The sequence below is a fragment of the Lytechinus pictus genome, chromosome 15, assembly GCF_037042905.1.
Source record: "Lytechinus pictus isolate F3 Inbred chromosome 15, Lp3.0, whole genome shotgun sequence".
NCBI lineage: Eukaryota > Metazoa > Echinodermata > Echinoidea > Temnopleuroida > Toxopneustidae > Lytechinus > Lytechinus pictus.
Genome location: NC_087259.1, coordinates 17,498,944 through 17,571,032, shown reverse-complemented (window position 1 = coordinate 17,571,032; position 72,089 = coordinate 17,498,944). Strand labels below are relative to the sequence as shown.

The following is a 72,089-nucleotide window of genomic DNA, read 5'->3' as shown; positions in this document are numbered from 1 at the left end:
AAACATCATAATTAGGTGAACAAAACACTATTGTGGCTTGCAAGGCTGAAATAATAAATATGGACAAATAACAAGGATGGTCAGTTGTCCTTTTCGTCGTAAAATGTCCAAAACGACTTGACAAAATGGACAACAACGTATCCCTGTAATGTTCTTCACCTATATTATTTGACCCTTGAATTCATGAGAAAGACACAAAAATGTCTCTAGGTAGATATAGTATATGCACTTTGCAGCAATTTTTAAAGAAATAGCAACAATTTGTAAGCCATCATGATTTTTTCTTTTTTTTGTGCAAAACAGCACCACTGATAAACCTTGAAAATTTTCAATGTAAATTTTCCCCTTGGAACCATGATTTTTGTATATGTTTTTTTTCTCGTTAGACCCAAAAGAAAACAATCGATAAATCAGCAACACAAAATGCATAAAGCACTTTTTCTGAGCACATTTTTTTTTAATCTGGACCTGACTATATAAATATGTTGCAGTTGTGAAAACTCTCTTATATATCAATCATTTGGCAAAAAGGGGTTCATTGAATGTGCGCAGCTATTCGGAGCTTACGAACAGCTTTATGAATTATCCTTGGAATGATTCATGAAAACCGGTCATATTATGTGGCAGAAATTGTTTATTTCTAAATGGTCTATTGCCCATTCGTCCAATTACCAACTCGTCTACTATCATTTGGTCTACCATCAGTTCGTCCACTATCCACATGGTCTAACTGCCATTTCTTCAACTCACCATTTCGTCTAATAACCAGTTGGTCCAATAGCCATTTAGTCCATATACCATTTGGTCTAATTGTACTAATGTTAATCGGGCGAAAATAATTAAAAGAAAATGGGTTTTAGACCAACTGATTACGAGACGAAATGGTCGAAGACGAGCTGGTGATTAGACGAAGTGGTTATTGGATCAAATGGTTACTGGACCAAATGCCTCTTAAACGAAATGTTGATGGACGGGATGCATAAGACGAAATGAAGGTAGACCATGTGATGATTGGCCGAGTTGGCAATAGACCAATCGGCAGTTTACCGGCAGAAATTACCTTTAAAACGCTTCCCTTGTTTCTCAAGTTCGACCATTCTACGATGGCATAACGAAGCAGCTGTCATCGTCTTGCCAGATCCTGTGGGAGCACAGATGATGTAGTTGTAACCTCGAATCCCTGGACGAGCGAGTTCTTCTTGGTAGTTCCGGAGCTTCTTGCCCTTACTCATGGCCATGATGCTGTAAGATGTGCTATTTAGATGTAGTCCTGATCTTGTCTTTAGATACATTTGTTAGTAAATATTTGAAATAATTTTGACGAATTTGATATAAATTAAGTTTAATTTTAGATTCAATGTAAAGTTTCGTTGGACATCATGGCCTGTAGGTGTCATGTTAGGTATAGAATGAATATTATAATGTTTTCCAAAAGGAGCATGCTTGTTGGACATGACCAAAAAAAATCAATTTGTATTTCGAATATGATATTTTATATTTTCACTATGTGTTAAGATCAAATCGCTTAAGCTGTACAGACAATTATACTTGTTTACATTATTTACTAGATATGTACATGCATTATAACACCATGGACCTATTAGTATAGGCCCGGAGTAAAGGTCCATGATTAGACAAAGAAATTATGTTTATATGCTACTGTTTAGATTTAGGAAGCACATTATCCCGGCATATTATCACCGTAATATAGTACAAAGTAGACAAGTGGAGCGTTGAAAGAAACTTACATTCAATTCCAAATAAAGTGCAAGTCTCAAAATGAAGCGTCCTTTGATAAAAAAACGCAAATTCGTAGTTGATTTGCTTTCAACTGTATTTTAACTTTATTGCAACGCCCCAAGCTACGCTTGGTTTTGAGACTCGTAACGCTTGGTTTGAAATAAATTGAACGTAATGTCTCATGCAACGCCTCAGATTTGGTCACATTCTTTGACGTATGTGAAATCAAATACTTGAACTCTATCAAAAATAATCAGCGCATCTTTCATATAATAAACAAACTATTTTTCCAGGGACATGAATATTTTTTAAGAGTAAAGTTTATTTCTATCTCAAAAATAGATGTGTCTTGTTACGAGAATATATCCTTGTAAATGCAGCATTTTCTTCGGTGAAAGATGATGTAGATAAAATGTAATAAAATCGGGTAATCAGAACATTTGTAGCACCCCATAACTTCAGTTGCTTGTTTACCAGGGTGCGAAGCTCTCGAGCAAGAAAATTTGTTATTTTTAATGGTAAGACTTAACACTGTAAAGCAGTTCTAATCCTATAACATACTACACAGATAAGTCACTTTACAGCTAGAGTATAGGATGTTTATGACAGGAATTACTACATTTTTTTTTAGTTTTCAACTAAGGCTGGCAACGCTGCTTACTACCGTGATCAAATTCCCCCATGCGCCCCCACACCCCCTTGGTGCCGCCATTGTTAACGGGATTCACTATAGTGAGCTACACTAATATACAGAACTTTAATGAAATACAAAGATTTTGCAAAATTTATGTAAATTGAATCTCACATCAACAACAAGTAAATATAACAAAAACAAAAGAAATCCAGCATGCATGGTGATATATTAAGCCGGATTGTTTATAAAAAAAATAAGTATATTGACTTTTTACTCTCAAACAATATACAAATAATTATAAAGGTCAGAGTCTGATCATGAAAGGGAAATGTCACATTCCAAAGCAATATACGCCTACAATTTTAGTCTTAACCCAAGACTTGATTATTATTCATATTTGGATCGATCACGGTAGCAAAAGTGGAGGTAGTGGAGGTGCCGTGGCGGAGTGGTCTAAGGCGCCTGGCTATACATGAAAAAGTCCGGGTTCGATCCGCGGCAGCTATGCCCGTGAGCAAGGCATTTAATCTAAAATGCTCTTTTATCATGCTTTTAAAAAAAATGGAAATGCTTTATGCATTATTGGTAACTAGGTGTGAACTTGTTTAAAAAAAAAAAAAAAAAAAAAAAACTACTCATTGTAGTATTTGGGAATAAGGCCCTAATTACTATAGAAAAACAATGAGAATGAATTCTTGGTATTCAATCCGTAAAAATATATCTTGATTTGTTGAATTTGAAGGAAGATAAATTCTTACCTGGCAAAACAGTAACGTCAAGAGCTGATTTGTTGAGCAGTAATAAGTCATTCAGTTCGTGAACGCAAGTTCGGTTGAATCTCTGAAAGTGAAGGCACTCCCCTCTATATTTCCCCCAAAACGGTGCTCTCGATTAGACAACAACGAATTGCATGACAAGTGATATCAAACAAAAACAGTTCAGTACAATACATGTATTGATTTCGCAATTGGATCGAGTCTTTCACCCTATACTGAACACAGATTGCGTATGCTGTCTACAGTCGAGATGTGTCATGAATGCAATTTGAAAACTGGGGAATCCCCAATGCTTGTCTTAAAAATCAGACACCTTTAAGTACTTTAGTTACAAAAATATAACCAAACTTCCTTATCCATGCAATTGTAAGTTCATGAATATCCAAAGCATATAAGCACAAGGCAGTAGAATAACAATATACTCATTGGTTTTAATAAATCGTAATTGCATGCGAGTCGGTATCAATCTTCAAATTTTAGTATATACATACAAAGGTCTGATTTGGGCAGGCTCTTGAAAATGTGCTCGAGACACTCACAGACGGGGATTCCCCGTACCTTGACCCGAATGACGACCTTTTGGCTTCAACGCGTCTTGTTTACTTCCTGGTTACCTGTCTCCCCTTACATCTCCCCGCAACTACACCCCTCCGGTCTTCTTTCATCCGTCCCCATCTACTTTCATGTCTTCCTCCCCCCCCCCCCCACACTCTCTCTCTCTCTCTTGTCGTGATCCTCCGATTTAGATGAGTGTTGAACGAACACACTAATGCTAAAGTATTTTCACAGAAGAGCCGGGGGTGGTAGGGTGGGGGCAGGCAATGGTGGCACCAGGAAGGGTATGCGGGCACCCCCCCCCCCTCCCGAAAATAAGCCTGTTCACGGTTGTAAACTGCGCACGAGCAGGAAAAGATCATTGGAGACAACCATGAAGGTGGCTTTCAAATAAGCCTGTTCACGGTTGTAAACTGCGCACGAGCAGAAAAAGGTCATTGGAGACAACCATGAAGGTGGCTTTCAAATTCACTGACATAGGCATTTGTGATTTGATGATTATTCATGTATTCCTTTCAAAATATTTATCACATCCAAGCTGAAGAGTAATTAATAGAGCCTTCATAATCACTGGTATTTGACAGTAGCCTAAACAATAGTCAAATGTGCCAAAGGCAGACAATAAAACAGATTTCCAAACTTTATCCCTGATGTACTATTCTAGTCACCTGGTCTATACAATGCCTTTTGTTCTTAGAATTTGAATACTCTACCGGTAAAGCTTACGCAACATCTACATTTGAAAATGATAGTGCCTATCCTAATGAAAAATCACAAAGGACATTGGAGAAAAGTTGATCATGAGCTAACCGTGAACTGGCTTATTCACTGACATAGGCATTTGTGATTTGATGGTTATTCATGTATTCCTTTAAAATATTTATCACATCCAAGCTGAAGAGTAATAAATAGAGCCTTCATAATTACTGGTATTTGACAGTAGCCTAAACAATAGTCAAATGTGCCAAAGGCAGACAATAAAACAGATTTCCAAACTTTATCCCTGATGTACTATTCTAGTCACCTGGTCCATACAATGCCTTTTGTTCTTAGAATTTGAATACTCTACCGGTAAAGCTTACGCAACATCTACATTTGAAAATGATAGTGCTTATCCTAATGAAAAATCACAAAGGTCATTTGAGAAAAGTTGATCATGAGCTAACCGTGAACTGGCTTATTATGAAGTGTAAAAAAGGTGAATAATAATCAGAAAACACTAAGGGCCGTATTCTGAAGTCAGGTTTAACTTAGACCATGCATGGTCTAACTCTGTGCTAAAATTATGGGAAGCCAAGTGTCAAAATTTTTATTAAGTTGTATGTTTCTTATGTTTACTGTGCTCTCTCCTGATTCATCGATGGTGAAGACAATTATCTATTTATACTTTCTAAAACAATTATGAATGATTTGAGAGCCAAATGAGCTGAATTATGATATCTCTACTGTTAGTGATTTATGTAACAATTGGATATCCATACTTAAACCACAACTTTAAACCCGGGTTTAAGTTAAAACCGACTTCATAATACAGGCCTAAGTAAATACTCTCATAAAAACCCTATTCAAGCTGTAAGTGCTCCAACTAATCAAAACTGGACAATTTCTGACTCCGTCACTGTCGGCTCCTTTGCATACTACTAGCTGCAATAAATATTGCGCTTCGTGCTTAAATTTGAGGTCTTGTCGGCCCCTGCACCTCTCCCCTAATTTCTAGTACAGCAATTGATGGTGGGGGCTTGCAAACTAGACCACAGTGTATGGTTTCTTGCAAATTCCCCCCCCCCCCCAAAAAAAAAAAAAAAAAAAAAAAAAAATGAATAAAATAAAATGAAAATAATAAGTAAATACATAAAACTTATTACTTTGTAATAATAAGTACAGACCCAAACTACTCTTAAAAACTTACAGAACACTCCTACACAAAGAACGACAATATGCATTAGTATTGATAAGATACAATATATTTCTCAAACACAATCATTACACATTATCAATGATTATTTCAATAAATTGCAGCACATAAAATATAGAATATGAATCTCAAAATAATAATTTATATTACCCTTTATTATCAAACAGCATAAAAAATTCATTCAACAATAAAATGTTTTTCCCATATAAACTGGAAATATTACAATTTACTGTTAAACACAAACCACTAGCACATGACATAAATAGAGTACCAAAGTGATGACGTCACAATTTTTTTTTACCATTTTGATACCATATTGTGGTAGAGCATGATGAAAAACCCCCATTACCAAAATTTGGTGGGAATCGGTCCATGGGGGCCTGAGATATGAACTCATGGTTACATAATTACCCTCACTGAATCACTGTATTATTGGCCTGGTTCTAAATGTTAGGAACCCGGCAAATAATACATTGTCTTCAGTGGGACTAATTATGTATTCATGAGGTCATATATTGGGGCCCCCATGGACCAATGTTCACCAAATTTGAGTTGTGGGGGTATTTCACCATGCTCTACCACAATATGGTATCAAAAGCAATATGTAAAAAGTGAAAATTAATGACGTCACACTTCGGTACTCTATAAATTGCAAATAAAAAGAGAAATAAAATAAATCTTGTTTACGTTTAAGATACCACCTTTTTAGATAATGAACAGAAGTCCTTATTGATTTCAGAAGTTATGGTTGTATGACAAATTAAAAGATAGGTAATGCCAAATCTGTGATGCATCTTAAAATTTCAAAAAATATTCATATGTTCCCTTTGCATGGGCCATGGAATTAATTTGAAAGGGGGCATGAAATTACACTTTCCTGGTCATTTTCATGTTTTTATACAAGATTATTGAAACAAAGTGGAGCTGGGGCTGAAGCAATCTACCACCCCCCCCCCCCCCAGTATGTGGTCCTTGCTTAAAATATTCAAATCTTATGCATGCAAACTATTACTCATTATTCAGAAGTGTTAACAGATTTGAAAATTCGCCAGAAGCTTTCACACCCAATAGTCGGTCAGAAGTCCAAAGTTTAAAGTTTACATCCAGTTTTGTCCCCGTTAAACATACGGTATGCGGCCAGATTCAATTCACACTTGAAGTAACTCCCCCATGAACCATTCAGTACGTGCTTCATGCCCCACTCAAACCTATATAATTGACCCGTTTTCCAAGTACTGTAATTGATTCAATACTAACAGGTTTAAAAAAGAGAGTTCTATAATAGGACCCAATGTAAGACATCAATAAATGTGATTAATTTCGCCTACTTATTTTCAGTTTTTACCAAAACCAACTTTTACTTTTCATTTCCTGCCTTTACTATTACAAACCAACATAATTAATTGAAGTGTGGAATTTGCTTTGAGTAAAGTCATACTTGCAACAGTGCATAATGACATAAAACAGAATATCATTCTGATTTAGCATCATTATATCCCAATAACATAGCAGAATAATATTTAAGTTTGGCTAACTTTCTGGAAAAAAATATCTTATTTAGTTTTCCTCAAGTTAAACTGAAATTTGAAGATACCATTTATTTTTAGCAACAGATAATTTTTTAGCCCTCTGGGACAACTGCAGGGATGTCACTTACATTTGATAAAAAAGTCTGAAAATCATATAGAACTGTCCCTTTCCTACAAGAAAAGGGTGTCCCCTATGTCTGAAAATATGTTGAAAATGTCTTAATTCAGACTGAAGTCTGAAAATTGACCTCTTGGTAATGTAATTGAGCATTTCTCAGGTTGGACAAAGAATCTAAACTACAGTACAGGGTGTCCCACAAAAAAATGTTAATAGCACTCTAGATGGGTATTATATGAAAATTACAACATTATATTGCTTATATTCTTTACATTCTTTAAAGGGGAATCCAACCCAAATAAAAACCTGTTTTTATAAGGAAAAGAAAAATCAGACAAGTTGATAGGTGAAAGTTTGAGCAATATTAAACAAACAACAAGAAAGTTATGAATTTTTAAAAGTTGTAAATATTGGTAATCACTATACCCATGGAGACTTCAAATTGGCCGCATATGGGATGTCATAGTGATGTAAGGCAAGGACTACTATTCCATGTACTCCAATACGTATTATGGCTAAAATGTCATTTTTCCCAAAAGTTTTATTTCAAATTATATATTTCTTTCATGAGGACATAAAACAATATACTACCAGGGTTATATTTAGATTACTGCCCCAGGGGAATGGATACTTAGGAGAAAACCACAAATCCCTGATAATAAAGTACATGGCCTATGAGAAAGTTGTCCTTGCCCCTTGTCATAATTTACTTACCCAGTTGCCAATTTGAAATCTACATAGTATTAGTGATCTCAATTTTAAAGCAGCTATAACTTTCTTATTGCTTGTCCGATTTCTTTCAAACTTTCACCATTCCGTTTAATTTATTTTTCTCCTTTCCAACACAACATTTAATGGCCAAGGCTGTATCACCTTTAACTATAATTCATGTTCTACAACTGGATGAAATTTTGTGTGATATGATCCAATAATCACAAAGATATGAGCATTTTTTCATTATGCATCAGGAAACCTCTCTATCCAAGTTAGGACAAGAATTGTAGTCCGTCAAACTGTCCCCCACAAGGCTGAACAAGCACACAGACATGGCTGTACCTTGAGTTGATAAAAATCAAGTTGAAGGCCGATCAGCTAAGCCATAATTTAGTACAGAAAACAATTCTTTCAACATGTTAATTTCCCCAGTAATGGGAAAAATCGCCAATAATTATGATAATAAACAAAAAGTGCACGGATGAAGCAGTTCGAGATTTTCTTTTAAACATCTCTTCTTTTTATACTTATTTTATTTTTGCTTATGAAAAGAATAAAGATATCATGCCAAATTTCTGAAACCTTCATTTTTAAAATCTTGTAAGGGCCCACAAGATTTGGGCAGAGAATCTAAAAAGGAAATAAAACAAGAGTTAATGAAGATGTAATTATATACGTACTTTATTCATCGTATGAACAAAACTTGGATTGAAAGATTTTCTGATGATTGCTGAAAGAATGCTCATATCTCTGTGTTCAATGGACCATATTGCATAGAATTTAAGCCAAAAGTATAAAATAAATGCTTGTTTACAATTCTAAAATTATATACAACATGATTTAGTAACTTTTACATTATACTCATTAAGAGTACCATTAACATTTTTTTTGGAACATGCTGTAGAAATCAAGTTCAACAATTTCAATACATGTGCATGTGAATGTCATTCTACTTTATAGTAAGAAAGTCACAATAATAGAAAATTTTATATCAATTTTTAAAGCAAATAGTACTTGTTACTCAACAATTTTCTGCAAGGAATGATGTATAAATCACAGCCGTGAAGCATCTACTGATACTCTACTAGTACGCAAACACATGATGATACTTAATGATGTCATTAAAGCATTTGCAGCAAAGATGAATACGAAAACCGTATTATTTGGGTTTTAAAAAATGTAAAGAATATAAAATGCAAATTTCAGGTTGAATTGAATGCAGCAAATACCCTTATTCATCATCATTGTGGGCACATCGTGACCTAGTGGTTCTGACTCTCGCCTTTCAGAGGGTCGTGGGTTCCAATCCTAGCCATGGCTTGCTTTCCTTCAGCAAGAAATTTATCCACACTGTGCTGCACTCAACCCAGGCAAGGTGAATACCCAGCAGGCACAGACATGGCTACGCCTTGAGTTGATAAAAATCAAGTTGAAGGCCGATCAGCTAAGCCGTAATTTTGAACAGAAAACAATTTTTTCAACGTGTAAATTTCCCCAGTAATGGGAAAAATTGCCAATAATTATGATAAACAAAAAGTGCATGAATGAAGCAGTTTGAGATTTTCTTTTAAACATCTCTTCTTTTTATACTTATTTTATTTTTGCTTATGAAAAGAATAAAGACATCATGCCAAATTTCTGAAACCTTCTTTTTTTTTAAATTCTTGTAAGGGCCCACAAGATTTGGGCAGAGAATCTAAAAAGGAAATAAAATAAGAGTTAATGAAGATGTAATTATATACGTACTTTATTCAACGTATGAACAAAACTTGGATTGAAATGTTTTCTGATGATTGATGAAAGAATGCTCATATCTCTGTGTTCAATGGACCATATTGCATAGAATTTAAGCCAAAAGTATAAAATAAATGCTTGTTTACAATTCTAAAATTATATACAACATGATTTAGTAACTTTTACATTATACTCATTAAGAGTACCATTAACATTTTTTTTGGAACATGCTGTAGAAATCAAGTTCAACAATTTCAATACATGTGCATGTGAATGTCATTCTACTTTATAGTAAGAATAGTCACAATAATAGAAAATTTCATATTAATTTTTAAAGCAAATAGTACTTGTTACTCAACAATTTTCTGCAAGGAATGATGTATAAATCACAGCCGTGAAGCATCTACTGATACTCTACTAGTACGCAAACACATAATGATACTTAATGATGTCATTAAAGCATTTGCAGCAAAGATGAATAGGAAAACCATATTATTTGGGTTTCAAAAAATGTAATAAAAATTAAATGCAAATTTCAGGTTGAATTGAATGCAGCATATACACTTATTCATCATCATTGTGACCTAATGGTTCTGACTCTCGCCTTTCAAACAGAGGGTCGTGGGTTTGAATACTAGCCATGGCTTGTTTTCCTTCAGCAAGAACTTATTTATCCACACTGTGCTGCACTCGACCCAGGTGAGGTGAATGGGTACCCGGCAGGATTAATTCCTTTAATGTGCTGAGCGCCGGTGATGGTAGCTCGAGCTAAAGCCGGGGTAATAATAGCAGTGCTTTGTATCCTCAGGCAAAAAGTGCTTTATGAATCCAGCTATTATTATTATTATTATTATCATTTACAGTACACTTGTAACACTTGACTTCTGTTGGGTTTTTAATTTCCCTTCACAATGGCAGCTTTCAATACTTTTTTGTCAGTGTTATAAAAAAAAAATGATTAAAGAATATTTTGACATCTTCCTCTTGTATTGTCTATTCTAGATTTTGTGATGGGAGGGGCACAAGACAAAAATAGAGTTTAATCCACATGGGTACATCTCTACCACGGTGTGTACGAGGATAAAATAGTTTAACCCTATATAACATTTAACATTGTGTTTGAGATGTATTTGGGGAAAAATATGAACATTGTTAAAACTATCTAAGAAAGTGTGAAAAAGATGATTTCACAAAAGTCTGTGTATGGCAGTTAGCAAGAAGAGAATATGCACATCACACTATGCCTATTTAAGATTTTGAGAATTATACCTAGAATTTTACCTAGCAATCCGTGTATTCTAAATATTCACTACATTATATTATATGATGCTGAAAGTTTTCACTCAATCTTTCAAATCATCTTCAGTACATTTTTCCCCAAGCCTGTTTAAAGCATTTCAATAACATGCAAGTGCACCTAATACACATGCATGACTAAGACATTCAATACAATCTTACACTACACTAGGGTTGTCACAAATAGGGACAAGACAAATATTAGAGCCCCTCGGCCCCCTGATATATCTTATACCAAAGGTAAGCACTAAAATATTTCAACCCTTCCAACTTTTGGTCTTTGTGACTCTTCTATCATTGTTCATGAGTTTTAAAGATTTTTGTTCCTCACTGCTTTTTTTATTTCATTTTAGGACCCACATGAAAGCAGTGCCAAAACACCTGTCCCCTTTTGCCCCAATACCCAATGTACTCCCATATTCAATAGTCCATATACATACCAAAAAGGGGAGGGGTCATCTCAAAAGACCAATTAGGAAATGGTTTATGTACATGTTCCTTACGTACATGTATAGCAATTGATGTTCAGTGCTGTCTTTAAGTAGAATCTCAAATTCCAGCAATGGAATAATAACTTGATTAGCTGAAGGGGGGGGGGGGGGGGCGGGGGTGTAGAAAACAAGTATACTGGGTCAATAAAATTACCCAAAGTCCTATTCTTGAATAAAAAAACATATTTTAGTTATACCTATTCAGCACTGACCTGGGCACCAGAAGGGAAAAGGAAAAGGGGCAGGCCAAAAACATCTTGACGGTGAACAGTAGAAAAAGAAAGGACCCTGGCTGGATGGAGGATTTGGACAGAAGCCAGAGCTGTGGCCTCTGATAGGCAAAGGTGGGGCAAGGGTGGAGACGTTTGGTGGAGGCCCTATGTGCCACTAGGCATCTGGAGGATAGGTAACAGGTAACTTAATCATAAAAGAGAAAGTTCACCCTGATAAGCACATAGACGAGAAAAATACATGTTATAAATTTCGTCAAATAAATTAAAAATAATAACACTGGTGTTTCAAAAACTGTCAAGTTACGCAAGATTTCACACAACAGGAACATGTTCTTACATGAAGATGCTATTCAGCTGTATATGGACAAGTTAATTAGCACAAGATATTACCACCAGTCATGCATAAAGTCACACATAACTTACTAACAGTTCTATGAAACAATGCTTCATGATGATTTAAGTATTTCTTGCATATTAGCTTACGGATGAATATTCCAACCAATAAAATCTTAGCAATCAGAATTCAAAATTGTGATAGGACAAATGAAATCAAAAGTTAGTCAAGTTCAAGCCTCCCTGTAGGAATAAAAGAAAAATCATTTCCAAATCGTAATGATGTCATCATCGCCTGCGACTTGAAGCCAATTTGGACTTTACTCTGAACGCAGGGCTTGCCACAAAGCAAAAAAATGATTTCATTATTCCTAACATTATGCCAAATTTTAAATTAAATAATTTGGCTTCTTGGAAATGTCACATTTAATGCAAAATGCGATTTATTTAAAAATTGCCTCGCATCGGATTGCACAGGTGAAATTTGACTTTATTTGACGTTAATATTGTTTTTCGTATTCTGGTCTATCACAATGCTTCAACATACAAGTAAATGGTGTGACATAATGCGATTATTCAAGTAACTTTTTTTTAACACAAACAGCTTCTCCTCTCTTGCTAGACTCTATGGCTTGAATTCACAAAGGTGGTTTTGTAAACCCACGGTTGAGTCCATGGCTTCTCCTCTCTTATTAGACTCTATGGCTCGAATTCACAAAGGTGGTTTTGTAAACCCATGTTTGAGTCCATGGTTTATGCAGATTTCCTGTATAAATGACGCTTATTTTACCGCGTATATTAAAAAATGTCCAATGCTGATGCATGCTTTTGTCACAGTGTGCCAAATTGACACCTGTTGCCGTGGTTATCCATGCTATTTTATTAATGAGCCCACTGTTTTGAATTAACGATTCCATTCTTCAAACAGTGGACTCATGAATAAAATAGCGTATCTAACCATGGTAACAGGCGTCAATTTGACATACTGTGACAAAAGCGCGCATCAGCATTGGACATTTTTTATACACACGCCCAATACACGCTAAATTAAGCGTAATTTATACAGGAAATCTGCATAAACCATGGATTGAACCGTGGGTTTTCAAAACCACCTTTGTGAATTCGGGCCTATGAGTTGTATATCTTTTTGGGCCTATGAGTTGTATATCTTATTTTACACAATGCTTATTTCAACGTAATTAGCCTTTATATTCCACATACTTATACACGTGTATATATCATATATTTAGAGTTTTGTCGTATACAATAAAAATGTGCTTGGAGCTAGAAATAGAAATATGTGTATATTAATTACATATAAACAAACAAATTGGAAATTCTTTTAGAAGCTACTATAAGCAATTCACAATTGGCAAGTATGCAACTCAAAATAATACCAAGAAGTTTGATAAGATACATGTATGTTATTGCATTTTAATTTTTTTGTGTATATGAGAGTAATATGACTTGAAGAAACTCTCTGAGAGACGTTAATCAATATTATTAACCGTATCAGACATGTGAGCAGTGCAACTTTGAAACATTGTTGCCTGCTTAAGACTGGGATCAAATGAGCGGTCAATAAATTTCCAATTGTTTATCCACGGGCCCAATTTATTGCCCGCTAAGGAAAGTCAATGAGAAAATGCGTAGAAATGTAGCGGGCAATAAAGCAGAGCTAACATCCGGGAATTCTACGCGTTTTTGTACGCGTCCTTGAACCGCGCAGTGCTATACGTCATAATGGTAATCAAGTTGACGCGTCATTTCAATTACGCCACAATGGTAAAGTTCAGAGGCCCAGTCTGCTCAACATGACAAACTAGATTCTCATTCTTAAACTTTAAAATATCTAAATTTTAACGATTTTTGCTCTAGATGTCTGATTTGGTTAATAATGGCAATATTGACTGGCCTGGGGGCGAAATGACATATATCGCCCTCACTAAATTGATATCACCCTCGTCTACGACTCGGGCGATATAAATCTAGTTTGGGCGATATATGTCGTATCGCCCCGAGGCCAGTCAATATTGCTTTAATATGCAATAAGCGATGGGGAATGTTAATTTGGGGATGGAAGAGAGTACACTGCCCTCTTCTTCTCCCTGCCCCCCCAGGGGGGGGGGGGCAGTCAAATATATTGCTGTACACATGCGTGACCAAAAAACGCGTTTAAAGGGGTGCTTTTTTCAGTTTTGGACACAGGCCGCGCGTGCACTCGTTAAGGGTATCAAAAACACTGATTTTTTTTTTAAAAGGGTGATTTTGAAAGACTGGTCAATGGTCAATCGCGGGTCAAACATACTAGGATTTAGGGGTTTTTTTTTTCCTAAAGCTTTTTCCTCGGGGTTCTTCCCGATTGTAAGCTACGACCCTGGGAAACGGGTAAACGTGTATAGGAGTCATATTCTGTCGACAACTTGCTTAGAGGCCAAAATGTGTAAATGAAGCCCGCGAAAAACTTGTATAGGGGGTTATTTTGCACACAGAGAAAAACTTGTTTAGGGGGTGTTTGGAAGTAATTTGGTCACGCTTGTGTACAGCAATATATGTGACCACCCCCCCCCCCCCCCCAGCCAATGGAAAAAATCACATCTTATTCTGCCTACATACTGATGTACACTGTAGGATTGATTTCTCGAATGAACTGGGTGCTACTGGTAAGTTGCCACTCGACCAGGGTAAAAATGTCAGCACCTTGTATCCTCTGGAAAAAGCGCAATATAAATCCAGCTTTCTAATCATTATTAACTTAGAAAGTCAAAAGGGGCCTAAGCTTTCAATCCTAGCAGAATCTCCGACGAAGATTCTGCTAGGATCGAAAGCTTAGGCCCCTTTTGACTTTCTGATTTACTCCATTGGCTCTCTTTTATTAGATAAGCAGTTTTCAGCAGCTTCTTTTTGCCATTATTAACTTAACAAATTTAGCTTTGATTGTATTCAGAGTTCAAAAATTAAAACAGCAAAACCCTCTTTAAATCTCAACTGGGATATAATATAGATATCAGCTTATATCTTGCAAGGCATAAGTTACAATGTAGCTAATTTTCTTATCAATAGTATATATCACCTTTACATCCCAGCTGCCAAAAATGACAATTATAATTATCAATAATTCTCCTAGAAGATGAAATAAACTTATTATTTTGTCATTAATAAAACCACTCACAACAATTTTCCTTGCCTACAAAAGAAAAACCATATACACCTGCTAAATGCCAAATTTTTGTTAAATTAGCTTTTCCATCATCAAGAATTAACCCATTTAATTCTGGAACTGGTTGATCCCTGTACAATGTCTACTGGAACGGCAGAATTACAGTAGTTAACTGTTTAATATGAATGAATTACAGAATTTTCTGGGGCTGTGTTGCCCAGGTGTTGTGTTTAAACGCATCTCAGAAAAATCAAACACAATTCCTAAATGAGCGCTTCTGATTGGTTGAAAAACAAGTTTGATTTTTGGAGTTGAGTTTGAATGGAACACTTTCAGCACCATGACTCTGATCTCTGTGTATGGCAATTACCCCTGGGACCCGCATTACAAAGACCTGCGATTGATCTCATCAACCAAAACTATGGAAAGCCAGCAAGGTCAACATCTAAAATGCATGTTTGTTCAAAATATTTTCTGGATATGCTGTTTATTCATACATTCATTCATTGCTTTCTTGAAAAGTGAGGGTGTTTCTCTTTGTTAACAAAGGACATTGCGCAAATTTCCTAAAGAAAAAAAATATGACATTGATGGATTTCCATACATTTGAGGTTTATCAGATCAACTGTGACTCTCTGTAAGATGGGGCCCTGGGTTTTCATAGCGAGAGTGGCCAATTTGTGGATCATCCTCTTGCTTACTGCTCCTCGGAAGCGATGGGAAAATCAACCTTCTTCCATTTAGAGAAGACCTTCTTGCTGTCTGGGTCATCATCGTAAACGAAGAAGAAGCTCTTGGGACTAAAGTTGTATCCACGTTTCCATACGTGCAGACGTTTGAACTCTAAGGCTTGTCCCAGTAGGTTTCCGCATTTACACTTTACAAGGCCTGGTAGGTAGGAAAAAATGTATCGTAGGAAGAAAATGGTTCAAATAAAAAGTGGTAGAAAATGCTTGTATTCAGAATGCTTATATTTTTTTTAAATACCTGCCCCAAATCTTATTATAAAAGTTAACCCTATTTGTGAATTACCACCCCAAAACCACCAATAAGTCGCCAGGTAAGGTTCTCTGTAAATAGCCAAAATAGTAATTTAGTTTCCATAAACCAAAAAATTTAAAAAATAGCTTATCTGAAAGAGCAATTCTTCTCCGTCATGCTGTGAAAATTTGAAGTCATGAAGTTGAATAAAAGAAAAGATACAAGAGTTTCTTGGACATTACTTTTTCGGACTGCTTGGAAGTTTCACTGAGATTACACAGTGTGCACATCTCATGTTTGAGTGAACACCAAATTTCAAACCTTGTTTTCTCATTATTTTTTAAGCTCTGGCTGAATTTCCTCTGCATTCAATCAAGTACTTGTAATGGTTATTGTTGGTCAATTTTAACATATTATATATCATTTTAAAGCTTAGGAAATGAATTTTCAAGCTTAATTAAAATCTCAATATTCATTTTGGTCGACTTAAACCTTGGTCACATTTGCTCTACGGCGGCCATACGGCGAGTCGAAAACAGCTGTTTTATTAATTTTAATTCAAACCACTTATATGTAGTTGGACAAAAAATGTTAAAACGGCTGTTTTCGACTCGCCGTATGGCCGCCGTAGAGCAAATGTGACTAAGGTTTAAGTCGACCAAAATGAATATTGAGATTTTAATTGAGCTTGAAAATTCATTTCCTAAGCTTTAAAATGATATATAATATGTTACAATTGACAAACAATAACCATTACAAGTACTTGATTGAATGCAGAGGAAATACGGCCGCCGTAGAGCAAATGTGACCAAGGTATTATTGTTGGTTTTGGGGTGGCAGGTCACATTAATAGTCCTTGGCTATTTTTTGTCAACTTTAAAAACTGTATGCCCCTAAAGGGTAATGTTTACTATGTTCATGAGTGTGCAATCACAAACATTGAACTTGAAAACACAATTTTCCCAATCCCTAGAGGCTGGTGGTGAATAATGATAACAATAAAGGATACTTATATAACACACAGGATCACATTTTGGTGTTCATGGCACTTCAAGAAAGTAAATGTATACATGAAAAATAATCGAAAAAGAAATTGAATTCTCCTGATTACATGTTTTCAATTGGACTTGAATGTTTTGTTGATGAAAGATTGTGTTATTTGATGGGTAGTTGATTCCATAGCTTCAGTTTGGTCATATAACAAATCCACGCTACCCCCCATTCACGGTAAATGGTGGTGACTTTTTTACCTCATTGCTAAGAAAGCATGTCATGCTTGTAAGCAAGCAATCAGGGGTGGTATTCTGATATCCATTTTATCTCAGATAAAATAGAATATTTTATCTCCGTTAAAATCAGTGAGATAACATACCCTCAAAATCTCTCCGAATTGGTATTCTGAGAACAATTTTATCTTCATTTTATCTCTATAAGACACACCTATTTTTTAATCAATATCCAATAAGAAACACGTTTTTATAGCTCTCTCATGCCACTCAACCAATGGAAATCAATTCCGCCAGGAGGTGAGATTGCGTCAATTTATTGACTTCAAATACGCTTGCATATACTCTTGCGCGTCTTTACAGAGATTTGTTTTGAACAGAAATGACAATAATCTCATCTTTTTTTCGAAGTCTATATGCATCTTTTCAAGCATCATTTCAAAGAGAGTGATGTAATGTATTATTAACAGAATCCCAAGGATGATTTCCTTTTTCAACTAGCAGGCAACGGCAGGAACTGATAATTGGTGAGGAGTCATAATTTGGAATGGGGAAAATACACATAGGTCTCCAACGTTAGCTGTAATGATCGATCCAGCAGATGGCATTGAGCACTAATGATCCACACCAACTGCAAGAAATACATAATATTATCTAAGGTCAAATATCAATGCCAGATTTCAACACCATACTTGAAATCACCAACTGACTTACCGATTGTCCTGGACTCTCTGAATTCCATCAGGCCTTGTCGAACAATCTGTGTCCTGTCACTGATAGAGCTATCGAGACAAGTGTAGTTGGATAGCCTTCTTTCCAGATCTGATGATTTACAGATGAACTTCTCACATTTATTGCACAGGAGCTTGACATTGACTTGTTTGCTCCTTTCTTGTTGTTCTTTTTTCATCATATCTTTCATTTCGATGTTTTCAATGATGGAGAGCTACAATGGTAGATTAAGAGGATTGTTTAGTTCATGTTTTTAAATAAAATATTTTCCCAGAGTCCTCTCAATTGTTTTTTTTTCAATTATGGATATTCCTTGAAATGTTTAATATCTATTTTAGTCTGAGGATTCATCAGGAATACTACAAGTACATTGATTGATTAATTGATTGACTAGCTGATTAACAGACATATAGATTGCTTGCTTGCTTGATTGATTTTTAGACTAATTACATGATTGAAAGACAGATCAATCAACTGATTGATTTGATTGATTGATTGATTGATTGATCAACTGATTGATTGTTGAATTGATTACTTGATTGAATGACTGATTGTTTGATTGATTGACTAACTGATTAAGAGATAGACATATTGATTGATTGATTGCTTGCTTGATTTTTAGACTGATTATATGATTGAATGACTGATCATCTGAATGAATGATTGATTGATTAATTGATTAACTGATTAAGAGACAGACATATTGATTGATTGATTTTTAGACTGATTACATGATCGAATGACTGATCATCTGAATGATTGATTCATTGATTAACTGATTAAGAGACAGACATATTGATTGATTGATTTTTAGACTGATTATATGATTGAATGACTGATCATCTGAATGATTGATTAATTGATTAACTGATTAAGAGACAGACATATTGATTGATTGATTTTTAGACTGATTATATGATTGAATGACTGATCATCTGAATGATTGATTAATTGATTAACTGATTAAGAGACAGACATATTGATTGATTGATTTTTAGACTGATTACATGATCGAATGACTGATCAACTGATTGATTGGTTGAATGATTGACCAGTTGACTGATTGCTTGATTGATTGATTGATTTACTGATTGATTGAGCAATTGATTAATAGATCTAATGTTTAACAGATTATTTCTAGATAGATGACGCTGTATAAATGCCTATTATTATTCACATACCTGTCTCTGACGTATCTGATGGTGCCAGTCACGTGGTGGTAACTCATTTGCTCTCTTGATTGCTTCATCCATCTCCAATACACTCTCTCGGTTCTTGCGTTCTCTTCCTTCGTTAACCGATCTACTGTAAAAATCAAAGCAAAAACATTGAGAGCAATTGTTATCACAATGTGTGTGTGTATGTGTGAGGGTGTGTGTGGTGTGTAATTGAGTTTTTTCAGACGCATACCAATCGGATATGATTACTTACGTCTGGGAGTGACCTTTAGCACCTGCATCACAGAATGAAAGACGTGACCAAGTAGGGCTTGAGCCTCATACCTATGCATTAATTAGTAACTTCCCAATCTAGTCTGGATTACAGGCTCTTATAATGATGGCCATCACCACAAATAACTGTCCCTCTCCTTCTTCATCATCATCATGATAATATAATAATTTTAATTACTTTACATCAAACATTAGAGTTTCTTTGTTCTCTTCCATTGTTGATAATCCCCCAAACGTAAATTTGGTTTCTAAACTCGATGTGGCCTGTCCCATATTGTATATGGAATAAGACCATTATTCTCCTGGGAATCTCCCAAACACTGATGACTCCCTCTGTAGTAGCTAGACAGATAATGATGAAAATAATATTAGCAGTAGCAGTAATAATAATAATAGTAACAATAATAATAATGATAATAATAATAAAAATGAATGAATACATGCATACATACATACATACATACATAAATCAATAAATGAAATAAATAAATATAATAAAAATAGTAACAGTCGTAAATGTAATAACAACATTAATGCAACTTTGTAAAAAAACACTCGTTAACCACTCTGGCATGTGTTTAAGGTGATAACTTTCATTATTACCCTGGTATCAGCCTGTTGCTTTCCCTACTGCAACCATGCCTTCAAAATGTGATCTTTACCTTTCAACTATGAGGAAGCATTTGGAGCCTTCTTTTCTTGCTCGTCCCTTCGCTTGCACTGTCCCGATCTCATTGCTGACGAAGTTGTACCTAATGATTAAATTGCAAGCAGGAATATCCAGACCTTCTTGAACGATATCAGTGGCAACAAGAAGATTTTTGCGACCTTTGGATGAAAAAAGGAATAAAAACATCAGCACTGTATTAATTATTACAATTTAAGTAGGGGGTGGGCTAGCACTGTTACAGTTCTTGTTTGTTAATAGGCTTAACAGTGCAACACTGTTTGTTGTGATGGCCCACTTCCAAAATTTACACCAGAAACATTCCATACATGCAATACAAGGAATGTCTAGTTCTAATGTTGCAATCATGCTAGTCCATAACATCAAATCACAAACCCACGGTGGAAAAGACCAAGTTATGCACTCTAAATGTGGTATACTGTACTCGCATTGCGAGAGATGCCATGATGGTAAGGGGGCGCTATTCAAAGATGTAGTTTGTTAAGCATGAGCTTGTCATCTTTCACATAAATTCTATCCATTTTTAGATGAATCTCTTGAGGTTCTTACTAAGTTCCCTCTGCCAGGGATCTCTGAGGTTTGGGTGGATTATATTTGAAGTGTGGGATTTAACTGCTTGATATTAATTGTATAATCACTAAACGCACAGTAAAGGAGAATGGATGATAGATGGGTTACTGGAGACAATTATTTCAACTGTAATTGTGTTTGATCATATTGTATTAATTACTTCACTTTATTACTGATTGCCTAATCAAAATCTTATCCTTGGAAACAGATTATCCTTCCATGAACGTAAACGTTACCACTTTTGAATTCTTTCAAAGCAGCATCTTGTCGTGCTAGTGTAAGCCCTTGATCGACTTCTCTGCTCTGTCCAACTATTCGTACTGGCAGAATTGGAGGGTCCAGTTCTGCTAATTCACCACACTCTTCGATGAAATTCAACAAAGCATGTGTTGCAAATCGAGTCCTTGCCAGAACAATTCCTACAAAAAATAGTGAGACAAATTAAACAGTTCATCAAAAGGCAATTTAATAATTGGAACTGCATTCAATACAAAGTTTTGTATTATCACCCAGCTTCCATTAAAAAGGACATTTGTGATCATACCTTAACATTCTATCTTAAATAATACCATGACTGAAGTATTTGTATCCCTACTTTTTATACAGAGAAAATCATAGCAACTCAAACCAACACAAGTAAAGTTAGGAACAGCTTTATGAAATACCCACAAAGAATTGTAGCCAATGTTTGGCCTATGAATTGCTGAGGATGCATGATCCTATCCATTTGAATGTCGCATGTTGGAGAGTTCGAGAGTAGCCAGAGAGGGTCTAGATTTGCACCTAGTATTTTTGCGGGTAATGTGGGACTTTTGGCCCAGTACATTCATTTCCAGACTTTGACACAGAGGCCCAGTACATTATGTTTCCAGACTTTGAAACAGAGAGGTAGAATTGAATTCCTGATTTTATTAGCTTTGATGAATATCCTTTCTGAATCATGGTAAAAATCAGACTACTTACCTTTTGATTCGGGTTCCTTGCTGTAAACCTTCTTTATCATCTCATGAAGGCACAGTAATTTAGGATTGGACAACGGATTCTCTTTACTCGCCAGTTCCTTCAGCTCTTGTAGGTATTTCTCATAGATCAGCCTACAGTGTCTCCCATCAGGCAAGTCATCTTGTATTCCCTTTGTCTTCAGCTTGAAGACCTCGATGGACTCCAGAGCGTCCGTAGCCCGCAAATCATCATACAGCATGAGGGCAAGGTTGAGATGAAAGAGGTAATTGGCACAGATTTCAAGGTTGGGAAAGCGAAGCTCTGCATGCACACGAATCTTCGCGATCCAATTCTCGTACTCCTGTGTCCCAAACGTTGGGGAGGAGGCAGCGACATCTTTATTGGTGTAGTCTCTCTGGTGCTTGGCCAGGACCTCGGTCTCAATCTCCTCCATGGTGGTTTGTAAAATTGATATAAACCTGGAGATTTCGGGTGTTGGCGTTCTCTTTGGGGTAGCGAGTATCTGATCCCTCTCTGGCGGCTTGTTATGTTGTTTCATTTCATCAATATTTTCTTCTCGAGTCACGGTCTTGACGCCGAAGCTATCCAAGTTGGCGCATAGTGTAACTATGTGACCATGGGCATCATTAGATATGCCCGTACCAACCGATGCAGTTAAACCTAGTAAACAATTGAACAAAAATTTTCAAAACGATTAACCTCTTTGCTTTTTCTTTGAAAAAATTATGATGGCATTACCGGCCTATCATTATGAGATATTGTTATTGCTATGGTATTTGTTTTAAATAGCATTGGGGGGGGGGCATTACAGAACAAAATGGAAAGATGATAAAGGGTACAAAAATTTCTCAAGCCAATGAGAGAAGCACTGAGGCACTTAAAAAAAGGGGGAGTCCAACTTGTTCCTTTGAATAAGAGCAGAAATATCAGAGAAAATGTAAATAGTCAGGCAGCATATGTCATGATTTACCGGCTACTTCAACAAATCGGCTAAATCTGATTTTTCACTTTTATGTGATTGGTGACATCACAAGGAACAACTTTCAACTTGGTGACAAATTTCTAATGGTCATCTTGGCCATGTTAGGGGTCAAAATAAGGTCAATGGGGGTCAATTTTTTAAATTGCCCCAATTCTGTTGAGTGACACATCAAATTGTTTGTCTTGTTATAATGAACAAAAACATGTACAAAATCATATACTCTTGACCTCCCGTTAAAAAGTTATGATCGGAAATTTCAAAGGTCAACAAACTTTCATTAAATGGCAAATTACACTGAAGGTGTTAAGAAAGCTCATTTTGTCCGTGTTTTTATGCATGTGTACTTTTTTATTTTCGATTTTGATAAGTCCATTGTCAGAAGTCCTTATCCAGAAGATATAAAGGGGCAAGACAAGGTCAGGGAAAGGTCAACAAACTTTCATTGGAAGCCAAAATACACGTCTTAAAGCGGTTAGAAGTTTAGAAGTCTTATTTTTCGTGGGTTCTTTATTTTGAAAAGTCTCTATCTAAGAAGACATTATATATAAAGCGGTCAAATGTGCTTATTTAGGAACAAAATAGATAAACAGAGATACATGTAGACATCGAATAAATTCAGTGTGGTATTATGGTATTGCAGGAATACCTTGAAACGACATGACAAACCCTAATGCCCTTCAAATCTTATCATCTTCATGATGTGATAATGCAAAAGGGCCCCAATGATAAGCTCAGAACAGCACATGCACCAGAAATGTGTAGTCCTTCTTGGCTCCAGAGATCAAGTAATGGTCAGAATATATGTGGGCCATCCTGGGAAAATGGGTATTATAGGTGAAATTTTTGATTTTTGTTTTTTTATGTTTTCTGGTACCTGGACACATGTACAATGTGTATACAAAATATTAGAGTCTAATTCATATTTAAATTAGAGATTTAATTCAGGGGTAACCCCTCCCCCGCCTGGCTGTATGGGTAGTCATGGTAGTCGTGCTTATTATTCATCTTTTCATGATAGGGAAATGTTGGTTCTTTTGTAACGCCCAACATACCTGGCATAGGCGAGGTGATCTTTTGTAGTGCAGACATAATTTCATACATACACAACTAGGCGAATACAATAAAACAAAGTATTCTACATAATCAACCACACCTACACTAGAACTCACACCCACACACTCACATTACATGCCAAAAACCGTTATGGAAACTATTTGTCATACTATATATAGTTCGTCATAGCGCATAGTTTTAACATGGGAGGAGGTCACCAGATCCAATGACCAGGGGCAGATGGGGTTGGATTATTTATCTGATTTTTTTTTTTGGGGGGGCAGCTTATCAATTCTTTTTTTTTGGGGGGGGTGCCCACCCCCACAGGCGCCGCAGAACATTTTTCGAAAACGGGAGGGGGCTGGCCATGCCAGAAAAAAATCACAATCAAATGGTAATTTTTACATGTTTATACATGCGTTCTGGGGAAAAAAAGTGGGGCCAAAGCCCCTGCCCACCTCCATCCTAGATTAGTCCCTACCCATAACCCCCCCCCCCCAAAAAAAAAGACACCACCTCGCTGTTTGTCCATACTTCACTTCTCGCAAAGTAAAATTTAAATAAAAATCATGCTTAAGCTTTGGAAAATAAACACAAACAAAATTCAATTTTGCAAAACCAAGTTTTTTTTCTGTGGCAATAAACAATAGTGAAAAGCTGATGCGAGCTACATTTCATAAAGATTTAATATGACACTACAGCAACTCTTGATGAAATATCAACTTTCATTGAACAAGCGAATCAGGAAGCAGAAGTTCACTGTTTTCATTCGAGCAAGGGATCATATCAACATTTCATGAAATGGGCCACAGACCACAGTTGGTTTCTTTTTAGGGATGGGGTAGTCATGGAAATATATTTCACAAATTGCTGCCAAATTATCTGGATCACTGAAGGATTAATTTTTTTTTGTCACTTCGTTAAAAAAGAAGAAAAAAACTGTGCATAAAAACTTGGCTCCACAAATTAAAACGACAGGTATTATAACTAACAAATAATCACAAATACATGATTTTCTTTTCTCTGTTACACTCTGTACACGTGTGTAATGAAATGCATTGTATACATCTTATGCTTAGATAAAAAAAATAATATCAGAGTTAAATTCTTGATATGGAAGAGACTACATACATTTACTCTCTTCTATGCAGCAGTATTATCAAAACTCAGGGATGCTTGTGCATCGCTCTCCACTGTCCAAATTTGCACTAAAGAGGATATAAAACACAATAATCTCTCCTTAGTGTGTGCCTTTAACATTATCACACACTTCTTAATACAGCAGCAAACTTACCACATTTCAATTTTCTACAATGACATCCTTCTAATGGGTCAGCAAACGTTACAAATTACGTTTAAGGTTTTTTTATCGAAAAGATTCTTAGAGTTTGTTCATTCAAAGAAAAACATGTATTCATTGTTCCATTTCCTCCCCTACCGGGGAGGCCGAGGTGCCTTGTCCTCATCTAAGATCTTTCCATGTATCATATTCCCTCTATTTGGAAAATCCAGTTGATAGCTTATCTGGGAGTATCTGAGAAAGTATGTCAGCAGGGTTCACAAAAGGTGATAATTTTCTTCCTCTGCATTGTTTGCTTTCTTCATGTTCCAGTCTTAAAAATGCCATGTTCCGATGACTCGAATCTGCATGTTTGATGAATGCAATTGAAAAGTTCACCGATATTAATGTGTTATAAAAACAGTCACATTACACTCTCATTTCTTCATGATTCATGGACATTTATCAACAACATGATATTTAACATACATTAACTTTTCACTCTTTGACTTTGTGTAAATGTTCCTTGTATTTCTAATAAAGGTGGAAGTACTCCCTGATGTCATATTTTTCTACCAAAAATAATAAGACTAAACTATTGTTGGGTAAAAAAAAAAATCCCTCAAAAAATCATGAGATGTTCATATTTAAATGTTTAATTTTGATATATCACTTGCAAAGAGCATTCTCTGCATGAGCCTTTATCCAAATTTCTATATTTTTTCATTTTTTATGGTTTTTATCATTTTATATTTTTTATATTTTCCATGATTCTAGATTTCACGTACTTATACTGGTAAAATTAATTTTAAAACAATATTAAAAAAAACCGGCAATTAACTGAATTCGTGGAGAAATCGGTTACAACTGACATGATAAAGTCAAAACTGGCACACTATTTCCATATAGAATATGGATAAAGCATGGAAAGCTACCTGAAGCTGTGGTATTGGTGAATCCCATATCAGAGTCTTAAAGTACTTCTTGAAGGGCTGCTGTCAGCTGTATGTTGGTTCTGAGATGTCTTGTCCTAACTGCACTAATACAGTTGCTCTGTAGATCCATGATGTGCCTTTAACATGTTTAACACAACAAAAGAAAACAAGGCCAATTAGTTAACAAATTTTCAGAGTTAAAGTTTATTTAAAAAAAAACACTACTTAAGAAAAAAAAACTTTAAAAAAACAATTAAAACTATAATAATTTTTTTTTATTTTCAAAAATATTTCTTTTCATTTTCTTTTTTGAAATATTGAATGATTTTGTGTAGAAAGTTGGCGAACCTCATGTAATGTAGCTCGACCAGATGGTTGAAAAAAATAAGAAATACCCCCCCCCCCCCGCCCCCAAAAATATATTATTTCTAAATAAATTTCTAATAAATTGTGACAATCTGTTTTCTAGTTATAATTTCGATATCATCTGCACAGCTTTGTTGAGTCTCGTACCAAATGGACCCCACCCCCTCCGAAAAAAAATCAAATTTAAAATCAGAAGTCCTATTAATAAGAATTTGTTTGGAGAGGGGATTTGAAAAATGTCAATAATTAACCGATTTAAAAGGGTACTCCGAGCTGAAAATGATCTCATCAAATGTAAGCAAATGCTGCAGATTTCATCAAATTCTGATAACAACTAGATCTAAAAGGGTTTTTCATGCATTATAAAAACAGTTATGCACGTCTCTATAAATATTCGGTAGATGGGCTGATGATGTCACATCCCCACTTTACTTTTCTTGTCAAAACATGAAACCATACTTATTTTATTTTGTCATAGGCCTACGTGTGTGAATGATATGTCACCCTTTTTGCATTAATTAATATCTAGTATTGGAGGGGGGAATAAAACAAACACAATTTCATGTAATGAAATAAAAAATAACAAGGTGAGACATCTTTGCATCAGTTTGTCAAATAAATTCATAAAAACATGCATAGAACTGTTTCACCAAAATAATCCTTATCTTTAAATTATCATAGCTTTTTTACTTCTTGTCCGATTTTATAATTTTTACAAACTTGTCGCATGTGATAGATTTAACTTAAATGGTTACAAGTATGTAACGAAGGCCTATCTAAGTAGGTGCAGACAGTGTCGAGGTCCTGAATGCAACCACTCATTATCACCAGAGTACAAAACTTCGCGATGTTTGGCAGACATAAGTTAGATCTTAAAAAGGCCATCAAAGGCCCGGACAAATACCGCGAATCGCTGCAGCAGTCGCATGTAATTTGAAGTTTGAAGTCGTTCCTAAAAAGCTCTCTCTCGAACGATCCATATAAACATGCAACACAAAATTCACATTCACGTGTTTAGTTGCCATGTTCCTTGCATCGCAATTATCAATGAATTTAACAAAACAACCCAATCTGCAACATAATTTAACTTACCTTTATGGATTTCAGCCAGGGGAATTAAATCCAATCAACATAACCCGCCACCAAATATATCGAGCCGATATCCACAGTTCTGAAAAATAAAAATGCGCCTGACATTTTTTTAAATTTCCCGCTGGTTGTTTGTTTTGTTTTTCCTCGCGACGCGCGCCAGACAAAAGTTTGATGACACGCGTATTTAAATGACGTCCTAGCGCATTTATTGTCTCTCACCAATAGTCTGGTTTTCGCGCGACGCCACACATATCACATCAGCATTATGGACACCCATGACTGACTACAATGAGCATGCCTGCACAATGTTGCCTCTTTGTTAGAAGTGATATAACCGTCACACATTAGAATTAATTAAGGAGCAATTGGAGTCCAACTTATCATATCATCCTCAATCCTAACCTCATTATTTTATTCGTAAGTTAATCCAAATGAAATGTTGGGTATCTTTCTTAGGAGCTGGGAGCACTGATCAATCGATGTCTGTTAACATAGTGACATAATTTACCCCAATACATTACAATACATTCTGTTGATTAAAATAGTATGTAAAAGCAAATGGATGAAATGTATCTTTACATATCAAAGACTAGTAAATTGAAAATGAATTGAACTTGAATTGAATTCCTAAATCAAGAAACTCGGAAAGTGCTGGTTGCACTAACATCATGAAGATGATACGACTTTTAAGGGTATTAGGGTTTGTCAAGTCGTTTCAATGTATTCCTGCAATATCATGATACCACACTGAATGTAATCGACGTCTATCTCTGTTTATCTATTTTGTTCCTAAATAAGCACATTTGACCCCTTTATATATAATGTCTTCTTCGATAGAGACTTTTCAAAATAAAGAACCCACGAAAAATAAGACTTCTAAACTTCTAACCGCTTTTAGACGTGTATTTTGGCTTCCAATGAAAGTTTGTTGACCTTTTGACTTTTCCCTGACCGTGTCTTGCCCCTTTATATATTCTGGATAAGGACTTTTGACAATGGACCTATCAAAATCAAAAATAAAAAAGTACACACATGCATAAAAACACAGAAAAATAGCTTTCTTCACACCTTCAGTGCAATTTGCCAATTAATGAAAGTTGGTTGACCTTTTGATATTTCCGGTCATCACTTTTTAATGGGAGGTTAAGAGTATATGGTTGTGTACACTTTTTTGTTCAGTATAACAAGACAAACAATTTGATGTGTCACTCGACAGAATCGAGGCAATCTAAAAAAATTGACCCATATTGACCCCGTTTTGACCACTAACATGGTCAAGATGACCATTAGAAATTTGTCTCCAAGTTGAAAGTTGTTCCTTGTGATGTCACCAATCACATTAAATCGAAAAATCAGACTTAGGCAATTTGTCGAAGTAAATGACATATGCTGCCTGACTAAAATGAATGTTTTGTAAAAATCCATGAAAGAAAATTATGCTATGAATTAATAACGAAACTTTTTTTTCTCTCTCTCTATTTTTTAAGTGATGAAAACAATTAAATTGAGAGAAGATATTTTTGGGTCACCCCCCCCCCAAAAAAAAAAAGGGTTCTGTGCTGTTCTGAGAGAGCAAATTTTTAAAATACATGTAGATGATGTAGTAATGATAATAATAATATGTCCATTTACATAGTACAGTTACTATGTGCATATACTCAGATGCGCTTTGATACTTGGTATCATATTATTACCCCGGCTGTAGATGAGCCGCTATATTAATAGGCACTAAAGCGTTCAAGGAATAAATCCGGGTACCCATACACCTCACCCGGGTCGATTGCAGCACAATGTGGGTACATTTCATGCTGAAGGAAAATTATGCCATGGCTGGGATTCGACCCCACGGCCCTCTGTTTCAAAGTCCGAAGACTAATCCACTGGGCCACAACACTCCACTAGTACATGCAAACATCTGCCCAATGCTATATTTCTGTAAAAGAATTAAAGGTCAAATCCACCCCAGAAAAATGTTGATTTGAATAAGTAGAGATAAATCAAACTAGCAAAACGCTGAAAATTTCATCAACATCGGATGTAAAATAAGAAAGTCATGACACTTTAAAGTTTTGCTTATTTTTCACAAAACAGGGTTATGCACAACTCAAATGAGAGAGTTGATGATGTCTCTCACTCACTACCGGTATTTCTTTTGTTTTTTTATTGTTTGAATTATACAATATTTATTTTTTTTAAAATAGATTTGACAATAAGGACCAACTTGACTGAATCATATAGTATCAAACAACACTCATTCCACATGTTCAGGGAGGAATTAATCGTCTTTTCACTTGACAATGAGGAGAAAAATAGAATATTCCCTATTTCATATAATAAAATACAAAAGAAATAGTGAGTGGATGACGCCATCGGTCTCCTCATTTGCATACCCGCCAGGATGTGCATATAACTGTTTTGTGAAATTAACCAAAACTTTAAAATGTCATAACTTTTTTATTTTACATCTGATTTTGATGAAATTTTCAGTGTTATGCTTGTTGGATTTTTCTCTTTTTATTCAAATCAACTTTTTGTTGGGGTGGACTTGTCCTTTAATTGTTTTTGTGTTTAATTTTGAATAAACTGTTTCATAACAGAAAAAGTATTTGATTTTGATTTGTGTTGTTGCCTTTATTTCCTGTGCAGAACTGTTTACAAGGAAATAGAGGAAAAAATGGATTTAAACAAAGAAACACTTCAATCTGTGACGACTTACCAACAACCTGAGGTATTCCACCTACACCTGAGGAAAGTCCTATAGGCCACTGCTCTTCACGTACTCCTTTCCGAATCAGAATAGCTTTCTTTTCTTTCAAGTAATACCTCATGATTTCATTGTATGGATGATTAAGGGTAGTGTGGTGACATTCATCAAATACCAGCATGGACACATCAGTTATTTTGAATTCATTCTGGGTCAGGGCATTCACCAGCACCTGGGCAGTTATCATCAAGACTCGAACATTGCCTCTCCCAAGGGCCTCACTGAACATCTGCCCTTCTGCGAGGGACGTTACCTGCCCAGGAACGAACAGGTTTTGGAAGCCATCTCGCTGCTGCTTCTTCAAGTGCCTGGTGGGAACAATAAAGATGGCTTTGAAGTCTTCTTCTCTGCCAGCTTTCTTCATTTTCATCATGTTTTCATAGCAAATGTTAGCTGCTGTGATGGTCTTGCCTGAACCTGTTGGAGCACATATTACGTAGTTGACCCCTTTGATTCCAGGGTCAGCCAATTCCTTCTGGTAGCCTCTCAATGTCACTGGTTTTCTCTGCTCTTTTGGAGGTTGGTGGAAGTCTAGAAGGGAAGCGGCCAGAGCCCCGACTGTAGAATCACCCACTTGCTCTGGATCTGAAGCAGAATCTCTGACAACGTCTACAGGAAGATCCTCAGCTCCAGATGAAGCATTGGCACTATCTCTGGCAGTGTCGCCTTCACCAATTACAGGCTGCTGTTGGTGCGAGTTACTTGCAGCCATTTCTTCAGCCTGACTAAGACTGAGATCTACTATACGTTGGATAGTATCCTTTAGTTTGTCGGGTGTTGAGGATGGTTGGACCCCATGTTCTAGGGTGTGTTTGCTGGTATCAGCAGCCTCATGAAAGGAAGATTGTGTTGGTACCGGAATCTCTGGATCTGTCAGCTCATTCGATCCTGCTGCACTACCGCTGCGCAAGGGTCTGGCCTGACTTATCACTGATCCTGGCCTGGAATTATGAAGTTGGGCATCCCTATCATTATTGGCATGATGAATTCCACTTGGATCATTGCTAATTAATGGTGATGGTGAGCTGATCAATGAATTTGTGTGTGGAGGAGAGAGTTGAGCAGGAGCAACTGAAGTGGTCTTAACTTGACCTGGTACCAAGCCACTTTCCATTGTTCTGAGTGGCTCTGAACTCTTCAAGCCATGATCAGCAACACTTTCAAGACTGCTTCTAGATTCATTACTCTTGAGAGATCTTGGTGAGCTAAAATGGGTTGAATGGGCCATTTCAGTATATGACAGATCGCTAGTTAATTTGTTTATTTGTGCATTTTCTGGAACTACTGGCAGTGACTCTTTGCTCTTTAATCCAGGATTTTGACTTAATCCTGAGTTCTGACCTGTATTTCCACTGCTAGGAGAGGCTGGTGGTGTTGAATGTGGATGCCATGATTCAGGTGATCTTGATCTTGATCCAGGAGCTATTGCTCCATGTGAAGTGGCACCTTGACCATTTCCTGGGCTGCTCGGTGAAGAGACTGGATGTCGTGTATGAGGCAGACCTTTGGGTGTGCCCAGGAATTGACTGGGACCTTGGACTCCTATACCAGCTCCAGGATTAGGGTTTGATTCAGAGTGTTGGTATCTGTTGCCACTGGTAAGTGAATGTGTAGACTGTAAGCCAGGAACTTTGATTGGTTGTTCATAAGCTACAGTAGGACCTTGGCCACATCCTGGAGGCTGACTTTGGGATGAACCTGGGGATGGACTGGGACCTTGGACCCCTATACCAGCTCCAGGATTAGGATTTGATACAGAGTGTTGATATCTGTTGCCACGCGTAGGTGAATTTATAGACTGTGAGCCAGGAACTTTGCTTGGTGGTTCATAAGCTATTGTAGGACTTTGACCATATCCTTGAGGCTGACTTTGGGATGTACCTGGGGATGGACTGGGACCTTGGACCCCTATACCAGCTCCAGGATTAGGATTTGATACAGTGTATTGATATATGTTGCCACTGGTAGGTGAATTTATAGACTGTGAGCCAGGAACTTTGCTTGGTGGTTCATAAGCTATTGTAGGACTTTGACCATATCCTGGAGGCTGACTTTGGGATGTACCTGGGGATGGACTGGGACCTTGGACCCCTATACCAGCTCCAGGATTAGGATTTGATACAGAGTGTTGATATCTGTTGCCACTGGTAGGTGAATTTATAGACTGTGAGCCAGGAACTTTGCTTGGTGGTTCATTAGCTGTTGTAGGACTTTGATCATATCCTGGGCTGTTATGTGGTGGATGTCCTGGAGTGTGACCTAGAGGTGTGCCCGGAGATTGACTGGGAACTTGGCTTCCTCTATCAGGTGGTCCAGCTAATTGTTGGTGACCGGAAGTTCCTGGACCTGAAGGACTTTCTGACCCGAGCCTGAGGCTACCCGACTGTAACTTGCTCTGTTTCAGCTTTTCTGTAATTAGATCAAAGAAATGATATAGACAATCGGTGACAATTAATCATTATCATTGATATGTACTGAAGCATTCATTTCGGAAAGAAAAAGCCAAACAATTATTTAAATTGAACACCTTTAAAATCAAGATGTATTCAAGATGAATTGCAATACCATCATCGGATCAAGACCACCCATTTCCCAGCAACAATTTGACAAATCAAACAAGTTTGGGATTAGTACTTTCTGAGATATGTGGTGGAAAACGCTGATTCATCCAATGAAAACAGAAGAGGCCTTAATTTCTCCTTTTTTTATTTCAAGTGCTCTAGACATGATAAGCCGGCCTGACCAATCTAATAGCATGGCAAAGTCAGTTTTGCTTACATTGTTGCAAAATTACTGAAAAAGGAGGGAATGGGGTAATAAATGCTTACATTATTGAAGAAATTACTCTAACTGCTGTAAGATGGATGATAGCCCCCTTCACAGGTTGAGAGCATGGAAATTAATCTTGGAATACATGTTAAAATTAATAACTTCGCTGTCAATGTTCAAGTAATTGAACAATTATCACTGACAAACAATTGATCGCCAATCAGCCAATTACTCAAAACAGCAAGACATACATTGGTCCCCTCCAATAAAATTGACCAAAAAATATATAATATGAGAAAGGCTCATAAAATTAATACATTTAGCAAGGAAAAGTTTGATGCATACATGTAGGATATATGTTTTTGTTTATTAGTAGAGGTGACACATATAATTTTTTCCCTCAAAAGAAGAGTAAACAAAATTTTACCAAATAAATTATTGGGAGTTGTTAAAGAGACATTAAGGTCCTTTGAATCACATGCTATTTACAAAAAGCTTGACTTGTAAACATGTAATAATCTACAGTTTTTGTCATGCAAGCCCATCGGATAGGTCAAATACATATTCAACAAACACTCTATGAAATATCCCTTTTTAGTTTGGCAAGCATGTGTCAACTATTAAATTAGATAACCATTCTGTTTATACTACTGTAGTGTAGGGATTGACTTTAAACTTACACTTCTATCCATTCTTATCCAGGAATCATCCCTTTTTTTTAATAGAACATCCCTCATTTACAGTCACCATGTTTATACTAATTTCCAGTTCCTGAATGTACATGTACAGCTCTCTTAAACATTAACACATTAGACCGGGGGCTGGGAGAGTTTATTCAGCTGATCAGGTACATAAAGTTTGATGGTCCCATCATGTTGGCCTGAAATTAGTGGTCAAGGAATTGTGTTGCTGCTGGGTCATATCTTATACGGAAGGCCCAGAGGACCCAAATTTTGTCAGCCATCTTGGATTTTTCATGAAAATCATTTCTTTTCATATTTTTGAACAGACAATGGGAAAATATTAAATAAATATGCATTTCACAATGATTTATAGATAGTAGAAATCGATTGCAGTCGTTTTCTGGACAGTCCGGTTAATATATTTTTTTAAATATGAGAATGTAAACCACTTGGAAACGAAAAAGTAGACTTTCTTCTATCTGCTACATTCAAAGAATCGCTGGCACATCAAAGCCTTCCCCCCTCAGGGGGTTGCCGAAGTCACCCACCCCTTTTCCATATTTTGCCAATTTATGGGAAAATATGCCATATTTTGCCCCCATTGAGGCAAAAAACCCATTGTTTTCTGCTTTGTGATAAAGGCACTTTTATTCCTTTGAAACCACTTAGGAAAAAAGAGTAGAATTTCCTCTATCTGCTAAATATAAAGAAGTTCTGGCACATCGAAGCCTTCCCCCCTCAGGGGGTTGCCGAAGTCACCCACCCCTTTTCCATATTTTGCCAATTTATGGCGAAAATCTGCCATATTTTGCCCCCATTGAGGAAAAAAAACATTGTTTCTGCTATGTGATAGAGGCACTTTTTTATTTTATTCCTTTGAAACAACTTGGGAAAAAACAGTAGAATTTCCTTTATCTGCTACATAAAAAGAAGTTCTGGCACATCGAAGCCTAATTTATTTTGCCAATTTATGGTAAAATCTGCCAATTTGGAGCCCCTGAAGAGGGTAGGTGTCGATGTGTAGCTGATAGCAGGGTGCTACATAAGCACTTGCCCGATTGCCCAGGGCAAGTAAAAGTTAGAGTCGGGCAAGTGTTTTGAAGTAAAGACCAAAACTACTTGCCCGAATAGGGCAAGCAAAATTCTCATAATAGAATGACCAACATTAGGGTCGATATGATGTTGACCCTAATTTTGGTCATGGCAGGCAAGATGAAATCACTCTGGAAAAAGAAATGCAATAACAAGATAGATCAGTTCATGTCAAAAGAGAGAAAAAGGTCAATAGTTTATATAGGTTTTCCAGGTCAAATGTCCGCCGTGTCAGAGCAAGTGTCCGATTAGGTAATTCAAATGTCAATAGGGAATTCAAATGTCCTATTAGCCAGAATTGTATCCCAATAGATGAATAAAATGTCCTTAGAGAAGTCAAATGTCCGCACAATAGAATTTATTTTAAATAGATAAATCAAATGTCCATCTTGCAAATCAAATGTCCTAATAGGTAAAATAAGATGTTAATAGGGAATTCAAATATCCGTTCAATAGCAATTGTTACATAATCATGCATGAATTAAGGCATCAAGTCGTACATAGGTAAATCAAATGTCGTTTAGGTAATTCAAATGTCCATTTGGTAATGATGCTGAAAATAACCTGAAATTTTCTTATAATGTATGACGAATGTACACATTAAGTATCAAAATTCTGTTCAGTAGTAAATATTATTCAAACAATAGGGTAAAACCAATTAATTTGGTTTATTGAAATAAAAAGTGGAAAAAATACTTGAACATTTATTGAAAGCTTAACAGAAACAAACATGCTTCATACCGAGAGTGTAACATTAATAACATATTTATTTAAAGTAAAATGCGTTGAAATTCATTGTTATGTCTAAATATTTGTTCTCATCGAACATTGACAATATAGGCATCACTCTGCTAGTCTTACATATAGGGTCCAAAACAAGGTAATTACAAATTATCAAAAGATATGAAAAAATTAATAATTGTTAATAAAAATGACATTACTATTGTTTGAATTAAAAAAGAAATAAGAGGTACTTTTAATAATTCATGGTTAGTTGCATAATGATGTATTTTTAAGTACAAGAATTCGAAATATGTTTACCCTGCCTGAAAGAGCCTATCAAAATGATTACATCTTATCCAGCTAGATACACCCTACCCACCCTGTCTAATTAAATTGACTTAAAGTAATTAAAATCAATCCCAGCATTGAAAATTATATCGTCTTAGACTTTTATCTGAATTAAAATATAATTAAGTGGATTTCTGACAGCATTGCACGTTATGCCTCAAGAAATGCAAATGAGTGTATAAAATGTAACCGTTATGAATTAACATGTACTTTCAATTTTTCATTACAAATGAAAACGTTGATGACCTAATTTTCAGAATTTATTATCAAATTGACCCCTTTCCCATCAGCTTTCTTCACCCACTGAAGTCCTATCTTACCCCTATTCTCCTGCCTCCAATGAACACACTGCCGAGACCCACATTGTAAAGTTAAAATGCTGCACTAAAGATTGCAATTCACGCTCACTCATGCATGGAATTTTAATTTGATAATTCATGAAATTTAAATTGATAATTAATGACCATTAATTCATCACAACACCCTCAAGTTTGTAGGTTCCAAGGGACTCGCCTCTCAAAAACTGAAAGAATGAAATATGAAATATATAAACATGGCATTTAATTTCATAATTCATATGGAAAACTCATTATTTGTAATAAACTGATATTTAAGAAGAATTAAACAATAATTATTTTTATGACTTAAATAAGTTTCATAACTGTAAGGAACAAATATTTTAACAAATAATGAGTTTTTCATATGAATTTAAATGCCATGTTAAGATATATATATTCTGGGTTTGAGTAAAAAAAATATTGTAAATAATATCCGTAGTTTGTCCGTAGATCATGTTGTGTGGCGTTCGATATGTAGTGGAAGGAATATAATAATTTGGTAAATAAACAACATAATATGTAAGAAACATAGCATTTTACACCCATAGAGACTATTGAAATCACTATATGACATTCGTTTGTTTGCCTATAACAAATTAGTAGAGAAGGAAAAGTTGAAAAGGTGGAGCTGAATGGAAGGAAGAGAAAAGAGCCTGATACAAAAAGGCGCTCCATCTCCACTAAACGGCTCCAAAACAGGGGCGGGGTAGAATGAAAAGGGAAGAAATATATGAATGTGTACAAAAATAAATAAAGAAGACGAATAGAAACATACAGGGCCAAGACCCCACCCCCCCCCCCCCGAAAAAAGGATTGACAAAAAATGAATAAATCAATAAATAAAAATAAGGATAAATATCTAGGAGGTCGGCAAATTTGTGAAATGAGGCGGCGGGGGGATCCCTTGCCTGACAAATGGATAGATCGAGCAGGAAGGGAAAGGGAAAGCCGAGTGACAGAAAATGAAAAAGATGAATGATGAAAAATGAAGTTATCATGTTCGAGTAATCATTATTTCAAACCGTGGACGATTGAGATCCCTATACGACATTTGTTTTCCCAAGTGGGATATTACACTCTCTAATTGGACATTTAGTTCCCTATGTGACTTTTGGTTTCCCTAAGGGAGCTTGTCAAAAGTCCATGCACCGTTCTATACCGTCTTTACTGCATCCGGGTTTTCGCTTCGGCTTTCCTGCCCAACGTTCCCTTCTCTTCAAAGGAACGGCCGCCATCAAAGGCCCATTGATGCCACCGTTCTTTTGTTCGTCTTTCCTGCAAGTCTTAATTTCTGTCGAAATATCGAAGAATCTATTCTAAATAGCTCCCTCTACGACCAAAACAAATGCGTGCCTTCATATTGACTGTCGGATCGGAGAGTTCGGGTCACTGTTCTGAACTGTGGTTCGCATCTATCATGTCTGTAATGGAAGTTCGGGTGCATTTATAAAGCCACGGTAGCTTAATAAAAAATCACGCACGTTTCATAAATCGTTACGGATCTTTCGAATTTGCTGCAATAACCATGAAAACCTCTTTTTTTTTGCAATTGGAAGAAAGTCAATTCATGATGTTTTAGGTGGGAAAATAAGATTTCGCACATTTTCGTTTCATAGGCCCAAGCCATTCGTAGAATTCACGTCAATTTGTAATGTTCATTATAACTCGCATCTGAAACAAATGTCGGGAGCCCCCCCCCCCCAAAAAAAAAAAAAAAAAAAAAAAGACAGAAGGAAATAGAATGATAAAATAAATATGACCGGAACAGCTTGACACTATTACGCATAGATATATCAAAGATTCATTAGAAACTGTTGTTAATAGTTTGTTCAATTTTTGGACGGGCAACCATTTTCCCGGGATAATTTCTTTATCTCCTTGTTTTAAAGAAGCGGGACCAAAAGGGAAGGTGAAAAGATGAAGAAGAAAACTAACAAGTCATAGGGAAAGAAAAGGAAGGGGAAACAGAGAGAAATAGGAAAATAATATTGGGATGGAAGAAGAGGAAGGGTCAACAAAAATAGGAAGGAAAACAGTTGAAAGAGAAAAAAAAAGGAAATTTGAGAGGGGAAGAAATTTAGGATCGAGAATCAACGGGAGAGGGGGGACAAAATAATATGGAAATGGATAGAGACAGAAAATAAGGGGAAAGAAGTAGAGAGAGCTGGTGGACGATGGGGGAGAAATAAAGGGGGGAAGGGAGAGAGTGAAAGGGGAACAGAGGGGAATTAGACATGGAGTGGCCATGCTGAAACGGTTCTTTATTCTTTGTTCATTCAGGTAACAAGAAGAGAATGAAGAAAAATGAAGCCTAAAAGCTCGGAGTTAAATTGGCCGCAACTTTAATCTGATTGCGAACCCCTTCTAGCAATATTTCATGAAAAGATATACAGAGCAAAATAAGTGAATAAAAAAGGAAAATGAGTCAAAGGAAATTGAAAGAAAAAAAAAATAACTACTAAGATTTAAGAAAAACATGAGAAAGAGAAAGGGAAAATCGTGTACCGAAGAAATATAGTTATCGAATTGCTAATGTAGGAACCTAAAGCACTTATACCACATCAGTAATTATCAGGATAGGAAAGATAACAAAAGCAACATGATTATAAGGGTTGAAGCGGGCTCCTATTTGCGGCGACGGAAAAAATGGATTAAAGATTCAAAGATAAAAGGAAGAAGAATTAATGCAAGGAAACATGACAAGGGGAAGGGATAAAGAAATGAGCAGGTAAAAAGATTAATAAGAAATACAAGTGACAAAAATGGAGTGGGAGAATTGCAAACAGGAAACCCTCTTACATCTGCAGATCGCTTCCCTAGCTCTGTCATTGCCCATGAGTTCTTGGACCTATGATAATTACCCGTTCCGCCCGATTGGAATGACTGTGGGGGAACCAACCCGTCGATTTAATTTAACATGAATCAGAAGACCATGCCGTAGCCAGTGGCGTAACAGGCGGGGGGGGGGGGCAAGTTGCCCCCCTCCCCCCTGGCGGATTTCACCGGGAAAATAAAAGAAAAACGGGAAAAAGAAAAAAGGGAGGTAGAAAGAATGGGGAAGGAAAGGAGGAAAAGGAAAGGGAAAGGGAAAAGAAAACGAAGAAAAAAACATTTTTAATGGAAAAGGAAGGCAAGCGGGAAAATGTACGAAAGAAGAACATTTGAGAAAGAACAAATCATTCCGAACTAGGCCGATGTAATGCAAAAGCACGGTGGGAAATAAATTAAAAGATGACAAAATGGTAACAATAGCGGGAAACGAAGGTAAAAATTTAATTAATAAAAAGCTTAATTGGAAAACGAAGAAAAAGGACAAGAAAAAAAAAACGACCGGGCTACCGATAATTGAAATTAAAGAGCGGAAAAAAGATGGACTGCATACAACATTTATTAAAATAGCGGCAATCTGCGAGGTTTAAATGACTTTGATATCAAGAAGTTTCGGGGGCTCCGCCCCGGACCCCAACCGCTCAGCACTGTGTATGGAAGGATGGGGCCATGACTCCCAAAAGTTCTATAAATAAGAACAAAAAACGGAGGAAAGAAAAGCAAAGGAAAAGTGTAGGATATGATTTTATTTACTGAATTTACTTCATTTCTCTATTATAAGTATTATCTTCGTTAGCATTTCTATCATTTCCTTATCATTTTATCTTCATAAATCGATGAGGTGGGAGGAGAAGAATTACGAAGGACGAGCAGACGTACATGTAGAATGGGGGAGCAGTAAAAAGGGATGAGAATAATAATGATGAGGAAGGATACGAAGAGGAAAATGGAAGATAAAGAAAAAGGAGATGCAAGAAGAACACGAAAAGAGAGAATGAGGACATGAAGAAAAAGATAATGTTTTATCAGCAAGCTTTGCTTATCAGTATATTACATCATCTGATCGAGTTTTTTTCTCATCTCTATCGTTCTCTGCATGGGTATAGTGTTTAATTCATTGTTCTAATTGTCATGTTAAAACTCTTCGATTAACTTTGATAAATGATACGTAATTTTGTCTTTAGAATTTTGTCGAGTATCAACAAGCATTCTAAATTGTTTACAAAAGTGCAGTGATCATCGGATTTTTTCAGATGTCACGAATCAAGCACCATTTCTCGATGATGTTCTATTTTAGAAATAATCTTTTGAGCACCAAACAAAGTATGTTGTAATGTTATTCAGACCCAGATCGTGAAGTCTGTCCCGATAGATGGTTTACAAGAAAAAAATACGCAGACATTTTGGTCGGTCGCCAAATCGCTGGGAAAAAAAATGAAAAGGGCTAAATTTTCCAATAAAACACATTTGATTTCATACCTATCACATCACAATCATTTAGGGCCATGCTCATATAATACAGTAATAGGGAATGGAATGGTGACATGAACTTTTCTGACCGGGATTTACCAATATAATTATAAACTTAAAAGCGTTAAATCATAAAGAAGGAATATCAGCGGATACACTGCAGTTTTTTGTAATAAGAATAGATTAAATAGGAGGCCTACAAGAAGCATACATTGTGTGTGAATTTTATATCATCAAAAATTATGTTTCTTGGTATTATTCATTGAATGTGTGACTTTCGTAACTTTCAGTATTTTCATTTATTATAATCATCAAGGCTACCACATTCACTACCACCGCCACCACCATCATCAGTGTTAATTATCATCACTATCATCAGCAGGATCATTATAGTCAAGTCAACAGCAAATCATCTATGTCATTATCGTAGTTATTGAAATTAGGATCATTTTGGTAAGGAAATAATAAAAATTAGAGAAAGGTTGTAGCGGGAAGGGGGGGTGTGAATTTGTTCTAAAGTAAAATCAATGTGAGTAGAATAAACTTTGTTTTTATCTATATTGCAGTGATGGTAAACATCATTGCAATACTATTTAGGATGCCATGATGTTCAATAATTCAAGCTTCAAAATTCAATACTTCACGGGTAAAGATATGGGGCCGTAAGCTGCAGGGAGATAATTATGTAGAATAATATTAAAATTAGATCATTACTCTAAAATAGATGAAATGTAATTATTATATATTTATTATTTATATTAGTTTGTACACTTAATGCCCTAACGGCAAAAGCAAATAGGGCCATGATATAGTCTTCTCCATCAAGAGAATTGAACATTATTTTCCTTTCAGGATTAATAGTCATTGCCCAGGCCTATGATCGTGAAAAAGCAAGATCACTGACCCGTATAGTAGAGAATCATTGACAATGGCATGCTCAGCGCGTTCGCCACAGAGAACAATGGGAGAGACGCGCACAGACTTTAGTTCCCCATATCCGCTGTCGTGATTATAGTCGTAATTTCAATAGATTAACTTACTTCAAAAGACCGTTGGCTGGTCCGATGGGGAATCTTTTGTACTATAGTGTATTAAAGTGCGTATATACAGTAACTACCGTCCCGACTTCTTTTGTGCTATTTAAAAGATTTCTTTCACCACCATCGAGTAGCAATTAGCACGTAAAATCGCATAAAATACCTGACAAAACGGGTCTAATGTTCATGATTACCAGCATCACCATAATCATTACTATTACCTTTCATATATTTATAATTATAGAAAATATAAAATTGACATTGGAGAACGATTGGAAATAGATAATGAATGATGATGATAATGATAATAACAGTGATGATGATAATGATAATGATAACAATGAAGTGATATTAACGGACATGATAATACGAATAATAATATAAGTGAAAATGTTGATGATCAAATTATAACAAATGAAGATGATTGGTATATTTTGCGGTATAATGAACCATGTATAACATGAGACACGTTTTTCCTTTATCATGTTTGTTATAAAAGGATTTTTATATAATGATCCTGAAATACATAGATTATATTTCAGTTTTCAAACAAAATTAAGAAGAGGGAGAATGGATGGCCTTTATCTAATTATGGAAAAGTTTTTGCTGGTTGCCAAGTCCGATGCAGTATCAATCATGATTGCATACCGAGGTCGATGCGATTTTTATATCAACGTCATCATCCCCCAGAGTTTATCAAGTTTAATTTGAGTTTGTGTGCATTTTCGCAAAAATTGAAATTTGTCATGTTTGTAATACGAGATTATTCTAATTTTAGAGTGCTGTATCATCCGAACTGCATGCCATCCCGGCTATATACGTACGTTTTGAATTCATCGCCTAATTCAATTTCTGGATGCATGATACCATGCACTGCAGTTAAAGCGGAATGTCTCGGTCATATGTCAAAACTTAAGGTAATAATATTCAAACATATCAGCTCTTTTTTTAACTGTGATCCATATCCACTCACAATTTTCATACAAATCTCGAATTTTCCGCTTCCGCTTCGCATCAGTTGCTTATTTGTATAACTATATTTTTCATGATTACAAAAATTGCTTAGAATTTTTATTCTTCAGGTAGAAATGTCAAGATTTTCAGCTCACGCTTCGCGCTCACATTATTAACTTGTTGAAATATGTAACGTTTTCACTTACGGATATTACAAGCAGCCGTTAACAGTTCCCTTTTTATCAGAATGATCAAAACTCAATTTATTCATCTCGTTTAGGATGACAAACATTGCCAGAATGCCACTTTAGGACAAAATACATGAAATAATAATTTAAGAAATATCTCGCGCCTCGCGCTCGCACTATTTAAAAAAGGCTTATGAGACTATGTTAGATTTATTTTGATTTATAAGAATAAAGCTTAGAATTGACAATAGGACTACCCCTTCAAACAAAACAAAAAATCAGATTTGAGCGGCTGATCGCGGGTCATGCCTTTTGTGGATAAAAAAATTCCGCCCGCCCCCCCCCCCCTTCATCGCTGTGATGCCAACACTGAACAGTTAAATGTTCTTACTCGCGATGAACATGAACAAAGGTTATTTTGCCGAAAGCATGAATCCAGTTAATGTTTATTTAACCACATGTCTATCAGGGTTTTTGTATGAAAAAAGATGAAAAAAAGATCGGGCTCAGTGTGATTAAAAAAAAAAATCTTACCCGCGCCTGAACATTAACCCTTAAAGGACCGGGCTATTTGAGATGTATTTAGGACTGGGGGATGATGCCCCCCCCCCTTCTCATATCGGCCGCTGTTCACACGATCGCGCCGAAATTTGGTACGCACATTCCTTGCCATATAAACTACAAGATAGTATTAAACAATTCTGAAAATAATTATTTTTTATTTATTATGAATAAGATATGCAAATTTATTCATGAAAAGCATTATTTGCATATTTTCCACCCAATTTCACTTCAAAGTTTCTTCTTTTTTTCTGATCTCATATAATATTTGTAACCTTATTTATATTAAACCCTAAATTAATCAAGCAGACCAATTAGAGCGACAAATATTCACACTTTTATAATTATATTTCATCTCCCATACACTTTGTACACAAATTATGAAAATGAGCCATTTTCGGCATGACATTGTCTCGTAAAAAGTCAAGTGACGTCGCGATGCTTATACCCGTATGTCACAAATTCGGTCTCAAAAGTTGCGCGAGACTTCAAAAAAAGGTCATAAAATTTTGCGGGGCTATCTGTTTGCGTTTCAGAAATATCGTGCGAAGTGTCGAAGGGGGGCATCATGCTCCCCCAGTCCTTTTAGGGTTAAGTTTTAGACGGTCAACACGGTCTATTCTTGAAACTAAAACAACATGTTCATGCTATTAAGCTCAATTAATCTATCAAAACAATCTAAATCTAGTTGAACTTGTTACTACTGAAGCCTGAAAGCAGGAAGTATAAACATTTGTAGAAGCGTAGCTTTTGGAAAATATAACAATTAAACGTACACGCCACTGAACTATTATCGGCCTTTGCATGGATCCTCGCATTGTCAACATAGAGGGCGCTCATGCAAAAACAACAAATCGGATAGTTGCTTGAGAGGATTCATCGAGGTGTCACTGTAAAAGATAAAAGAGCCGCGTCCGTTTTCGCTGCAAAAGGGCACGCTGGCGTCTTGAATGGCAAGAGCACTGACCCGTAGGAAAGAAAAATGGACAATGGCACGCTGAGCGGGTTCGCCGTAGAATATAAAGGTAAAGACGCACACACACTTTTGACAAGACGCCTAATCGGATATTTGATATAGCTATATGGACACTTTGAACCTACGTGGACATTTGAAATCCCTTATCGGACATCCATATTCCTATGCGGACATTTGTTCATGTACACGGACATTTGAAATACCTATAAGGACGATTGGTTCCAATCTGCGGACATTTGACCTGGAAAACCTATAAAACCGCTAAACTTTCTTTTGACGAGGTTTAACTTTTTTTCAAGGATTTTTTCGGGCAAGTGAAATAGATTTTTGGGGAAGTATATTCCAACTATCTAAAAAGTTACTTGCCTGACCGGGCAAGTGCTTCTAAAAAGTTATGTAGCACCCTGCTGATAGAAAGAAAGCCTTTTCTTTCATTTCCAGGTGGTTTCAAAAAATGAAAGTGACATTACTATAGTTCAGAAATGCCTTTTAACTCAATGGTGACTCCAAAATAATGAATTTTCTAATAACTAGGCAAAATCAACGAACAGGATAGGGTGACTTAATATTTGGCAGCCCCTGAAGAGGGTAGGCATCGATGTGCCAGTATTTCTTTATATAAAAAGCCTACTCTTTCAACCCCTAGGGGTTCCAAAAAATAACAAGTGGAATGCCTCTGGTGGTCTCACCTGCATCAAGCGATTGAAAATATCAGCAGCAGTGCTGACTTTGAAAACTACTGTAAAGTAATTATTCACAAAAAACACCATTCATATAATGATACAATACTACGTTCATTGACATTTGACCTTGATCATGTGACCTAAAACGTGTCAGTGAAACTTGATTACCCCTATATCCACATTTTATACATTATATCTATAAACTTTGAAAGTTATGACAGCAATCTAATTACTTCTAAAATGGCCAATGACCTTAAATGACCTTTGACTTTGGTCATGTGACCTGAAACTCACATGAGATGTTTTGTGATACTTGATTATGATACATGCAGACCTGCCAACCAGTACGTTTTAGCCGTATTTAGTACGTTTTTTCTTTGAAAAATACGTTTTTTGTTTATAAATTTTTTTTTACTACATCGTAATTTATTGAGAAAAATAATCTCTATATGTCTCTATTTCATAAAACGTACACAAATATGGTTATTAGATCAATGTAATTTCAGGTAACTTTTTTTTTTTCAATCATTTTGTTAAAACCAGGGTGAAGATATACACATGTTTTAATGTTTTTTTTTTCATCTGCAAGAGCAGTGCGCATTTTAGCTTGCATGCAGCTTGAGCGCCGCGATGAGCGAGTGCGCCAAGCATTTTATTATGAAATACACTTTTTGGGGAAAAATACAGTTTTTTTTTTCACAGAATACAGTTTTTCATTCCCAGAGGTTGGCAGGTCTGCATATTTATCTCACACGGTAAAAATACTGAATTTTTTGTCAAAATACTGATTTTGGGGGATAAGAATACTAAAAATGCAAAATACAACTTGGCAGCTCTGTATATGACCTGAAACTGGCACAGGACATTCAGTGATACTTGATTACTCTTATGTCCAAGTTATATGAATCAGATCCATAAACTTTCAAAGTTATGATGGTAATTCAACAAATACCCCCAACTTGGTCAAAGTTCATTGACCTTTGACCTTGGTCATGTGATCTGAAATGCGCACAGGATGTTCAGTGATACTTGATTACACTTATGTCCAAGTTTTATGAACTAGACCAATAAACTTTCAAATTTATGATGGTAATGCAACAAATACCCCTAACTTGGCCAAAGTTCATTGACCTTACATGTAAATGACCTTTGACCTTGGTCATGTGAGCTGAAACCCGCACAGGATGTTCAGTGATACTTAATTACTCTTATGTCCAAGTTTTATGAATCAGATCCATAAACTTTCAAAGTGAAGATGGAAATTTAACAAATACCCCCAACTTGACCAAAGTTCATTGACCTTAAATGACCTTTGACCTTGGTCATATGACTTAAAACTCGAGCAGGATGTTCAGTAATACTTGATTACCCTTATGGCCAAGTTTCATGAACTAGGTCCATATACTTTCGAAGTTATAAATTTCAAAAACTTAACCTTAGGTTCAAATTTTGATGTTGATTCCCCCAACATGGTCTAAGTTCATTGACCTTAAATGACCTTTGACCTTGGTCATGTGACCTGAAACTGGCACAGGATGTTCAGTGATACTTGATTACTCTTATGTCCAAGTTATATGAATCAGATCCATAAACTTTTAAAGTTATGATGGTAATTCAACAAATACCCCCAAATTTGTCAAAGTTCATTGACCTTTGACCTTGGACATGTGACCTGAAATGCGCACAGGATGTTCAGTGATACTTGATTACTCTTATGTCCAAGTTATATGAATCAGATCCATAACCTTTCAAAGTTATGATGGTAATTCAACAAATACCCCCAACTTGGTCAAAGTTCATTGACCTTTGGCCTTAGTCATGTGACCTGAAATGCGCACAGGATACTTGATTACTCTTATGTCCAAGTTTTATGAACTAGACCAATAAACTTTCAAAGTTATGATGGTAATGCAACAAATACCCCTAACTTGGCCAAAGTTCATTGACCTTAAATGACCTTTTACCTTAATCATGTGACCTGAAACTCACACAGGATGTTCAGTGATACTTGATAACTCTTATGTCTAAGTTTCATGAATCAGATCCATAAACTTTTAAAGTTATGATGGTAATTCAACAGATACCCCCAATTTGGCCAAAGTTCATTGACCCTAAATGAGGGTGGGGGAGAATTTGGCAGCCCCTGATGGGGGTAGGCTTTGGTGTGCGAGCAAGTCTTCATGTGTTGCTGATGCAGAAAATCCTACCTTTTCATCTCGAAGTAGTTATAAAACAATAAAAGAGACTTATATGCAAAGCAGAAATGCCATTTGTCTCAATGGGGCTCCAACTTGGCAGATTTTCCCATAAATTGGCAAAATATGGAAGATGGGTGGGTGACTTTGGCAACCCCCTGAGGGGGATAGGCTTCGATGTGCCAGTGATAACATAGCAGATAGAAGAAAATCTACTCTTTCGTCTCAAAGTGCTTTAAAACAATAACAAGTGGAGCGCCTCTGGCAGTCTCACCTGCATCACGCAATTCAATATAGCAGCAGTGCTGACTTTGAAAACTACTATATATAACATAATTATTCCAAAAAAAGCAGAATTCATATAACGATACAATACTATGTCAAATGACAATAAATGACAGTTGACCTTGATCATGCGACCTAAGTCTTGTCAGTGATACTTGATTACCCCTATATCCACATTTTATAAACTATATAGGTCTCTAAACTTTGAAAGTTATGACAGCAATCTAATAATTACCTCCAAAATGGCCAAGTTCATTGACCTTAAATGACCTTTGCCTTTGGTCATGTGACCTGAAACTCGCATGAGATGTTTAGTGATACTTGATTTATGTCCAAGTTCTATCAACTAGATCCAAACACTTTCGGAGTTATGATGGTTATTCAACAAATCCCCCCAACATGACCAAAGTTCATTGACCTAAAAATGACCTTTGACCTTGGTCATGTGAGCTGAAACTCGCACAGGATGTTCAGTGATACTTGATTACTCTTATGTCCAAGTTTTATGAATAAGATCAATAAACTTTCAAAAGTGAAGATGGAAATTCAACAAATACCCCCAACTGGACCAAAGTTCATTGACCTTAAATGACCTTTGACCTTGGTCATGTGACCTGAAACTCAGGCAGGATGTTCAGTAGTACTTGATTAACCTTATGTCCAAGTTCCATGAACTAGGTCCATATACTTTTTAGGTTATGCTGTCATTTCAAAAACTTAACCTTCGGTTAAGATTTGATGTTGAAGCCGCCGCTGTCGGAAAAGCAGCGCCTATAGTCTCACTCTGCTAAGCAGGTGAGACAAAAATGGATTAACTACATAGTAGAAACACTTTTTCCTCCATGTGACTCCAAAATGGCAAATTTTCCCCAAAAATAGGCAAAATATGAAAAAGTGGTTGGGTGACTTTGGCAGCCTCGTGAGGGGGTAAGCTTTGCTGTGCCCTAACTTCTTTATATGTAGCTGATAGAGAAAAGTCCACCCTTTCATCTCCAAGTGATTTCAAGAAAATAAAAGTTGTTTGTCCACCTAGCTAAAACATCATTTTGCCACATTGGGGGCTCCAAAAAGCAAGATATTTTAATAGTCAAGCTACGGATAAGGGTTTGGTAACTTGACATTCTCTTGCAGGACTACATGAATGCTTTAAGGTGCCTGAACGTAATTGCTTGCAACATGCAGAGCAAATGCCTCCTCTAACTTTTCCAAGAGGTTTCATTATTAAAGTTGCTTTAATATACTATGTAGAAAATGCCTTTTGCCCTCATACCCATATTATGTAATATACACCCTTCTATCGCTACGCTCATTACACGCATTTATGCATGCTAGTTACACCAGCAAAGCCGAGGCAAGATCGATTGAGTCTCTTGTACTCTCTTGAAAGGTTGCTCCCCAAAAATACTAATTTCCATACAGTTGCAATTTATTTTTCATTAGTAACTTGGGAGTAATTTTGTATTCACCAGAGCGCTCGAAAACTTGAATTTTGGGCATATATTTGTATACGCCCTCTATTGGTGGAAAGTAATATGGCAAGACAAAAAGGTATTAATTTTGAATGGATTCCCTCACATTGTGATGTTACCGGCAATGAGACCGTTGATAAAGCTGCCAAGAAAGGAGCGGCGAAAAATTTTGTAGACATTGTTTTACCAAACACTATAAACTTACATGCTTACGCATGACATTTTATAAATGTATCTGGCAAGCAGATTGGAATGTTTCTAGAAATGGTAGATTTTTATATATGCTATTCATGATCATGTTTTCAAGCAGGCATATAGAAAAGGATTTTCTTGGAAAGAGGAATGCCTCCTTCATCAAATTACAGTAGGTAAGTGCAAATTAAACTATTATATGTTTCAAATTAAACAGCACTCTTCAGGCCTCTGTGAGGTGTGCAAAGTATTTGAGACTATTGAACATTATGTTTTATTTTGTCCAAAATATGAAAAAGAGAGACACATTATGTTTAATAACCTTAAGATGAATGACCCAAATGTTAAACAATTGTTCATAAATCCTGATTATACACGGGAACTACTATGCCACTAACCGTTTTGACAGTTAGGGTGGTTTTGGGTTTTTTTTATTCAAACACAAGACATGAAAGAAGGATTTAAAATTCTTATTAATAAGAAACAAAGAAAAATACAAAACAAAAGAATAAGAAGGACGAGAAATATTAGAAGAGAGGGGGAATACATGTATATCAAGAAAGATATTATTAAAAAAATATATACATAGAAGTTAATAATAAAAACAGTACACCATCCAATTTTGTCCTTACAATGTACAATTATTTATCACATGCGTTATTTACAATTATGTAATTTCATATTTTAATTGTTATCTGACGAAGATTTTAGGAAATTCTATATAAATGCAATTACTAGTAGTAGTAGCCGTTAGGTTAGCTGGTGTGCCCTTTTCCACGAACAATCATTTAGCACGCACGATATTTAATTTGTCTATTTGTATTAAAGTGTTATTCCACGAAGATGTTTAATTTTGTAGGACCTACTACTAATAAAATAGGTGGATGGGTGACTAATCTATATTAATAATATATGTCACATAATCGTCACCAATGGTTTGACGTCGTATGGATCGCTTTCCTTTGCCGACGACGTCCTACTTACGAAAGCGACTGGCGCGTATAATCTGGAGAGATTGAAGAGCGCCATCATATTCAACAACAACAACAAACCATTGTCATTTTTCAATCTCTATTTTTAATGAAGAAAAAATAATTTAAAGAATCAAATTTACTTAAGAGCCAAGTTATATGATGAATATCTGTAATGGAAACTGACAGCACTTGTCAAAAAATCAAGCATTTGTCCCAAAGAAAAAGAGAAAATAAGCCAACTTTGGGCCAAACATTGCCAACGTATTTCACCTCACAGGGAGTAGTAACAGAGAACAAGGTTATATCTAGACCAAAAGCTTCAGTCTCTGTATTTTGGTTGTTCCGCTGAACTGCGTTGGCTCCACTCACCAATACATACATGTAGACTGAAAAGTTGTTGGCCCGTGGCTATAGACAACGTATAAGTGAACTAACGTTTTGTACATGTAGGTCGCGATTTAAAACTGTTTTTAAGCGAAATATACAGTTTCATGGTTCCCATTATCAGGGAAATATAAATAACTTAAGTAATTACGTACCTTGGAACAGAGTTATTGAAAAATTCCTCTGGATGATTGAGAAATCTTTCATCGAAGACATTTTCACCTAAGCTGACGGTTTTTCTTGTAAGTCACCATCTTTAATGACGTCATTATCCTTATTAACTTTTTAATGTCTCGATATATCGAATGTCATCTGCTACCTGTGATCGAAGCGGTTTAGCTCGCATATGGAGCAGATCGTATAATATCGAAAGCAATATTGATATCACATTCGTAAATTGTTGACGCCCTCTCCGTTCGTTGGTAAATATCTCATATTTTGGCTGCCATATTGGGGGTGATTCTCGAGACCAAGACAAGTAAACATCGGTAAAGTACTATTTTCATACCTTTTGATCTCCTTTTTTCATATTTCCTTATTTTTATGTATTCAAGACATTATTTAGGTAGTTTCTAAATCCTTAGACTGTAAATTCTATTTTTTTTAAATATTGAAGTCTGGACAGTACTAGTCGGCGAATTGGTGGACGTGATACACATGCAAGCTCACACTAATAACGAACTACCGTCGGTGAATGGGGATTATATTTATAGTGAAATGTCAGAAATTGTTAAGGAAATCCCAGAAACGACGGTTATTCCTGTCTAGGTTATATCATAACCTTGTTCATAGAATGAGTGCTTTGGCTCCAGTCCAATCACGTTAAAAAAGGAAACAAAATGTTTAACAAGTGGAATGCCTCTGGCCGTCTCACCTGCATCACGCGATTCAATATAGCAGCAGTGCTGATTTTGAAAACTACTATAACTCGCACAAGATGTTCAGTGATACTTGGTTACTCTTATTTCCACGTTTTATGAACTAGACCAATACACTTATAGAGATATGATGGCAATTCAACAAATACCCCCAACATGGCCAAAGTTCTTTGACCTTACATGACCTTTGACCTTGATCATGTGACCTGAAACTCGCACAGGATGTTCAGTGATACTTGATTACTATTATGTCCAAGTTTTATGAACTAGACCAACACACTTTCAAATTTATGGCTGTAATTCAACAAATACCCCAATTTGGCCAAAGTTCATTGACCCTAAATGACCTTTGACCTTGATCATATGACCTGAAACTTGCACAGGATGTTCAGTAATACTTGATTACTATTATGTCCAAGTTTCATGAATCAGATCTATAAACTTTCAAAGTTATGATGGTAATTCAACAGATACCCCCAATTCGGCCAAAGTTCATTGACCCTAAATGACCTTTGACCTTGGTCATGTGATGTGAAACTCATGCAGGATGTTCAGTGATACTTGATTAACCTTATGTATAAGTTTCATGAACTAGGTCCATATATTTTCTAAGTTATGATGACATTTCAAAAACTTAACCTTAGGTTAAGATTTTGATGTTGATTCCCCCAACATGGTCTAAGTTCATTGACCCTAAATGACCTTTGACCTTGGTCATGTGACATGAAACTCAAGCAGGATGTTCAGTAATACTTGATTAACCTTATGGCCAAGTTTCATGAACTAGGTCCGTATACTTTCTAAGTTATGCTGTCATTTCAAAAACTTAACCTCAGGTTAAGATTTGGTGTTGACGCCGCCGCCGCCGCCGCCGTCGCCGTCGGAAAAGCGGCGCCTATAGTCTCACTCTGCTATGCAGGCGAGACAAAAACTCTAAAAAAACAAAACGCCAAACATAAATGAAAGACGGATTTCAGCTGTCTTGATCCGCCTCTATCTTAAAGGTCAAGTCCACCCCAGAAAAATGTTGATTTGAATAGACTGAGAAAAATCAAACTTGCATAACGCTGAAAATTTGATCAAAATCTGTACAATAAGAAAGTTATGCCATTTTAAAGTTTTGCTTATTTTTCACAAAATATTTATCTGCACAACTCAGTGACGTGCAAACGAGACAGTCGATGATGTCCATCACTCACTATTTCTTTTGTTTTTTATTGTTTGAATTAATTAGACAATATTTCATTTTTTACAGCTTTGACAATAAGGACCAACTTGACTGAACCATATAGTATTAAATAATGCTAATTCCACATGTTCAGGGAGGAATTAATTATTGTTTCACTTGACATGAGGAGAAAATTAGAATATTTCAAATTTCATAAAATACAAAAGAAATAGTGAGCGGTTGACGTCATCAGTCTCCTCATTTGCATACCGAACAGGATGTGCATATAACTATTTTGTGAAATCAAGCGAAACTTTTAAATGTCATAACTTTCTTATTTTACATCCGATATTGCTGAAATTTTCAGTGTTATGTTTGTTGGATTTTTCTCTTTTTATTCAAATGAACTTTTTATTGGGGTGGACTTGTCCTTTAATGTAGTTCAGCTACAACTGGGGAGACAGAGACTTAAGACGTGAAACTTTATTTTTCAGTCCAACTTACCATACATATCTTTTACATTATTGCACAAATCCTGGCGTCCAATTTCTTGCAAGTCGTCAATAAGATCACTCGGGTCGTCTTCCCCATATTTATATTCGTTTGGTTTCTTCAACATGTATTTAAAGAAGTCGAGAAAATTTTTCACACATTCTTCTGTATCCTTCTGTGGTAAGTCTTTCAAAAAAATCAGATCTTTCTTTTCGTCTTCTGTTAAATTTTTCTTGATATACAACAATATATTTCTGTAGTTTTTCACTTTTCCAGTTGAAGCCATGTTGATTGAACAAGGTCAAGGTACTGGTAGGTAGACAGAATCTGCACACATATACGGTGTACGTGTACGGTACGTGTGTACAAAACTCAAAAGCAGCAGCAGGCTGCCTCCGCGGAGAAAACGCATCGGGCCGGGCTGCGCGTTTCCGTTTTACACCCTGGCGAAGGCATTTTCCGGAAAAATAGCCACAAAGCGACTAGTGAAGAGTCTACGTCTACGTTTGTTTACATAATCAGCTGGGCGCGTGATCCAAAAGTCCGCACCGAAGATATCCGCAGAACATACGTGCAAATGCAGCTGAGCTTATATAGACCAAAAGCTTCAGTCTCTGTATTTTGGTTGTTCCGCTGAACTATATACGTTGGCTTCATGATTTTTTTTTTACTTTATCGCACATGATCGTTTATATGAATGAAAACGAATAATAGCTAAAATATTGAAAAATAAAACACATAATTACTTTTTTTCATATTATATCTTTCCTTATATCTATCATATCTCTCTATCCACTATAGCAATCTATGGAACTACATGATGTATCTATCTGTTAATTTGTCTATCTACTCTGTCTCTCTCATTCTCTATCTATCTGTCTATCTATCTATCCAACTAACATCTATCTCTCAAATTCTCTATCTATCCATCTGTCTCTCTTTTATTTCTCTCTATCCATCTATTAATCTACTCGTGCAATATCAACACTGCTTCGACTTCCTTCGGGAGTCTATTTCCTCAGCTCTACTTTTCCCTTTTTTGTGCTCGATTCGATTCAATTACTACTTTATTTACTTGTTATACCATTGTTAAATGTCTTGTATTGCATAATGAGTTTTTTTTTCTGAAGGTTGCCTCCTATTCTCTTTCAAATTCCACCTCTTGCTTTCCCTTCTCTTTGTCTTATCCCAATTTCTCTTCCTAATTCTCTCACCTCTTTCCTCTTCTCTCTCCTCTTTCTTAATCTTTCATGCCGCTTTTTCCTTCTTTGGTGACACTTTGTAGTACTTTTGGCCTTTTGTATTTATTTATGATACATTTCTTTTTCATCTGTATGAATTTGTATTGTATTTGATATTAATTTATAATGTTTACTTTATATTTTGTTATGATTCTATTTGTATGTAAACATTCACTTATTTCAGTCTTTGACTGCTTGTGATTGTATTTTGATAGTTTTTATTGCAATAAAATCATATATCTCAAATTCTCTCTATCTATCCATCTGTCTGTCTTTTTCTCTCTATCCGTCTATCTATCTCTCGAATTCTCTCTATCTATCCATCTGTCTGTCTGTCTCTCAAATTCTCTCTCTCTCTATCTATCTATCTATCCATCTGTCTGGCTTTTTCTCTCTATCCGTCTATATATCTATCTCTCAAATTATATCTATATATCTATATATCTATCTATCTATCTATCTATTTATCTATCTATCTATGTAACTACAGTATATATCTATCAGTTAATCTTCTCTGTCTCTCTCATTCTTTATCTATCTAACATCTATCTATCTCTCTCTCTCTCTCTCTATCTATCCATCTGTCTTTCTCTAGTTCTCTCTCTCTCTATCAATCTATCTTCTATCTATCTATCTATATGTAACTGCAGTATCTATATCTATCTGTTAATTTGTCGCTCTTCTCTGTCTCTCTCATTCTTTATCTATCTAACATCTATCTATCTCTCTCTCCCTCTATCTATCTATCTATCCATCTGTCTTGTTTTCTCTCTTTCTCTATTTCTCTTTTTCCGTCCATAATTATCTATCTATCTATAACATCTCTCCCTCTCTCAAGTTCTCTCCCCCATCTATCTATATATCTATCTATCTATCTATCTATCTATCTATCTATCTATCTATCTATCTCTCTATATATCTATATATCTATCTATCTATCTATCTTCTATCTATTTATCTATCTATGTAACTACAGTATCTATCTATATGTAACTACATTATCTATCTATCTGTTAATTTGTCTATCTTCTCTGTCTCTCTCATTCTTTATCTATCTATCCATCTAACATCTACCTATCTCTCAAATTCTTCTCTCCCTCTCTCCCCCTCTCTCTATCTATCTATCCATCTGTCTGTCTTTCTCTATTTCTCTCTATCTATCTTCTCTCTATCTTTTATCTATTATCTATCTATCTATGTAACTACAGTATCTATATATCTGTTAATTTGTCTATCTTCTCTGTCTCTCCCATTCTATATCTAACATATATCTATCTCTCTCAGATTCTCTATCTCTCTCTCTCTCTCCCCCTCTAGGCTATCCATCTGTCTGTCTTTTTTTTTTCTCTCTCTCTATTTCTCTTTATCCGTCCAATCTATCTATCTATGTCTCTATCTATTTATCAGTCTTCTATATATATCTTTCGGCATCTAAGTGTATCAATCCATCAAACTTCAATTTTCTTTCTATTATATTTATCTGTTTATTTTTATTTTGTCTGTTATTCTATTCATTTAGTTAATAATTTATATAACTTTTCATAAAAAAACGTAACTGCAAAAGCATGTTCGGATTTCACTCATATGACTGCTCTCTGTACATGAAGTGCCGAGGAACTCTATGCTCTGATCAGTAACTGTGCAGATTGTATGCGGTGGTGTGGGACTCGCCTGTGTCGCACGCTGCAACCAGCGACGTGTGTAGACTCTTCACTAGTCGCTTTGTGGCTATTTTTACGGAAAATGCCTTCGCCAGGGTGTAAAACGGAAACGCGCGGCCGGGCTGAAAAAAAAACGAGGCGATGTCGGATTAGCTCATGAAATCAAAGGGAAAATATTAATTACAATATTTGTGCATGCGTCCATATGGTATCTTGTCTTCGCTTTAAAATAATTTGATATTTACTACTAGACACTCAATTCATATTCGTAGTGTTAATCACGATTGTCCTCTGTTAATTATCATTCAGCTCCGATCAATCAGCAAGTAAGAAAGTTTGAAAAAAATAAACCCCTAGTGAATGAATAGTATATCCCAAGGTTGAAGCGGGGATTCCCCATGTTTGTTTTTACCATGGATCTATATGATTTTTACACGCTGAGCTCAGCCCCACAGACTGTCACTCTCTCGCTGCTGAAGGCTTGCTTATCAGTAGCAGGGCTTGGTGGGTATATGTGTAGTTCACGATGACGTCACAATTCCTGAAACATCTAAAGAAACATAGAGATAGAAATTGTCCTCAGTCTGAACACAGTCTTTACAGTCAATAAATCTCTCATGGTCTTCCTTCTGTTCAGTCTTAATTGGCATTAACATGGTTAAGATTGAAGTCAAAATAGTTGGATTCAGTCTCTCTGCCATCATCTCCATGTTCTACCAGTCCAAAATATCGTCGTCGTCGTTAACGTTGCTGTCGATGTCCGTTGTGCCATTGGTGTTGTCTTGTCGCTATATCCTTGTTCTTCCATCTGTTTCTTCCGTCCGGGAGGCAGTAGTACGTCTTTCTGTCTGTCTCTTTTCATGATCACTGTCGTCATCGTCGTCCTCATCATCGAGGCCCTCGAGGGTTTCTATTGTCATCCCTTTTGTCCTGCTCCTCAGAATAAAACTTCATTGCCGAACTTGATTTAGGAGGAGGTAGAGGCATTTGGTAAAATGTTTAAGATAGTCTTCAAAGCAATCCTCCATCTCTTCTCATATATGTATGGCATGATAACCAGTATGATGTATTTACTATTGCTGGTTGAAATACGGGTTCTCCACCATGTTGTGTTGTCGCTGGATCTAATAATGCTCTTTTATTTTCAACCAGACTTAAATGAGACGAATCGAAGCAGGATGTACAGTTCATATACACATTTATTAATTAAAGATGATTACTTGATGATAATGACAAATACATGAGTAAGTCTGATGGTGACTATACTCTGAAGATGAAGATAATATAAAATGCTGCAAACTGATGTAGTATACTTTTCTGTAGCTCTATAAACTCCAATCAGATCTTTTCTCTAACTAATCTCTATTATCTAAAACTGCAATCTGATTTTGGTTCAGAAGTGAACCCTTTTTATATTGGTCTGGTCCTGACTCTTTACAACCAAACAGGTGTTGGTCAACCTTGGACGCTTGACCAAAACAATCTGTGCGTCATAACTTAACTCTGAATTGGGGGAGTTGACCTTTTAGGGAGAACATCAAATGTAGTGGATAAGAAACCCATAAAATGTATGTGCGTCAGAAATTTAGCTGGAAGAAGAATGAGTAATACTTTCTTAAGAAAGTTGGAATTTGTAAACATATGATTTCCTGTTATACTTCCTGTAGAAATATTGATAAAGTATTGATTATGAATTGATATATTATTGAATATGTGAGATAGGTCTTATTATCGCATAACAATATCATCATCATCATCGCCGCCATCACGTACCACGCCGTGACCACATCGCCCACCATAATGGCTCTGAGATTGGGCAGCGGGGGTGATCGATCGATGGGGACCTGCATGGGGGTGTTTTAGTTTTATTTCTGCTTGTTCAAACTTAACCTCAGGGCATGGCGTAACAGCTAGGCAGGGGGCAGTGTGCCCCCCCCCCCCCCCGCGGGCCCCTGGCGGATTTCGCCGTGAAAAAAAAACGGGTGGAGGGGGGGGGGGGGAAAGAAACAATTAAAGAAAGACGGGAGAAAAGAAAAGGGAAAGAAAGAATATAAAGATAATTAAGACCCTCCAATTAAAGAAGCATTTATATGTCCCTAACACTAGCGTACCTACGGGGGGGGGGCAGAGGGGGCAGTCTGCCCCCCTGACGAGCTACAACCCATGCAAAGGACGTATCCCTGCCCCCCCCCTGACAAGCTTGAAGATCTTTATTGCCCCCCCCCCCCCCCTGACGAGCTTGAAGACCTTTTTTTTTTTTTTTTTTTTTTGCTTGTCAAATTTTTTGGCGGACGATTTTGCCCCCCCTGTGAAAAATCCCAGGTACGCCACTGGTCCCTAACATAGGGCCTAGTCAATGGCTAGGCATGCCCCTTTAATTACTTATTTAGACTTTCATTTTCACAAAAGGCCAAACAAGTTCTCGCTCGATCGCGACGTTTCAGAAAATTCCCCTACATATTATTTTGACACGTAATTGTGCCCCTCAAAATAAAAAAATTTTTGGTTAGTACGCCATGCACTGCGTAATGTGTTGTGTAAACCTGGGTACCCATATTGAAAAAGTACCCGCGGCAATCGTTTAAGGTTTTAAGTGGCTGATTCTTGAAAGGTTCGCCGGTGACTTCACCCCGGACCCCACCCACATAACCCTTATAAAAAAAATTGAATGGTATACCATTGAAATACCATACACCATACACCATTGAAACACCATTGATATACCATTGGAATACCATTCGCACAGCACCCATCATACACCAATGGTATACCATTCAAGCCCCAATGGTATACCATTCAAACTAATTTAAATAATTGGGACGTTACTATTACCATATTCATGAGCACCATTTACCATTCATATATACCATTGATCAAACACCATTCACCATTGATCTACCATGGCCACTATAGACAGGTTTACCATTGACCACCATTCAGCCACCATTCACTGGCCTACCATTTACCATTCAGCCACCGTTCACTGGACACCATTGGTCTACCATTCACCTTACACCATTCACCATACACCATTCACCTACCATTCACCATACACCGTTGACCCATTCACCGTACACCATTCGCGTACCATTCACTGTACACCATTCACCATACACCATTCGCCTACCATTCACCATACACCTACCATTCACCGTACACCATTCGCGTACCATTCACCATAAACCATTCGCCTACCATTCACCATACACCTTACACCTACATGTACCATTCACCGTACACCATTCGCGTACCATTCACCATACACCGTTCACCATTGCCCTACCATTCACCATACACCATTGACCTACCATACATTGTACACCATTGGCCTACCATACACCGCACACCATTGACCTACCATTTACAGTTCACCATTGGCCTACCATACACCATACACCATTGACCTACCAATCACCGTACACCATTGGCTTACCATACACCGTTGACCTACCATTTACCGTACACCATTGGCCTACCGTTCACTGTACACCATTGTCATACCATACACTCTATACCATTGGTCAACCATTCAATTTACACCATTGGCCATACATTATAGACCACAAGTGTACTGTGAATGGTAGACCAATGGTTTACACTGAATGATAGACAGTAGACCAAAGGTGTACAATGTATAGTAGGCCAATAAAGTACAGTGAATGGTAGACCAATGGTGAACAGCATATATAGCTAGGGTTAATGGTAGGTTTGATAATGGATTAAGTATGCACAAGAAAAAAATGATGAAAACAGTTATTTCAAGAACGTCAAATGTTTTTACTATAAGAAAATTAAGTACAGCATAAATGGAACACAGTATTCACAAGTATAGACTTTATAATTCAAGCACATAAGTTATGAATATATATGACTTTGCTCCTCGTTGTCATCTATACTCTGTCAATCTTGGTATCTAAAATAAACATGTATCAAGACAGAGTTTAATTGAAAAACACAACAAATTAATAAAATTTCCAAGAATAAACATGTTCTCTCTGATGGCTTTTTACGTGGATTGAGTACTTGGCAAAACCACTGTTCTGCAAACAAACCTGATACTTGATACCTGATACTGATACAAGGTTAATACAATAACCTTGATTTTAAATCTGTTGTGTGTAATTGCTTTCACACAGCTACTTCAATGACATTAATAAAATATTTTTTTTACTAATAAGTTCAAGTACAAAAGAGTGGAACCCAGTATTGACAAGTACATGTATGGCATAAAAGCACCAGCATTATGAATACATGTGACTGCACGACTCTACAAGAGGTCAATGATCGCACTCAACATAGATATTATGTTAATCTTCCTATAAACAAATGTAAATGTAAGACAGAGTTTGGACAACAAACTGATGAACACCAAATTTCGAAGATTAAACTCAAAATGTGTGATAGCCTTCACATGGCCAAATGATTAAAGGTAAAGAGTACCAAACTTAGAGGAAGTAAATATCCGCAAAAGGGGGGAAAATAGTACCCCCATAAAAATAGAACCTCCTAATATTTCTCTATTTTCTTTTCACCTAAAAGATATATCAAACGGCGTGTTTCTACATAGAATCGTTAAAAGGTATTACCCGCGTAAGTATCCAGAATCCCGGAAAACTTTCCTGTAGAATTTTGTAGAAACAGACGCGATGCGGTTTATTGATAAACTGCTTCAAGCAAAATATGGTTTCTCATAACCATCTCTGAGAGGTGGTTATTGCCATGTTAATCCGTTTAACTTTTCTGTAAAAACACACGGCAAAATAGCGTATTGTGTCTGGCGGAAGTGCTTAATCCCGGAAGTGCAATTTCGCAGTACATAAATTTGCACATTCTGGCCTTTTCGATCTCGCCAGCTGATCGTGCAACACGTATACCTGCTACATTGAGTGAGATCTACCACAAATTTTGAAAATTTTCCTTAGAAGATGCAATTTTGGACATATGTACAATGCAACGTGAGGTTAAAGGTTGAATTTTCCGATTTCCGCCGTATTTGCAACGCGAAAAGCGAGTTAATCAGATCATTCGGTTTGTAGAAGCAGGTTGGTTTAAGGGCGATAAGGTTTTTCAAGTCCGGAAAAGATAAATCGTTTTTAATGATTTTCTGTAGAAACATGCCAAAAGTTTATCATAAATACATTAAAGATACATAAAGAAATAAATAATATCTATATCAAAAATAGAATATATAGAATAATAGAATGATAAAGAATATATCATGAAAATAGAAAAAAAAACAAGAAAAATAGCGACATCTTTTTTAAATATTTTGCAAATCATATAGAAAATAATTCTTAGTAGCACATCTATTTTTTAACTATTTCCCATAGTTCAAATATACAAGATTCCCACTTATTTCTTTTTTGTCTATTTTTGTTGTGTTGAATCAGATGAATAACTCAACTATGTGTGAGAAATAATATAATTTTTGTCTTACACGGTATATCAGTAGTCAATCGTAATCTTTTACAACCTACATTGTAGCTTGGACAAAATTGGAATTCATATAATACAAAAAAATATATAAATTGGGATCTTGTATATTCATGAGGACTTGCAGAGAATAGTTTTACCCAAAAATAACAACTTTAATTCGTCATAATTTCGTTAATCCTCATTCAATTTTGATGAAATTTTCAGTGTTTTTTTTTTGTCTGATGTACTCTTTGAATTTTAATCACATAACTTTCGGTCTAGAGTACCTAGCCCTTCAATCAAATGGGTTGGACGACCGGTTACATTTTACATATAACATAGTTATAAGGAGAATGAAGGGGACCATAGAAAGAAAGCATGAGGAAAGGGGAGATTTAGGTAGTAGAGAATTAATCAGAAAAGCATAATGTTGACAATTTCGTTAAAATCTGATAACAAAGTCTTTGATTTGAAGGTTTAGCAACATTTTGGGAAAAATTACTGGAATGTGCACATGATCGTCAGGAATATGTGTTAGGCTTATGTTATAAAATGAAATCATAATAATTTCATATTTTCGTACACGTGTGTATGATATGTCCCACGTAGCATAAAATGATTTCAAGCAATGCATGTGTTTACATTAAATAAATCTTCACTCCACTTTTTAGTTCTTGGAGGTCAAAATGTGAATAAACATGACTTCTTGTTATAAAATACAAAAGAACAAGTGGGGGTATGACATCAGCTTGTTAACTGTGGGTGCGTCGTGGTCTAGTGGTTCTGACTCTCACCTTTCAACAGAGTGTCGTGGGTTTGAATCCTAGCAATGGGGTTTTCCTTCAGCAACACATTTATCCACTGTGCTGCACTCGACCAAGGTGAAGTGAATGCGTACCCGGCAAGATTAATTTCTTGTAGCTGTAATAAGGAATATGGGATGAAAACAATGCAAAGGACAGTATGTCAGCTACGGGTTCAAAACATCAATGCTTGTCGTGCGTGCAAGCTTTCTTGAGAAATTGATATATTTTTCTAAAATATCGAGAAATTTGCATAATACACTACCCTTCAATTGAATAGTACCAATTAACAAATATCAACAAAACATTTTGTACAATATGATAAAGAAATTCATGTTTAACCATAGATTAGCAGAAAATAACCTGTTATATTAATGGGAGGTTGCCCAAATGATGACAAATACCATACCACATGCATATCTGGGGCCAAAGTGTCCATCCCCCCCCCCCGCCAGCATATTGATTTTTTTCCAGGGGGGGGGGGGGGTGTTAGAAAGGACGTGTAATCCTATAAACGGGGATGACATTTGGTCTTTTTCAGTATTTTTACCATTCCTCACAAGTTTTTTTTTCAGCTATGCCACTGCAGGAGTACAATCTGTTTTATTTAATGAAGCTTTGCAGTTTTTTCCAATGAAGTGAATTCTTTAACAATTACCTTTCACAAACTCCAGTTGTTTTCTTGTAAACGGTTTTCTGTGTTCAACACCTGTAGTTTCCTTCCCAGATAATCCTGGACCATCTACATTATCATCCAGTGTATCCGTCGTCCAATCTTAAATGAAATAAAATCAATTTGAGTGTTGGAAAATATGCATGTGCAGATAAAAACAAAAATATAATACTAATATAGTAAAACTTTCTTTAAGCTCCAAAATGCAATGATTCACTCATATACAGCATCATGATAATTTTTATTTCAACATATGCAGCAAATTCACTTGAAAATATGTTTGAAATTGATGTCACAGAAATAAAATTCCCCCACCAAAGATTTTCTGTGTGTGCATGCTGGAAATATATAGATCAATATAACACAGTTACTCTGCTGCGTAACGTGTTTTGATCAGCAATCATGTAGGTATGCAAGAGAAAATTATCTAATAGAAAAAGAATGATCTGAAGTCATATTTCCAGAGCAGCAGTTTTCAAAAGGTAGGCCTAATCAATTAATTGATAACATTCAATATGATTTTCTTTTCTTGGTATTGACAATCACAGTAACGGATCCAGATGGGCACAATTGACCTGTGCCCCCCCCCCCCCCCCCTTGAGCAATAGTCATTCAATGGCCCAAATTCAAAAAGGTGGTTTTGAAAACCCCGGTTGAGTCCATGTTTTATGGAGATTTCCTGTATAAATTACGCTTATTTACAGCGTATATCAAAATATGTCCAATGCTGATGCGCGCTTTTGTCACAGTGCGCCAAATTGACGCCTGTTGCCGTGGTTATTCACGCTATTTTAATCACGAGTCCACTGTTTTGAATTAATGAGTCCACTCTTCAAACAGTGGACTCATGAATAAAATAGCGTATCTAACCATGGTAACAGGCGTCAATTTGGCGCACTGCGACAAAAGCGCGCATCAGAATTTGACATTTTTCATACACGCGCCAGATACGTGCTAAATTAAGCGTAATTTATACAGGAAATCTGCATAAACCATGGACTCAACCGTGGGTTTTCAAAACCACCTTTGTGAATTCAGGCCAATGTGTTTAATGTAAATATGGTGTCTTTACACAAGTGTGTCCCTCCTTTTGAAAGTTACAGCAAATATTTCTAACGGAAATATATACCGTGTTTACACTTAATCGGCTTTTTCATAGCGTGACAATCATATGCCAGTGGGTGAATTCTAGACATTATTTTGGGCAAGTTTTTGATCAGTAAATAAATAAACACAGATAAAAAGTGATCACAGGACAAACTGAATTCAAAAAAATATAATTAACAAAATTTTCCACCAGAAATTGTCTACACACATTTTGAGGTCAATACACAGTATGCCCACCATTTTTCCAAACATCACGATCGGGAACGGCGGTATTTTGGCTCCATTCCCGATGTTATCGTAATGGTGGGAGCCATGCCGGGGTGGAATTCAGAGACCAGTGAGTTGGGGGGATTTTCCCCAGGCCAAGCCGGTCCGGGTTGAGAGCCAAAACAGCGAAGATCAGAAGCTGTTATGTCTCCGAAAAATACCAAATAAACACCAAGATAATGTGACCATTTACCACTATTCATGAACCAAGCTCATCTATTTTCTCGAATAATCTAACTTAATTTATCCTTAACATGAATTTCAGCCACTTTGAGCAGTGGAAACAGCATTATTTTAGCTTTGATCTCGACGTCTTAGTTAAAATTCTTAGTCAGATTTTGCCAAACGAACGCAGAGGGCAGCAACACTGTTGACTTCGTATTTGCGCGTTGTAATCGCTAACTTCAGCAAATATCCCAATAAATATACGGTGGAGTGAGACCCTAAATCTGATAACTCGAATGATGAAATCATGGTGGAAGCCGGAATAAAGATGTTCCTGATGCTCAGTGAATTGATTCGGACAAATATTTAGGTTAAATTAGTTCGCTAACATCGCAGGGTACGAAAGTGCATTAGGGATTAGCGGGGCCAGGATTTTCTTAGGGCTGCAGCAGTGGCTCCGAGTTCCGGGCCGATCCAGGACCCAGAATTTTTTTTGCTAAACCTTCCGGTCCGGGCTCAAGCCAGGTTATCTTTGCGGGCCCCAACATTAAACATAACGTTATCGTTCCAATTCTCAGTCAGACATCACTTTGCTTGGCTCTGCCATTATTTATAAGGACTGAAGTTAGCGACCAAAAGATTTGCCTGCGGCAGTTTGCATGATTTGGTTACGAACTTCAGTCCACATCAAAATTACGGCAAAGCAACGCATGAGGATTCAAACAATGACGTAGAGATCGAAGCCGATATACAGCTGTTCCCGATATTCGGAAAAGCGGTGGGCATATGGACATTCAAATGCAATTCAGACTTGATATGACATTTGAGAACAACATTTGGTGGTGAATTTTGCTCGAAGTTGGTCGGTGAGAAATTAGTGCCCAATCCCACGGAAAAATCCCAAGGAAAAAATTCAGAAAGTGTGATTTTAGTCAGCTGGCATGGCTGAGTTCAGATTAGTATAGGCCCTTTTGGGGGGGGGGATACATTTACATATACATGTAAACTACGAATTTTGTTTACAAACATAAAAAAACTATGCCAATTTTTATATCTGAAGTTTTTGAACAAATTATATCGTATTCATATGTAATAAATATTCTAAAAAACCTTAGGCCTAACCAAGAAGAAAATATCACATAACTCACTAATACCAAAATCCCGCCATGTTTTCAGAACACTTCTTGATTTATCATGGAATATTTCTCTGCCTCAATTTCTAAAATATGTTAATTCCAAACAGTTGTAGGTTTTCTCTGAATAATTATTGCAGTCTCTCTAGAAAAATTGAATAGGAATCGTTTGTCACTCTCTCCAGTCACAGTTCCGCACACAAAGTGCACATTTTACCATTGAAATTGCATGCGCAATAAGTGGTGCGTAGCTTTTTAGGGCCTGCGTAGCCTTTAAGGCTTTACTTTATGTTTTAAAATTTAGGACACCTTACCATGTTTCACCTGAATACTACCATGTCCATGTGATGTAATCTTAATTTACCAACATTATCTACCAACAACAACAAATTATAGGCCTCATTCCAGAGCAATAAGGTTTTCATTTCAGTGAAACAATGTCAATGTTGTGCAGTAACCAATGGCCTAATTGACACTTTGAGTTTGACAGTCAATGTCATGACAGTACTGCACTGTACTACAGCATTAATTTAACAAGTCATTCATTCATAAATTCATACCGGTATTCAGAGATGGTTTTGTAAAACATTGACAATAGATATCAGGCCATACGAGCGAATTACTACTCAATGACAATGCTCGGCTCAGCTCACCTCAGCCAATACAATTACAAAGCATATTAACGCACCCCATAATCCATTTCGCCAGAGACAGGCGCGTCCCGGCCCGCGCCAACGGGGCAGTGGCGGTACGGTGGCAGTGAAACCCCGTGGCAGTACAACGACATCTAACAGTAACACTAACAGTAACATTCTAGAAAATCAGGCCGAGCCACTAACTACGAAAACAATATCAAAGAAAATTGTTATCTAACTTACTGTTTAGCGTATTCTGCGAATGAATTTGAAGTCGTTGTCCGAATCTGACCTGTGTTCCTTTAGTTTATGATGAATTATAGACGGACTTCTGAACAGCAAGACAGTGGTTGATCGGGTTCTTTTTTCAAATATTGCAATTGGCGGTTACAAAATATGCGTACGTGCGCGCGCGCGTGCGCGTGCGAGAACAACACTTACATACCGTAATATACATAGAGCGAGCTAGCTAGCAGCGCAGCCAACACATCCCGATATTGGGGGGGGGGGGGGGTAAATCAAGACCAAATCAGGGGAGGGGGCTTCTTAGCCAAGATACATCCCGATATGGGGGAGGAGTGAATTGCATGTAAGACCAAATTAAATCAGGGGTGTCTTTTTCTTGATTGGTTCTGGGTTGGCAATTAACCATGCAGTCGATTTTTGCCACTGCTTATCCTTTGAAAGGATCTATGAAAAAAATCATTTTGCTCAATTTTTTTATGTTCTATAATTCCATGTCTTTATTTATTTTATTTCCATTTTTTTTTTTTCGTTTTCCTTCTTTTTTTTCTGTTCAGTCTTTCTTCATTTCTTTGTCTTAATTAGTCTTTTTATTTTCTTTTTTTAAATTTATTTTTCTGTTTTTCGATATATATATTTTTTACTTATTTCTTTTTTCCTTTTCTCTCTTTGTTTAATTTCGCTTTTGTTTTGATTGCAATTGAGAATTTCGTTCATTAGATTTTTTTCTGTTACATATTGTACTAGCCTGGCGGCAGGGAATTTTGATACTGGGGGGGGGGGGCAAGACAATAACAGACAAATCATTTCAATTTAGCAAGTAATGACCGGCCTAGAATAGCTCTCCTCTTTATAAACACCATCCATGAGTGAGAAAAAATAATTAAAACACAATTTGTAAAGAAAAAAAAAGAGGAACGTTTTAATTATGATAAAAAGCAGTAGTAGCGATATATAAATTGGCCGGGAGGGGGCTTTGGTCGTTGCAGACCAAAATCAGGGTTTGCCGATGGGAATTTCAATAGGGGTTGGGGGAGGAAGACAACCAACAGTGAATTCATTTTAAGCAAAATAATGACCTATGGGACATTGCAAGAAACTTGCAATTGAACGCAAGTCAATTTCAAACTCCAAAATCAATTGAAAGTCTTACTTTTCATTGCAAACTTGCAACTGATTTATTGCTTCTTCCATCAATAAATCTATAAATTGGTTTACTTTAGATGAAATTAGTCTATCACTTGTAAATTTGCAACCGAATTTTGGGATTGACTGCAAATATTTTCTTGCAACACCCCATAGTTCTCTTTATAAAAAGTGGCCATAATTAAATAAGAAAATTAATTTAAAAATAGAAAAAAACTTTCAAGAAGGGGGGGGGGGCGTTACATAAAAAAAACTGTATACCGTACAGATAGGAGAGGTGGTGTGCCGTTCAAATTATACCAAGAAACAAAAAGAGAAAAGAAAGGATGGTGAAATGTATAATTTTCTATTTAGTACGATACACATCTTGTTCATGCTCTTTAAAACTTGCATGTTTTAATTTCAAGATTTTTACGGTAAATGATGATTATATTCTTCCCTTTCGGTCCGTTGATATCAAGGTACAATAAAAACCCTTTTTATCAAATAAGATTTCATTGACTCCTTTTATTTTTGCACTCAATGCATCAGATATAAATTTAGAAGGTAATATGTACAATTGTAAAATATAACAAATTAATGATAATGTATTTTAAGCACTGGTTCAATAATATTTAAACACATATAGGCCTTTTACTTAATAAAGACAAAGACAATTTAAAAGAATGCAACAGACCATGTTTGCCATCATGAGCGAATGGGCATGATTTGGGGAAGCTGCTCGCATAAAAGTCACAACTCAAAAATTTTAATAATTCTAATTTTTAATCTTTGATCTTTTTTTTCTTTAAATCTTCGGAATTATGTTATTGGGTAATGCAATTGGGCATACCATTCACCATTAACATAAATATCATTCATTAGGCACACACCACTAAGCCACAACTGCGTTACAATTATCCAACAACTATCCATTAATTATACCACTATATAGGCACATACTACTGAGACACCATATTGGGCATATGGTATACCATTGATACAAATCATACCATTACACATATACCACTGAGACTATTGGATATCACTGAGACACCATTGGGTATATGGTATACCATTCACCATACCAATCATATCATTATAGAGGCACATACTACTGAGACACCATTGAATACCACTGAGACTATTGGATATCACTGAGACACCATTGGGTATATGGTATACCATTCACCATACCAATCATATCATTATAGAGGCACATACTACTGAGACACCATTGAATACCACTGAGACACCATTGGTATATGGTATACCATTCATCATACCAATCATACCATTAGAGGCACATATACTACTGAGAGTCTGAGACACCATTGTATACCACTGAGACACCATTGGGTATGGTATACCATTCATCATACCAATCATACCATTAGAGGCACATACTACTGAGACACCATTGTATACCACTGAGACACCATTGGTATATGGTATACCATTCACCATACAAATCATACCATTAGAGGCACATACTACTGAGACACCATTGAATACCACTGAGACACCGTTGGGTGTATGGTATACCATTCATCATACCAATCATACCATTAGAGGCACATACTACTGAGACACCATTGTATACCACTGAGACACCATTGGATATGGTATACCATTCATCATACCAATCATACCATTAGACACATACCACTGAGACACCATTGGGTATATGGTATACCATTTACCATTAAATAAACTACCACTTACCATTAAGAACTTACCATTGAAACACCACTTAAATACCATTCGCGTACCATTTACCATTCAGATCACCATTCAACTACCATAAACTACCACTTACCATTAACAACTTACCGAAACACCACTTAAATACCATTCGCGTACCATTTACCATTCAGATCACCATTCAACTACCATTCGCCACCATTCAAATACCATTGGCGATTTTTATAAGGGAACACTGGCGAACAAATGGAAAGGTTTGATGGCATGCCCCCCCCCCCCCTCAAGAAACTTTAGCCCCGACGACCAAGAACAAAAAAGAAAAGGAGTAAAGAAAGAAAAGGAGTGTGTTATTTTTTTTGTCACTGCAGTATATATTCTAATTTAAAGTTGAAAAATTTCTCGCTCGCTTCCCTTGTTCAGGAGTTTTATAAAGAAATTCCACACACGCCATTAATTCTTTGCCCCCTCATTTTTGTGTTTTTTTTTTCAATTATTATTTTACTCATCACGATACTGCCGCGTAGAGCTTCGCGCTAACTCACAATGAAAAATCCTGTCATGATGACCGGAAAAATTTTGCCCCCGGCCATCGACCCTGTAACTTACAACCCTGATCCCAGCACCCCCAAGTTAAAATTCTTTCCAGGGCTCTGCCATATCCACCACCATCGCGATCACGACTATACATACAAATTTTGCCATCTTACCGGCATCTTACTGAATCGGTTACAATATAATGTTCTCCATTTTAAGCATGACTGTCATGGCCGGTTCCATAATAAGTAAAATTCTTTCCTCCGGCCTCAGCGTCAATCATATATAGGCGGCGGGGGTATTTTTTTTTTTTTTTTTTTTTTTTTTTTTTTTTTTGCTTTTCAAAAAAATCTGTCGGTCCCCCCCTAAAATTTTTGGTTGATATATAACCTTTTTTTTTTTGGTTGTCAAAATTTTTTGGTGGTCCCCCCCCCCCCTAGATTTTTTGGCTTCCGCCGCCAATGGCGTCAATTAATGAATAATTCATTTAAAATTGCCCAAATTGGCACCATCCCCTGCTCATATCGTTACGCGGGCCAGTGTGTGGCATTATAAACGGCCGGGGGATGGGTGGTATATAGAGAATTTACATTTCCCATTCAGAATAAACAAATATATAAAGGGGGAGGGATTAAAGGGAAATGGAAACTAACTTAGAAAGCTGGACTTTAATTAAGCTTGAAACATAATGAAATTAAAGAGGAAAGTGATCGTGTATCAAAAGAATAGTTTGCTCACTCGTACTAGCATTTTCTCTCTCTCTCTCTATTATCTCTGTTCGCTGTCCTCATTTTTATCTCAGTTGAATATATATAACCATTTTTGTTTTTTATATAAGCAACTTTTCTTTAGTATGTATGAATCTGTATGTTGATTCCCCCCTTCTTGTTTGGTTCGTTTCGGTTTTGATATGAAATTGATTGTGATCCTCGGTCTTCTCATAGCATATCAACAACCATGCCAAACCATGCATTCTTTAGCACCACAACTGGTGCCTCCTGAAATATTTCGGCAAGTAATACAAAAAAGGAAGGGGGTTTAGGTGATGAGTGGGGAAAAAATGAAAAAATAATTAATTTAAGTAAATTAAACATAATATTGCCTCGGGCAGTGATTGATTTGTTGATTGATTGATTGATATAATTATTGATTGATTGATTGATTGATTGATGGATGGATGGATTGATATGATTGATTGATTGATATGATTGATTGATTGATTGATTGATTGAATGATTTATTGATTGATGGATGGATTGATGTATGGATGGATGGATTGATATGATTTATTGATTGTTTTTTGATTGATTGCTTGATATGATTGATTAATTGATATAATTGATTGATGAGAGATTGAAAGTAAAATTGTTGATATATGATTGATAGATTTGGCATTGATTGGCCTCATTAGCTCCCCGATTTACAACTGCATGTGGAGCTGGCTATATTGTTTTGAGGAACGTATACATAGGCCTATTTAGAAGTCAACTTCTTATCTATAAAAGGATTGGTTCCCTATATTATGGAAGCTTAAAAGTGCCACCCAGATAATCATTTTGTCATGTCTACATCTCTTCGGGAAAAAGATGAGATGTCGAGATTTCGGATCTCGTCATTATGTCAACATCCCGTGGGAGAGCTGATCAGATGACAAGATCTTAGATCTCGTCATTTCTACATCCTGTAGAAGATAAGAAATGATGAGATGCCAAGGCTTAGATCCGTCATGTAGGCCTATACATCCCGTGGGAGAGATGATCAGATTACAAAATCTGTGATCTCGTCATGCCTACATCCTGTGGGAGAGATGATGAGATGACAAGATCTTGGATCCGAGATCTCGCCATCTGATCATCTCTTATAAAAGATGTAGACATGACGAGATCACAGATCTGTCATCTGATCATTTCTTCTATAAGAGATCCGAGATCTCGTCATCTCATCCCGACATCTGGGTGGCACTTGCTACGCACCACTCTATGAAGTGAAGAGCGCCATCTAGGACCTGAGGATAAAGAGTTGACCTAGAATATGCATACCTAAATCATCATCACGTTACTTTCAGGTAAACAGACTACAGAGAGTTAACTCCCCAGTCCCTAGCCTGTAAATACAAACAAGTAGGCCTACCGGTATATATAAACGCGTGGTACGTTTTTTGTGAACCCTAGCCTAGCCCAGTCTACTTTAGTCGTGTCAAGTGTGACTGTCGCAACATCAGCCCGTCGTCAGGAGTGTCATGACTTGAGTGTGTCTGTCAGCATGATTGATTTAACGTTGGAGTGGCTTAGAGTTAAACGTCTTTACTCTGATCTAGCCTAGGCCTAGGCCTACTAACGTTTAAAATTTACGATACTGCCCTGGTACGGTACGTACGGTACACCA

The 72,089-nt window shown here is 36.4% G+C and overlaps 2 protein-coding genes and 1 long non-coding RNA gene across 3 annotated transcripts in view; 1 reads left to right on the top strand and 2 right to left on the bottom strand.

Annotated features, from left to right (window-relative positions):
* Positions 1-14,953: 14,953 nt before the first annotated feature.
* On the bottom strand, positions 14,954-56,777 carry LOC129277356 (interferon-induced helicase C domain-containing protein 1-like). Its single transcript, XM_064110011.1, has 8 exons — positions 56,618-56,777; positions 30,263-32,719; positions 21,840-22,499; positions 21,113-21,295; positions 20,281-20,446; positions 19,349-19,472; positions 18,150-18,381; positions 14,954-16,116 (listed from the first exon to the last, which is right to left on the bottom strand). Exons 1-8 carry the CDS (start codon positions 56,775-56,777, stop codon positions 15,926-15,928), a joined length of 4,173 nt encoding a protein of 1,390 aa, XP_063966081.1. The 3' UTR covers positions 14,954-15,925.
* A 2,909-nt stretch (positions 56,778-59,686) lies between these two features.
* LOC135156894 (uncharacterized) lies at positions 59,687-66,477 on the bottom strand. The gene is made up of 3 exons (XR_010295940.1): positions 66,342-66,477; positions 62,777-62,893; positions 59,687-62,236 (listed from the first exon to the last, which is right to left on the bottom strand). It is a non-coding gene; the product is annotated as an uncharacterized LOC135156894 (long non-coding RNA).
* Positions 66,478-71,678: 5,201 nt separating this feature from the next.
* LOC129277354 (uncharacterized) overlaps positions 71,679-72,089 on the top strand; it is a 7,473-nt gene continuing 7,062 nt past the window's right edge. Inside the window, exon 1 of the mRNA XM_064110010.1 lies at positions 71,679-71,769. The gene's annotated coding sequence lies outside the window, so the exon portion shown is untranslated. The remainder of the gene's footprint in view (positions 71,770-72,089) is intronic.

Excerpts from the sequence above, each read along its gene's own strand:
- LOC129277356 (XM_064110011.1), bottom strand. The coding sequence starts at position 56,777 with ATGACGACAGTGATCATGAAAAGAGACAGACAGAAAGACGTACTACTG. Across the intron at positions 32,720-56,617 it reads GACGACGATATTTTGGACTG|AAAAGCTGAAACAGAGCAAG; the intron begins GTAGAACATGGA and ends ATCTAATTACAG. Across the intron at positions 18,382-19,348 it reads ATCAGATACGTCAGAGACAG|CTCTCCATCATTGAAAACAT; the intron begins GTATGTGAATAA and ends CTACCATTGTAG.